Genomic DNA, 58,164 nt, shown 5'->3' with positions numbered 1-58,164 from the left:
GCTGCAGCTCCTACTGATGGTGCAGCATGGTCCGTGGCCCATTTTGCCCATGCTGGGGTCTCATCCAGCATGATCCAAACTTTGGAGGGAGAGGAAGGTCTGGGATGGGGAAGAATAAGCCCATGCTGAGGTGTTGCGGCTCAGGGAGATGCTGGGGTAGATGTTAAGCATGAGCTTTTTATTGAGAGATCTGTGGAAGAGGGGGGAGAACCCTTCTGAGCACAGGCTGAGGGATGACCCCTCAGCCCGGCACCGGCAGGTCCCCTGGCAGAGCGGCCGCGCTCAGGGCAGCCCCCAGCCCTGCCCTGCCTGTGTCACCTCGTCCCCTCCAAAGCGAGGGTCTGACTGCCCCAGCCCCAGCGGACCCCCGGATGCCTTCTCCCGGCTGCCGAGCGCCCGTGTGGAGCCGGGATCCGCCACTAGATGGGAGTAAAACCTGCGGGAACAGCCGGGCCCACGCGTGGGGGCGCGGGGCGGGGGATGCCCCTCAGGGTTAGCACGGGAGGCTTTCTCCTGCGAGACACGGGCCCAGCGCCAGTGCCGACTGTCGCCCATTGGCAACTGGTAGCTGATGTTCCTGAGCCCTGTCCCACCGACTGTCAGCTTTAAAACTCAGGACAGTGGAGCTGGGCTCATTTGCAGAGACAAATCTGCCTCCTCTTCGGACCAGCGTAAGGCCGATACGGGCTTCAGCCTGTCCTAACACCCGTCTGGGCCCTGGGGTGGCTCCCTGGTCCCTCAGTCTCAGGGGGCTTCCTTCTCCTGTCGTGTTTACACTTAGGTCTCCCATAAAATCCCCACCAACTCACTAGTCTTTCCTCCCTGGAATGTCAGCCCTGGCAAAAAAGCTGTGCCCATCCTTGCTTTGCCTCCTTGCCTGCCCTGAGGAAAGCCCTGCAGCCAAGCTCCCCTGCCTCAATGGGGTTTGCTCACCCCGGGGCTGCTGCAGCTGTCCTGGCTGGCCCTGGCCCAGGCCTGTGCCCAGAGGACAACAGGTGTTCTGGGGAGTCCTGTGGCAGGACTTTGTGCTGCCAGGGAAAAATGCCATGAGGAACAGGGTGCACTGTGTCATAGCTCAAACCTGTGGTGGTTTCTTTATAAAGGTTGTCCTGGGCCAGTGGGGATGTAACAGGGAGCCTCCTGCTGTTTCATGTCCTGCATGGTCATTGATAACTGCCCTGTCAGCAGCACTTTCTTGGCTCCTTCTTAAACCAAACAAGGCCAGGCTGGTGGAACTCAGACCACAATATCATAATCAAAAATAGTCATGCCTGAAATGTTTTCCCCAAGAGTGCCTGATAGCCAGATGGACTGGGATTATTGTGAGCACAGTGGGAAATGTCTCTGTGTACCCAACACTTGCTGCAGGGAGGAAGGAGAAGTGGCAATAACTGCAGGAGCCAAGTGCCCATTTCCTGTGAGGCAGACTGAGGCTCAAGAAACAGAGCTCTGTCATCATCTTCCCTACTGTCTACCTAAAAAATAGTACCCTGGAGGAATGTGGAGCTGCCAGCGAACCTTAGGCATTCACAACATATGAGGAAGAGTTGAATGAGTGGTTTCCTGAGACTGATCAGGGAAGAACTGCCATCACACGACCCGGGCTTTGTATCAAAGCCATTGTGAAGCTGAATTTCCCTGAAGACTGCTTTGCCTTCCCTGCTTTGTCTTGGCTTCCCATCCTGCTATTACACTTCTTTCTAGAAGCAATTTTTACCTCTTTGAGGGCCAACACCTTGTCTAGGCCTACTTTCTTTTTTAAATTAAGCTGTGTTCCTTCAGTGCTTACTCAGATATCACATTTCTGGTCTGTCAGTCATTCTCTCTCTTGCCTTTTGGAATCTGGAGTGCCAAGAGCGGACACTGCGCAGTAGCTGAGCTATGACAATGACAGCTGGAGTAGGGGAGTTTCTTTCCATGTTGTCCTGGTGTCACTCCTTTTTGCATTTCCTAGCTAGAGGCTTCCTTTTTCACAGCAATGTGCTGGCACAGCCCGTTCGTGACCTGTCATTAGTCCGGAGTGTTTGAATTTTTGCAGAGTTATTACTGAATGGGCAATTTCCTCTCTGTGTTTGTACAGTTGTTTACTTCTGTTGCATTGCCATATGCTGTTCTTGTTGTGTTTGAACTGCATCCTATTGGTTTTTTTATTTTCCTGGATAATTCTGAGATGAGATTCTGTCCCCTATCTCTGGCCACCGTGCTTGCAGTCCCTGAATCTCTCGCAAGCATTCTCTGCATTTCAGCATTCAAATCATTAATGAATCTGGCTCAGATGAGGCTCCTGTGGACTTGCAGTCAATACCCCCTGTGGTTTTGCTCAGATCATGGATCTCTATCCAGTTTTGTGTCTGCCTCCCAGAACCTTTGCAAGAGTGGACCCCCAGCCCAAGGTCTGTATGCCCAGAGAGAGGTGTGGTGCTTCCCAGGCCTGTGACAAGCCATGGTCAGAAGTCGTCTCTCCCTCATTTATTTACATGAATGGTACTTGAGACAACATTAAAAATCTTGTTAAAGTCAACAGCCCCAACCATCCCACCTGAACATGAATAAGAACTTCTTTGCTGTGAGGGTGACTAAGCACTGATTTTCCAAAGGAGCTTGGGCACAATCCTGAGTAATATGGTCCAGGGGATCCTGCTTGAGCAAGCAGGTTGGACTGGTGTCTTGGTTTGAAAGACAGGTGTCTGCCAAGGAAGGCAGGAGTCTCCCTTGAAATGAAAAAAAAATTGCAACCCCCTTCCCTCCGAATTACTATAATTTTGAAATTAAGGGTCTTTCAGGCAAAGATATGAGGAACAGGAATAACAGTTCTTTACTATTATATATGCATATGTGTACAATAAGGCAAACAAACACCAATAACTATGACAGTAACAGCAAACACAAACCCAGTCCCAGCCCTCTCGGCTGTCAGGCCCTTTCCCCTCGGGTGCAGTTCCGCTCGCAGCCGACAGGGATCGCTGGCGGCTCCCGGTGAGCAGGGCAGGTGCGATGGTTCCCCCGCGGCTGCAGGGGGCGCTCCGGAGCGAGCTCGGGGAGCACGCGGCAATGGCGCCCTGGGATCCCGGGAAGGGATGGGACAAAGGCTTCACAAACCCCTGGGCAGCCGATCCCGGTGTCCGGCCGGACCTTCGGGAACAGCAGGCTGGAACAGCAGGCTGGAACGGCAGGGACGAGCACAAATCCCGGGTGGCAGATGAGATGTATCGAACTGCGGAGCTGCGGTGGGAACCCCCGGAGGTCTGGGCAGGCAGGGCGAGCAGGGCTACAGAGTAGCGAAGGCTCGAAGCAATGGCAGGGGCAGGGTGGCCGCAGCCCGGCTCCCAGCGGGGCAGGGAAAGGCGGCCTTGGGAATCCTGGGGTTTCTCCGGCAGAAGGAAGGCAGCCGGAAAAGCAGAAGTCTGCAGTTCTGATGAATTCCTTCCAGCCTCCCTCCCCGTCCAAAACGCTGAGAACTCACTGCCCACAAGCCCAGGTGAAAGAGAGTAGTACAGCTGGACCTCTCCCCCTGTGGCCTGGTCTTTTGTTTTTTTTAAGCACCCAGTAATTTGTCCCCCTGGCAACATGTACGGGGAAAATTCTTTAAGAGAAGAAGAAAACAGAAGGAGATCTCCTAAAACCCCAACAACTGGATGACTTTCAGTGGTGCCTTCCAACATTACCCATTCCACGATTCTGCGATCAGCAGCTGCTCTGCTTTCAGGCAAGTGAAACTCCTGCCCTGGAGGGAAAGCAAATAGATTTAGGCAGAGCAAATTTGATTAAAACAGTCTTGGTGTATTGTCTTGGTATTATTCTCATGCTGAAAACTCTTTAATTCTACTGATATTTTTCTAGGAAATGTCTTTTAAGATCAGCACTGCTTGCTCTTGCCCAGAGCGTGACCTCCTTCTTGGCCATTGAGGTGGGTGACTGGCTGCAGGAGGGCTTTTCCAAATATGTTGTGCTGGGACAAGTTGGGTGGATGAAATCCACCTCTGGAAGCCTCTGGTTTATTTAGGCTGCAATGGGTGCACAATTTGTTAGCATTATCTTACTTCACTGACTTTTTGCCAGCATCATTGGCATAAGCAGCCCCCTCTGCATTTGTGACCTCCCCTGTGCTAGTGCAGCTCCTGGGGGCTGGGCAAGTGGTGAGGGGGATGACAGAGGCTTCTTAAGCCAAGGCTTCTGCTGGAGCAGGTTCACCTCTGACCACTTAAAATTGTATTCCTGTGGTGTTTCTCAACCCTCGGTACTGGCATCTGTCCTTCAGCTTTCCAGTTGCTCCCCAGATGCCTGTGCCACAGTTTTACATTCATCTGGAATTTGAACAGCTTGTTTTCTTTATGTAATTCCTTCTTGAACTTCAAGGGATTAAGGAATTTATGATTCAGCTGAATTCCCAACATGCTGCACATCCTCCTACTGTATTGGGAGGTTTCTTTGTGCCTTTAATATTACGTCCTGAGGAGCTGCTTGCTCCTCTAAATTCCTCTTTCCTCTTAGACCAACCTGCCCCAGGGTCTCTCCTGTTTTATCTGTGTCTGTTACCTGCTCTCACTTACTTCATTTTTCCAGTTCCTTCCATCCTGAGAATTACTCTGGTAATGAGTAAATGGTAAACTCCCATGCCTGGTCCTGTTTTCCTCTGCCCAGAGCTGGATCCTTTCTCCCACCCCTGAAGAGGGGGATCAGAAAAGCAGTACTGAACCCTGTGTACTCAATGCAGGGGTGGGAAGCACTTCCCAGGGCATCAGTGGAGGTTCAGGCTCACAAGAGGCATCCTTAGAGTTGAAGCTGGCAGCCCCCAGGTACAGCTAAATTGAGCTTCTCTGGAAGGAGCTGGGGAGACAGCAGCAGAGCAGGGGATCCTGGAAGGAGAGTGTGGTCTCTCCAAAACAGCAGACTGGGGGATATTAGGGGTCTGAGGAGGGGGATCGCCCAGAGGCTGAGGGCAGCCATGCCGCACCCCCATGGGTGCCTCCAGTGCTGACAGCCTCTGCCCAGCACAGGGCTCTTTTGGAAATGAGAGCTACCCTGAGTGGGTGAACTCCAGATTAACCACTTCTGCAGCTGAGCTTCAGGCTGAAAAGTCTGCAGGATCCCTGGGGACACTAAGGCACACGGCCCCGGGCATAGCTATCACACATCAAGTGCTGTGCCTTAGTTTCCATTCTAAAGCTGCAGTGCTGCTGCTGCATGCCCTGTTGTGTTTTGTCAGGCGTGTCCCAGCTGTGGGAAGGTGCAGGGGGTTTGTCTGTCCTGTCTCACTGCAAGGCCCTGCAGGCAGACCTGGGCTGGTGTCTGGCTCGTTTGTGTCCTGGTCTTCAGCAGAGTCTGAGCTGCCAAACCCCCGGGGATAAGGTGTGTGTTTAGGGCTATCCCTCTCCTATACCAGCAGAATGCTGGGGCTTTATTTAAGGGCTGTAAGGATGCAGGAAAAGAAGTGATTCTGGTAAATCACATGTCCCTACAAGGATTTTGAAACTGTCCAGGCTGCCAGACATGACACAAGCTCATACTTCAGCATGTTTTAAGCACTGTGTCAAAGCAAGGCTGTAGCTACCAACAAAGGCAGAGCGTGTCCTGAGTCATTTGGCTGGAAAATCCAGATCCCAGTTCTTCCATTTGTGGACAAATAACAGAACACTGCACTGGAGGAACAGCACTCTGGGTTCATTTAGGTGCCATCTGATTTCCATTTTCATAAAAGCAGAGATGTTTATGTTAGCCTCCAATGTTTTGCACAATGCTGGGCTCCTTTGGTTTCAGCACTGATGAAATTCGCCTTTCACCTCAGATAGGATGCAGATGGGTGCCTTTCTCCCGGCCATAAGTGAGGGCTGGAGACAATTCCTGTGCTGGCCAGGTTCTCCTGGGACTGCCAGGCTCTGCCAGCACAGGCAGGGCAGCACTGCTGTGCCACTGCCATGCTGAGAGTTTGATACCAAGAGCAAAGGCTGTTCCCCAGCCTGAGCTGACACCTCCAGCATCACCCCCGGGCTGTGCTTAGAGCTGATGTCAGGGGGCTTGGACACGAGGGTAGCAGCCTGTCCTCTAACAGCCACTAGTTTTGGAAAGGCACTGTTGTTGGCCAGAAGGATCTCCACTGAAGTCTCTACTCCATGCCTGCTTGCAGGAGAGACATGTCCCAGTAATGGATGTGTGGTCAGTATAGGGTTCAGCGGATGGGTCTAGACCATGAACAGAGGTTGCAGAAGCTGGACTTGCTTAACCTGGCAAAAAGGAAGACAAAGGATAATTTAACAGCAACTAACATGAAGGGTGGTTACAATGGTGACAGAGTTAAAATTTTCTCAGTGTCAGCAGGTGACACACCAAGGGAAAATGGGCACAGGTTGTAGTTCGGAAAGTTCAGGTTCAACATCAAGGGAAAACTTCTTCCCTAGGAGATGGTTCAGCCCAGAGAGGTGGCAGACTTGCCACTTGAAGGTTGTTCAAGACTTTTCTAGGCAAAACCATAGGATGACCTGAGCTAGTATTGGCAATGGTCCTGCTTTGAGTGGAGGGTGGAGTGGAGCCTCCAGAGCCCACTTTCAGCTCTGAGCCCTGTGGCCAGGCCAAACTGACTTACAGCTTGTGTGAGTACTTATGTGTAATGGAGCATGTCTTCTCACCTGCCTGAAAATAAACAGGAAGTGAGAGCTCTGTGGGCTTTGGCAAGTTTGATGCAACAAGGGAGGTGGATGGAGCAGAGGGCTGGTGAAGGACACATCTGTAATTTTATAACACTGACCTATTGTACTAAGAGAAAGGACAAACAAAGAGAGGGAAAACATAATAGACTATAGGGGTTTGCATCTCCTCAAAGGCAGGAGTCTTTTTCTTCACCCCACACTATGTGGGACAAAGTCCCTACCAGGGACCAGATAAGAGCAGAATAGAAGGACAGGAGTTTCCCTGTGTCACTGGATGGTCCTTCCCAGTCTGAAGCATGTTGGCATCAAGGACCTGCATTTTTGTATTTCTTCCTGGGAAGCAAGGCCTCCCAAGAGGCTGTGGCAAGGTTGGAATTTCCCACAAGGCCCTGCTTTCTCAAGTAATTGAACCAAGAAGTGGTGCTTGCTTGGAATGTTTGTTCTTGTTGACATGACTGAAGCATAAACACATGTCCCAGCTGCACGCGAGGACATGAGGCAGAGCTCCAGGCTCCCTTTAAGTCCAGAGTAAAAAGATTTGGGAGGTTTTTTTTAGGTAAAGTTGACTGGAATTAATAAATGCAATTTATGGAATTTATAAATGGTCTCTTGCAAAGACATCGTCTATATTTAACATAGCATCATCTTTGGTTTGTTTTTCTACTGGTGACAAGAAGAAAGAGAAGAGAAGATGATTTTTGTGAAGAAATATGAGAAGACTGATTTACCAATCTGACTTACACTGCCTTTGGAATTGAACATGAGGTTTGGCAGTGTCTGAGGGTGACCTTTCACAGTGTCACTCACTGCTTCTCTTGAATCTCTGGGCACTACACCAAAATTATTAAAATAAACACAAATTTTGGATAGTATGGAGCCAAATGACCCAATCCACAAACCTCAAACATCTGGGCATCTGGGAGCGGGTGCAGGATGGCAGCATGGCTCAAGCCAAACATCTCTCCATCCCAGCATCCTCTCCATGTCAGTGTCAAGAATAGATGCCCAGGGATAGCTGGAGTGGTGGGCGAGGCATGAACCACGCCCTTGTATTCTCCCATACCCCAGCACTTTTCAGCTCACACATTTCTTGAGCCAGAGCAGTGTCTGTGTTTGAGTCAATGCTGTTTTGTTCTTCCTGCCTCTTCTCCATCCCTGACTGTTTCCTGCTTTCAGCTGAGCTTTTAGTAACCACAGCATCCTGCAGCAGGAGCTGCTGCAGCCTAATTACACCTTGTGCAAAAAAAGCTTCAGTTTTCTGGTTTTGGGTTATGTACCTACTGCCTTCATCTGATACCACTTGTGTGGGAAGAGACAGTTTTCCTCTTTCCACCCTATTTAGTCTTCCACTATTCTGCAGACTCCCATCCTCAGCTGGCCCATTTCCAGCCTGAAGAGTCCTGTCCTGCTCATCCAGAAGCTCTGCCATGTCTCCGCTCTGGAACCTTCTCCTCTGCTAGCACCTCTTTAAGGTGGAGGGATCCAAACTACACAGTTCTTGAGCTGGGGCTGCCATGAGTTTTTGTTATGACATGATTTTCTGCTCCTGATTTGTTCACTTTTTCCCCCCCTCTCTTAGTAACTCCTCACATTGAATTTGAAGTTTCTTCTCTCTTCCTTTCATAGGAAACATTTCCACAGTTCTATCAGCCCAGGGTCTCATTTGGCTCGCTTGTTTTGTATGTAAAATGAGAATTTGCTTCCCTTTGCATAATCTCCTCCGCCACTTGAACACCTGTTTGCTAAGCATCGTAAGGTCACCTTTACTGCCATGAGCCATTTGGTGTCATCTGCAACAGCTGTCACCTGCCTGTCCACCTAGCCCAGGTTTCTACAGAGATCCCAGCACAACCCTACACAGAAGAACAGCCCTCCAGTATGAAAATTTCACCTTATTTCTCATCTTTGCTCTGTTACTTGTCCTCGTGAGAACCTCTCACTCACCTGTTGCTCCCCAGTTTCTCTCCAAGCCTATGGCAAGAGCTTTCCAAATGCCTTTTGGAAACCTCATTTGGCTACAGCCTCTCCCCTGTGCTCCCTTGCTCCCCATCCCTGAACCCCTCTGGGTTGGTGAGGTGCCAGGCTGGGCTGGTTCTTCCCTGGTGAATCATCATGAGACAGGCCAGAGGGGTGCTGGCCAGGTGCTGGTGACACCTGACACAGGGGCCTACACTTGGTGGGCATCCTCTAGGTTATTTGAAGACATCCAAGGGCTGCCTTTGCTGCAAGGTCTGTGCCTGCTGCCCTGCAGATCCTGATCTGGAGGGAGCTTGCTGGTCCCTGCTCCAGTGAAGGACACTTCCTGGGCATGGGGCCACTCTGCAATGGGGTTACTGATGCTTTGTGCTCCTCCAAGGCTCACCCAACAGTTTTATGCCCTTCCCACTTGAATCTGCTGCAAAAGGAGACAGATCTGCCAGGTTTCCTAAGGCTTTCCACCTGTCTGTCCAAGCATATCACAGACCTACCCTTTCTCCTTCCACATACTACATTAGAGTTTTGCATCCCAGGGCAGATGGTTTCCTCTGTGTTGTCCCCAGCATTTTGAATTTGTTTCACAAGAATCGTAGAGAGGCAGATGGGGACTTGCTGGTGAGGCTGTTGCCTTATACCAGGGATGTCCCAGATGTGGTCTGGAGGACATCCCGTGGGGAGAATCCACAGCACCCATAACAATGGCATTCCTCCTTCCTTCTTATCATCCTGGAAGTTGTTCACTCAGTTTCAAGCAGACACTCTTTGAAGCTAAAGCTGTGAGTACAGAGAGGGTCCTCAGCTTTAGATCTTGTAGATGTCTTTTTTCAAATTGGGAAGTCAATATGTGACAGGATCATTTTGACAGAGAGTAATGGTGTCTGTGGAAAGGACACACAGATGATAGCTGAGGAAAACATGATTTTCTGGGGTTACTTAATGGTAAAAACAGTAATTTTTTTTTGTGGTGGGGAAATGACCCATTTGTGAGTGGGAGGGAGTGCATGTGTTTATGTCAGGGTCCCTCCCCCGCCCTGTAGCCCTGGGAGCCCTGAGGGCACAGACACACGGGGTTTCCCTGCCCCTGCTCAGCCTCGTTCTGCATTGGTTGGTTTGTGTTCCCCTGCGCGGGCAAAGGACCCTCGGGTCCTGACTGTAACAGTTCCTCGGCAGAGCCCGGCCATGCGGCTGGGGAAATAAACATCTCTGAAACATCTAGCAAGAATCCGTCCATATATATTTCCTTTCCACGGGACTCTTGGTTTGATATAGGCGTGTTACAGTATCCCCACTGTAACATAATGGTGGAGAATTGAGGGCAGAACGATCCCCGATCCCTAAGCGACTGATTTGTGTGAGTAAACCCTGGAAACTTTGGATTCCTCTTCTTGGTTTTGTTTTGCTATTCCATATCTGGACTATGGAAGAATTGTGGGAAATGGGGCTCTCTGAGCCACAGAAAAAAAGTGTATCTAGAAGTAAAAGGAATCCTTGAACAACAAAACAAAAAAGTATTGGAACCGGGAGATCTTGAACACTTTTTTATCTGGCTTTTCAAAGGGTTCCCCTATATTTCTCGAGACTTACTTTTTGATATCGAACCTCCTGGATATTATCAGGAGTGTTTCTGGAACAAGATCTGCGATAAGCTAAGGGATGGACTAGCGATAGAAGCTCTCCGTGGATCCTTTATAATCAGTGACGCTCTTCAGGAGCATTTGTATGGTCCCATTACCCCTAAAGCAGAAGATCATACTTCTCCCGTGGCCGAGACCGCGTGGCAGCCATCCCGGCAGCACATGACTGCAGCCGTGCCAGCAGAGGTGCCTGTGCTGGATGCGCCCGGCCCCCTCGGGAGTGCGCGCCTTATCGCGGACCCCATCCCTGTCTCGGGGTCCCCGGCCACGCGGCCGCGAGTGAGGGAGCGACGCCGCAGGCGCCGCGGGTGCCATGGGCCACGAGCAGCCAGGAACCGGAGGTCAGCGTGGAAGCCTGCTCTGTGCATACGGCTCAGAGAGCCCTATGCAGGGAGAAGCGGCGGTTTCCACAGCGACACGAGAAGCCGCGCAGCACAGCGCCGAGCCGAAACGGGGCCGCTCTCGAAGCAGCGTGGAGTTTGCGGAGCGGAACCGCTCACAGGGCACGGAGCCAGCGGCGATGGCAGCGCGGGGCCGCGCAGAGCCCAGACACGCACCGGAGCGGGGCCGCGCAGAGCCCAGACACGCGCCGGAGCAGCGCCACTCAGAGAGCGCAGAGCGGCCGCGGCGCGGGGGCCTGACCGAGACGTCGGAGTCGGCGAGGCGGCGGCCACGCGGGACCAGCACCCACGACAGACACGCAAGCACGTGATAGGAGAAGTTCTAGCAACGAAAGTCACAGGAACTGTGAAATGGTACAATGTAAAAAACAACTATGGATTTATAACACGAGATGATACAGGGGAAGATTTATTCATCCATAGAACTGCCATTAAAAGGAATAACCCTAAAAATTACCTGCAAAGTGTAGGAGATGGGGAAGTTGTTCAATTTGATATAGTGCAAGGAAAGAAGGGTTTACAAGCAGCGAATGTTACTGGGCCTGGAGGTATTCCCGTCAAAGGCAGCCATTATGCACAAAATTATAAACAATATCCATTCCAGCAATTTCCCTACCCACAGCCTAATTTCCCCTTTTACCCTATACCCAATATGAACCCTTTCCTAAGTTTACCCTATCCCCAGTTTATTCCTAATCCGTTTTTCACCCCATGGCTTCCTTATACAATTCCATTTTCCTACAATTCCTCTCCAATGCCGATGGGGGGATGAAAAGGGGGAGGGAAGAGATTGAACCCTCTCCTGCCTCAGTTTCCCCACAGGCATGTCCAGAGAGTTCTGTCTCCCTTCTGTCAGCCCTAAGATGTTCCACAGAATCTGTTTGGACATTTAAAGACTCAGGAGGGTGGCTTGTTTTGTTTTGAAACTGTTCTTGTTATGTTTATCCAGTTGTCTTCATTCTCCTTTTATTAAAATAAAACGGGTGAAATGTCGGGGTCCCTCCCCCGCCATGTAGCCCTGGGAAGAGGGGCCCTGAGGGCACAGACACACGGGGTTTCCCTGCCCCTGCTCAGCCTCGTTCCCCATTGGTTGGTTTGTGTTCCCCTGCGCGGGCAAAGGACCCTCGGGTCCTGACTGTAACAGTTCCTCGGCAGAGCCCGACCATGCGGCTGGGGAAATAAACATCTCTGAAACATCTAGCAAGAATCCGTCCATATATATTTCCTTTCCACGGGACTCTTGGTTTGATATAGGCGTGTTACAGTATCCCCACTGTAACATGTTTAGGGCTGCTGTTCATGTGACAGTCACCCTCACATGGTGTGTCCCATGTGGGGCTGGCCTCTGCTGTTGGCTTACAGCAGTGCAAAGCCCATGGGTTCCAGGGAGGCCTTCCAGAGCGAGATGCAGACAACTTTGAATACAGGAAAGTGATATAAATTGCCAGATTTCCAGGAGCCCCAGAAACAAAATTGTTCCAAAGCTGTAGAGTTTCTTTAGGTGGGTCCTGAGACCCTGAGACAGTGTGGAGGTGGGCAGCTGCCCTGGGGCATGGGGCAGAATTTGGGTTATTCCCTCCAGCCTGGTTTGGCTGGGTTGCTCTCCTTGGCCAAGGACACAATAACCTCTCTGTGTCCCTGCTTTCTGTAGGGTAGTTAAAAACTTGCTTGTTCCAGTCTGCAAAAGCTGATTTACAAATGAAATAAAACCTCTAGGGCTGTGACACTCAGCCTTCAGCAAGACCAACCCGTTTCTGGAATACACCAAGGAGCTCCAGGAAGAAAATTCTGCCTCAAAGCATTAACTTCCTGGAGCTATCCTTCTGTGGGAAAAGACAGTGTTTCAAGACCTAATGTCCTTCCACATCCTGGTCTTTTCCCAGCACAAATAGCTGCCTGGTGTTTTCTGACCAATTAACCTGGGTTGATTGAGGTGCAGGTTCAGTATATGTCTGGCAGCCCAGGGAGTATCACAGCCATCCCAGCTCAACATGAACAGACATGATCAGGGAGAATGGAAAATTTGATGTAAAATCCTGTGGTAAGAATTCACTGACTTTGTTTGAGGTTGGAAACTTTCAGATAAAGAAGTGAAACTGGACCATGCAATAAAGAGAAAAATGGGAGTTATCCACTGAGCAACCAGTGACACAGGGAACATACGGGAGAAGTGACCTGCTGTGGCAGAGCTGTGGTCTTGCTGCACCAAGATATTGTGGGATCTTTACATCTTCTCTGATTCCTGTGTCCATCATTTCTGTTATTCCCTGGATATGACTGTTTTTAAGGGTGAAGACTGGCACCAGGTAGGCAGCAGAGGGGTGTGGGGCAGCAAGAGCAGCAGGAAAATATTATCTGTTGGTCCTACTGCAAGGGTGGTGAGGTGTGTTACATCATGCTGGAGCAGGAATAGCTCTTCCAGGTTGACTTATCCTTTTTCACAGATTCCATCATGGATGATGATAAAGGTGCTGGAGGAGAGGAGATAAACAAGAATGGTGCCAACATATGGTAACAGCATCATCTGATGGGAGTCCTGATGAGAATGGCTATGGTCCAGTACAACTGAAACCATCCATGAAGTGTGATTAGACTAATTTGCACAATTCATGAGCTGTCCATTCCTCATGTCCTTGCCACATCAGTTTTGCAACAGTTAAAAAAATAAAACAAAACCCAGCCATTCATGGTGGTCAGGGAAGGAATGCAAGACCCAGGAGTCCCACAGGGATGCTCTCTGCCATCTCTGTCCAGGCCCCAGCAGCATGCAATACTGGGACTTTCCAAGTCACATCTCTCATCTCCTTGCTGGCGCCTTTTGCATCACAATGCCCCAAGTATTGCACAGTAGATATCAGGAGGGAGGGTGGTGGGCTAGTTTTCTCCACTGCCAAACTCATTGCCTTAGCCTGATTGAAAATGTAAGCTGGTCTGGTGGCCAAAGAGTGCCCAGGTACCTTTGGGTCTGGGCTCAAAAACCAGCTGCGAGACCACAACATGAGTCCCAGGGCCAGGCACATCTGTGTTTCATCTCGTGGTCTGTAAAATGCAGATCAGCCCTTTTTCCCAGTGCACAGAGGGAATAAACTTGTCACTGAGCTTTGATCCTGGGCACAAGGGACCATCTAAATAGATGATTGTTCCATGGAGGGACAAGGGCAAGAACCTCTTCTCTCACTGAAACAGCAGTGGGGTTTGAGTTGGTGGGAACACTGTGTGATTTCTGCAGGGCTATTGCTGTGCATGTGGTCTGAAAAAAGTGTAGTCCACTTCTTGAAGAATTTTTTGGCTTGGCTTGATTCCATTTACATTGGCAGCTGAAGCATGTTTCAGTGGTACCAGGTAAGTGCTTTGCACTGGAGATACAAAGCAGGCAGCACCTTGTAGCAAAGATTTTTAAAGCTAGTCCTGTCCAGATTATCTATGTGCTTAAGTCTATGCAGAAAAGAATGACTCAAAATCACTTGTGTAGCTAAAACCAAGTATACGTATATAAATATGGATTGTATCATATTGAGCCAACTTGCAGGTTTTAGACTTCAGTCTAAAACAGACACAGGCTGTTTGCATCTGATTTCTCCCAGCCATTGTTAAGGAGACTTGAGATTGCTCAAAGTTCTCTTTCCAATGCTTTCCTTGTAATGAGGGTTAAGTTAAAGGGAATAAACACGAAGTGAAGCAAACACAATTCAACTGTGTGGAGGAAGGCCAATAAAAATAATGCTTAGGTCCTTATTTTTGTCTTGATGTGGGCTGACCTATTGTACACACATTGTGATGTCAGCTGGACCGGGACACAATGATATGTGTGTGTACTGCTCTGCCAGAGACACAGGACAGCTCTGCTTGTGCTTGGAAATGTGACTTGGCTGGGGACCCAAATGGCCTGTTCCCCACAGAGATGTCCTCTTCCCCACAGAGATACAGGCTAGAGAGCATGTTGGACAGGAAAGGAAAGAGCAGAGGAAACATGAGACTAAGGGCTGAGAGGGCATGTGCATTCCTGGGCTGATGAAATTGCCATCTGTCTTGGTTCTCTGCAGGGTAAACACAACGCCCACGATGCCAAGGAGGCTGAGGACAGCAATTGTGCAGCTGCTGGTCTGAGGGATGTTCAGCTGCCATGGGCTCCCTATGCACCTCTGTGCTCTGTTTGTTCATCATCATCTCTCTAGGTATTTTTTGGGAGAAGTTTTTAACCAAATGTGCAATTGCTACCTGGGCTCTGGCTGCAGAGGTTTCCCCCTCTTCACAGCTGAGCAGCCACATTAGGGATTTCAAAAGTTCACACTACTGATGGATTTCCTGTTTCCTCCATGTGATAAATGAGAAAGTTCAGTCTGCTTTCCAGAGCTACCGGGTCCCCTCTGAGACAAACATTGTGTGTCCCTGACACTGGCTTCAAGAGGCAGCTCGGTGCTCACTTCTTCTTGCAGTAGGCCCCAGACCTCAACAGGACACTCTCCAAGCTCCCCATGGCCAACTCTCCACGCTGCACCAACACAGTTCATTCCTCCATTTCCTTTCCCTCATGGCTTAGGTGGCTGGTTGCAGAGGTAAGCAAGGTAGAAACATCCATCAGGACCCTGTGGGGATGGAGGCTGCTGATCCCCATGATCTCCAGTCCATCAGCTGATCCTGTGCCAGCAGGATCAATGCCCACTGGGAGCGGTGCCTTGGGACCCCAGCAGACACAATTCTGCATATTTCTGGTTTGGTGTAAGTCAGGGACACTTCTGTCCCAGCATTGTGCACTGCATGTGAACACTCTCTTGTTCTGTGGCCATCTCCTTCTTGCTCCCCCCTCAACTGATCTTCATAATGTGCAGCATTTAGACAGTTTGGTTTGGCTATAAGAGGCAATAAGTGATGCTTGATGACCTTCATTAGTGGCATTATTTTAATTTGACTGCATTAAGGACAGATGGAAGAGCAGTCATATGCTGAGCAACACACGCCTCTGTCTTAAAGGAAATGCTTTGATCTGGGTAGATGGCAGCTAAAATCAGGGCTAGGAAAGAGCTCTGGCCAAGCAGCTTAAGAAGGGCATCTGTTTTCTGGATGCTGTGACTGAAGGCAGGGTTGAGTTTAGGACAAGATGCTGTTTGTGGAACTGATCACTTACAGACTGGTGAAGGTATGTCTGCAGGGCTGTGGTTCCTGCGGCAGAGGGGCAGTGGAGGGCAGGGTAGGGCACCCCTTTCTCCATGTTCTCCTGCTATGTAGCTCAGCTTTGGCTTGTCAGACACTTACCTGAATCTTCACCCTCGATAGAATTCTGGCCTCAGACTGGCTTCTGTGTACAGCACAGCTGCAGCTGACAGCACTGAAGCTTTGCAGGTTGACAAAGAAATCCTTTCTGGAAAAGGAAGCCTCTGCCTCAGGTTGTGGATACACCACACCATTTCTTGCCATGCTTGGTATTATATAGGGGGAGAGAAATAACCCACTCTCCCCGTGTTTTTCCAAGAGAAACGAAAATGCATTAAAGAACTGTGGAATACACAGAAACACAGGAGAGTCAGATGGTCTGAATGTTGACAACATATCATCTGTCACTGGCGGTGCTCATGTTAAATCTGGCAGCCGTTGCCCTGCCTACGGTTCAAGGGAAAATGAGTGTATGCTTCCAGCTGATTGCATCACTGCCAAATATAGAGCCATATGTCCTAGGCTGGTCATTGTCTGACCTTGAAGACTGTGTCTCCCTGGCTTTCCCTTGCAGTTCTGATGTCCCTCCTGTGGCTCTGCCTGTGTCCAGACACTTGCCCCCAGCTTGTGCTGTGTACTGGAGACCCACCCCAGGCCCCCAGGAGATGCCTTTGCTGACCTCATGTGTCGTGCCCTTGGCTAGGAGTATCTGAGGAAGGTGGGCCACTGTGTTACAGTGCTCCATCTCCTGACTGTGGTTTTGTTGTATCTTTGGAGATGGAATGCCATGGTCTGTTTAGGATAGCTCTGCTACCCACTCACCTCATGATGCAGTTGCCCAATCCAGGTGAAAGTAAGAGCACAAGCACAGCCAGGTATTCATAATCTGTTCTTGCACTTGAGAACTTCATGGCTTGTACTCATGAGAGATGCAAATGAAGGCACAAAAGACATGCCAGTGTCACCACCTGCACGAATACTCCACCAGAGGGGCTTCTTGCCTCTTCCTGCTCCTGTGCTGTGGTGTTCCGGTTTGGCCAAATCTAGAAATACATCCTCTGAGAGAAGGCAGGCTACAACCACCCCTCCCCCACCAGGTTCAGGAAAAAATAAATTTTCCTCGAAGGAAAGTGAAAGAGATAAAAACTATTTATTTAACAAACATACATGAAAAGGATAATAATGCTAAATGATAAAACCTCCTGCTCTGCTGAGAGAAACCTGGGAAAATTCAGAGTCATTCCGTAGATCTCTCTCTCCCTCCTTGGAGCTGGGATGGGGTGGTGGGCCCACCTCCAGGGCCGAGGCCTTGGTAGAAAGTCCTCCCAATGTATTCTGATGTTGAAACAGTCCAGCAGAGAGAAAAGGGAAAAAACAAAGTCCCAGGAAAACAAAAGCTCAACTCTCCAGAGGAAAAGGAGCTGAGGAAAAAAATTGCCAAAAGCTGACTGGAAAGAAAAGTAAGCCGGGTGCTTCCCTTCCCTCCTGCTCTCCTGCCACAGCTGTAAAAAAAAGTCTCTATCTCTGTGTGACCTTGAACAAGCTGCAAACTGCTTTGAAAAAGTTTTGCTCAGTTTTTCCTCCCCCCTCTCAGGCTCAGTTTAAAGGCATAGAAAGGCATAAGAATTAGTTTCTGGGCATAGGGCAGTGATATGGGATACACATCATAAAGTCACCCCAAGACACTGGTTTGTGCCCATCAGGATCCTCTGGCAGAGGCAGTATTTAAAGAGCTTTGCTCAGAGGCCAGCTCTGGGTTCCCTTCCTGGTGCTATGTCACCCTTCCCTTCCACAGCAAAGCCATCCTCCTCTGCCATCATCCCAGGATGTCCAGACATGTATCACCTCTCTCCTGGGAACTCCTCCTGCTCCCTCCTTATCAAGGAGATGGAGAACCACTTGATTGCAGTGCTGGTTGTTTCCCATCTTACATGTGTAGGCAGGGATTTCCCTCCTTCAGCAGCTGTCTGACAAACAGCTCTGCTGCCAGGAGAGGTGACATTGCCCCTGGCCCTGGTGACTTCTCAGCCTGTCCTAAAGAAGAACACCTCTTGCATCAGAGCTCACAGGCTGCCCCGATGACACACAGGTGAAACACCTAAAAAACCAACCACGTAGCTCATCACTGGCTCAAGAGAGCAGACACGTCAGCCTCTGAGTGACTGACATCCACCTTGTCCTTTTGGGCATACCCTGCATATATTTGTACAGCAAAAGCTTGAGAATGCAGAGAATTCAGAATTTCAGGACTGCCCATTTGACAGTCCTGAGTACTGGAAGAAGACATAGTAGAGATTGTAAGATGATAGCATGTTTTCTGATTATTGAATTATTTTTTTACATTCGGTGGGAGCTGCACAACAGGAATGCTGAGGTTCTTGATGGCTCACGGACCTGGACAGGACAGAGAAGTCCTCTGCATGTTGTTTGTATTTCTGTCATAATATGTTAAAGCTCCTACAACACTGTGAGCTTTCATGGTCTGAATTTTCTGATGTTTTCCTTGCAGAGAAAGTCAGCAGAAGGAATATGACCAAAACCCATGCTGGGACTCATCTAAGCCCACACTGTGTCAGAGCATGGGAAGAGAAGGGGGATTTCACACATCAGCACAGCCAGTTCTTGAGTCCCAGACTTCACGGTTTGATTTGCCAAACAAAATACCCGAATTTGCCCACTTTCTGTGGAGGAAAGGTGTTGAATTTCCAGAAACCTGTTCTTTGAAGGGCTGAAACTGGGCAAAAGGCTGCATACAGTGTCTGTAAGAAAAACAGTTGTTATGGTAGTAGCATCTGTGTGGGGGCACTGTGTGCATGTGTGAGACATGAGCCTTTGCCTAAGAAATGATCTATGTATTCATCACAACTCCAGTTACCTGCTCTCAAAAACCTGTAGATTGTATTGCCTCCATTTCTGCCTATAGAGGGTATTTCTGTGTTTAGAGAGGTGAACAGTTTGCAGAAATGTGCTGTGTGTTGATTCTCTTAATGATAATTTGCACGTTAATGTGGAAGCACTGCTCATGTGCTACTGAAAGCAGGAATTTGCTTTCCAAGTTAAGTTATATTTAAATGTATGAAAATAGGCAATTAGTATAATTTTGAACAATAAGCTGAAGCTTGCAGTATAGAGTTGTTCATATGAGATATTAGAAAATGACACTGGAAAGAATAACATCATATCTGGATAGATGCAGTGTTATTTTGTACAGAAATAGGTTTTTATACAGAGATAGTATTACATGGGGAGACGGGGTTTTGCCTGTTGTCCACAGGGAACATTGAGGGGAGGGTTTTGAGGTAGGTGGAAGGAAGGTAGAACTTGTCCTTTTCTTAAATGTGGTTTCCACCCAAGGAAAGCTGGCTGAAGAGATTGTTCTGGACAATGCATGAATCTGGTCTTTCTTCAAAAGCTGCTATTGATTTCATGCTGTACGTGCTGATCTGACAAAATCCTCCCCAAGTAAATGCAATTTGAGCTCTTTGAGAGAGGCTTCATAGAGAAATCAAATCAAACAAAAATGGGAGCTTGGGCAGTTCATGCATTCCACAGTAATACTTTAGTCTTGGTGATATTTTTAATGGATCTGAATGGGATGCTGAGCTGAACAGTTAAACAAAGACCTACAGAAGATTTTTGAACATGGCCAGAGGCATGGCAGATACTTGAAGGTTGCTCTCCCACCTCAGTCTCTACTTCTGCAGCCTCCTATGTTTCCCTTACTGACATACAGCAAAGGTTATCTGGATTATTACTCATGCTGGGGTTCTTTGCCAGCTCCTTGGTCTGACCTGTGATATCTTCACAAGCTGCCAAGGCTCGTTCATGGGCAGGTCTAGCTCACCCGGCATGTGCAAGAGTTTCCTCCCCTTTTTCAGTAATTCTTTTTCAGTAAATTAGGGGTCTTTTTGCATCCTGGAGGAGGGACACAATGCTGCTCAGAGCTCCTTTCTGCAAACCACCTGTGCCCAGGTGGGACAGCAGTGACACCCCTGAATGCAGTGGGACTCCTGCAGGTGACATTCCCTTCACACCCACTTGCCTCAAAGCTGGTGTGGTCCAGGAGAGTCTGCACAAGCTTGTCACAAGCAGGTGGCTGCCAGGATCCTGCAGGGCTGAATGCCTCTCTTGGGGCATTGGAAATACCTCTGTCACTCCCCACATGTTGAACAGGGGGAGGAGGTAGCTTTAACCAAGATTTTTGGTTCTGTATAGCTCTGTACAGATTGTAAAGAGACTGTGTCACAATGAGTGAAGGTGGGGTTGGGACCTTGCCCAAGTCAAGGGGTCTGCTGTGCAGGAGCATGAAGATGGCAGTCCTGTCCCACAGCTCAGAGGGTTTTCACTACTTCTTACAGCCTTGGTGTAGATTAAAGGGGGCTGCAATGAAACCAAAGAGCAGAAACAGCCCTCTGTTAACTAGGACATAGCACTGTTAACTTTATCCTGCTATTTTCTCTAAACTGTGCACTTGGTTGAGCTCTCAGCTACACTGCTCTTGCCAGTGGGACTTGGGGGTTGGCCTCAAGCCTTTGGGATAGGGCTCAAAATCTCTTGAAGACTCCAGGACCAATATTGTTCTACCTAAGGGCTTGTTATAACCTCGTCCCTTTTGAAAGGAGTACTTTTGAAAGCTCAGCTTTTCTGCTAAATAATAGGTTTTCCTCTTTCATTAGTCCATTATGAGAGTTATTGCAGCTCAAGTGCTCTGTCCTGTTTGGATAAAAACTGTTTGGATAAATAGCACTGAATTCCTCAACCTCAAATGATGGTTTTTCTGGGCGCTGGTACATAATGTCACCTCGTGTGTCCCATCTGCTGGAAGGTTGAGAGAATTGGGAGAATGTGGTCCCAGGGCCTCACTGGGTAATTCTGGGAGACATCAGGAGAGTTGTGGAGAAGTGAAAGAAGGAACTGAATACCTGAGGAAAAGACTCAGAGAAGAGATGAAAAATGTCTCTGTAGGGGAAGGTTCCAAGCTGTTCAGTTCAAAAGGGTTTTTAAAAAACCTGATTTCCAGAGGAGAAAGCCCCTAGTAGCAAGGAGAAATGACGTCCAGCAGGTGCAAACATTCACTTCACAGTAACCTTAAAAACTTCATATTGCTTTAAAAGACACAGTTCACTTTTCCTCTGTAACATGCTCCTGATGTGTGTGTCTGCTCCATTGCATTTCCTCTGGTTTCCCCCTAGGAAGTGGGATTAACCTCTCTTCCCATCAGTGTGGATTTGTTGCTTTGCTAGGGTGGAAATCCATGGTTCCTGCATGAGTTCCTGATGAGTAATTCTTGAAATCCCCTGACATTAGCTGCCATCTCTATTATTGTGGCTACAGTAAAACTGTTTTGTGTTTCAAGGATATCAGTGTGGTGGTGTGGCCACATCCTCTTTTAAGTCATGCAGGAAAGCAGCAATTACTCTCATGGCTTTCAATCTACAGCAGAGGAAAGCATGATTTTGGTAGTGCCACACTCAAGCTCACTTACCGCTAGCCCGTTCCCAAAATATCCTTCCTTCCTGATGCTCAGTGATGCTGGCTCCTGCCCATTTGGTGCCCAGTACTGGCTTTTGACCCAAGCTCTGCAAAGTGGAGACAGGTGATGGAGCAGCAAGTGAAACCATCCTGGGAGATGCAGGACCTGCAGCCTGAGTGCCCTAATTCCTGTTGGGAAGGAGGCTCTGCCGTCCCACTCATTGCAGGGGTGGGATGCATTGCCAGGCTTCAGGTCTCTTCCCATTGGATTGGGGTTTCCAGGTTTTCTTCTAATAAAGTTCATATTAGCTAAGCTAAATACAAGAATTGAAAATGGATGTTGGCAAATTGTTGCCACATCCTTGGTGAAGATGTAACTGCATGTACATTTCCTGCTTTACAGCAACTAGTAGGTGAGGAACTGTGTTACCCAGGCACTCCACTGAAGCCAGGACTTCCACCTGGAAAAGCCCACCTACCAAACCACTTTGCTCTAGTGCATCTCCCTCTTAAAATCAGCACATCAGCAAGTCCTATGGCCTTTAATCTAGTCCTGTCATTTCTCAGAGGATTTTAGAGAGAGGATCTAGGCTCAAAGAGAATGAATTGCAGGCATTCTCTTCTTAGCCCTTCATTTCCAGGTCAGCAGATCCCAAAATTTCTCAGCAGGCTACAACAAAACACTCCTGCTTTTTTTCCATCATACTCACACTTGGGGAGAGTCTGCTAGCTCTCTGGAGGTTTTGGTTTCCCCTGCAGCAAGGGCAGAGGTTCCCCAGGTGTCCCTGGGGACTTGGCACAGCACAGGTGGCTCCTGCAGGAGCAGAGGAGGGAGTAATGCCTCAGACCACCCCTGCTATGCTGCGGTTTGTGTCCTTGTGTCTTTTGCACTGCAAATTGCAAGTCATCCATCCACTGGAAGTGCCAGGTGGGACGGATGGGTAGGGAGCCAGGAGTGTGTGTGAGTGTATGTCTGAGCTCAGCCTCTGCCCAGTGTGGTGGCTGTTGTGGGTGGATGTGCTGGAGACACCGATGACAGCAAACAGGCAGAGCTGGTAATGCCACAGCAGCTGTGCCCAGGAACCAGCTTTCTTAACTGTTCTGTAAAATTGATCTTATTTTTTTAATCTTGGCTATCTGCTCTGCCTCCAAGGAGGGGCAGGCATCAGCATCAGCAGAGATTGCGTGATAAAGAAAATCGAGCCACAGTGACCTCAGAAAATTTTATTTACTTAGTTTTTAGAGATTCTATTTATCATATTGAACTAACACTGTTATCAGAAGACATTTGTGCAACCTCCTGAAACTACCTGGCTATGTGTAATATGCCACCTATAAATAAATGCCATTGTAAATGGCAAATCATACGGGAAGATAAATAAATTAGCTTCCTGGGCTCATTAGAGATGAAAGCTGGGGTTTTATAGCAGGATGAAGAGAATTGCACAATGCACTTCCATATGGCTTACGAAATGGGTATGAAAACCATTTTCTCCTACCCATGCTAATTATGATATATAAATAGATACACTGTTTTCCTTTGGGCACTTGCTTAGCTGGAATCTTTTTTTTTTTATTTTTAAAAGATCATCACAATCACTTGTATGATGCATTTCTGTCAGCCTTTAACAGATCTCTAAATCAAAATACATATTTTTATAGCAATAAAATGACCTTTCACTAATTGGGAAAGAAAATGTTACCCAATAGGTGACAGTTGCCATGAGTGCTCAGCACAGTCAGAAGTCACTTTGGCATTTGCCTTTTAACTGTAGCTGAGACAAGTGTTTAAATAATAATTTTTTAACCCATGTGTCTATATGAGTTTTGTGTGAGTGCGCTTAAGGAGAGGGTGATTTGTACTGCCTGTGGCCAGGCAGCAGACTAAAGTGGAAGCACTGTTTTTCACTCAGGGCACAATTTTGCCACAGGACCTGTTGGCAGAGGACTCCTGTGAGTGTGTGCCACTGGCCACTGCTAGTGAGCAGCCCACTGTGCTCAGTGAATGTCTTACAGGGGCAGCAGCAATGCTTTTCCAGCCTGTCTGTAGTCCAGCCTTGGAACCAGTGGGTGATATTCACCAAAGCAAGCTGGGAGAAGTAGAAGGATTGGCCCTTTGAAGGAGGACACAGATGTGGCAACACAGTAAACAACAGCCAGAGATGGAATAAATGAGTCACTTTTCTAGCATATTTGAACACTGTTTATTATAAACATTGCAAATTAGTATCTCTAACTGAGAAAAAATAAAACTGGATGCAAAAATACACCGGTGGTATACTGCATATACATATAAATACATTATGTAGTTTGCACAGTCATCAGGCGTCTTCCTTCCGGACTGACTTTCCACAGACTGATACAAAAGTTGAAATAGAGGAAAACAGAAGGGAAAGGTCTCCAAATATACACAGGGCTGTTTTGGTAAGTGATTAAGTTCCCAAAAAAACTGGGCTGTAAGAAACAAAACACAGTTTCACAAGAGACCCATTTGTGTTTTCACATCGTATCTACCTCACAGGAAAGAGGGGAAAGAGCGAGCAAGAGAACAGTGACACATACAGGGTGCTCAGTACACACTGATGACATTGGAGACCAGTTCCACACCCCATTCAAAGCCTGTGTTGTTAATGGGGTCTGGAAAAGTCCTCTCCTTGAAAAGGAGGGCTTCAGTAATATCCAAAGTGCTTTACTAGATGCTGGCTTAGCCCACACAACACATTGTCAATAGGCAGCTTGCTCCCAGCCTCTGGTAGCACGGGTCCCTCTGTGCAGATGCACAGGATGGGGTCACTGCAGAAGGGCTGGCTGCCAGGGCCCAGGTGCTCCCACCTCACAGAGGTGAAGGAAGCACACGCTCTCCAGGGCCAGTTCTCCATCAGAAACCCCAAGGCCCTGGGCAGCCCCTCTGCTCTGCATCAGAGCCTGCAGCTGCTCCAAGGGGGCTGGCAGGAGGCTCACCACAGCTGAGCTGCAGCTTCTCCTCACCACAGACCTTGTGCCTCTCCCACCAGCCTAACACAGCTGCCCTGCCCAGCTCTGAGAAAGGCAGGCAGATCACACCCATGCTCACATGGGACTTTTCCAACATCTCTGAATTTTGGTTTCAGTTTTTGTTTCCCTTTATTTCCTTAGAAGACAAAAAGCTACACAGGTGGTTACCTGCTTGGTCTGGGCTGGCTGGGGAGTCAGTGATGCGGTCTTTGAGGCACCCCGAGAGGTAGATGGAGCTCAGAGCACCAAGGCAGTGTCCAGGCAGAGAACATGGTGGCACCAAGGAGACCTTGGGGGGAATCCATGACCGGTGTGAGGAGCAGCCCCGGTCCTTGAGGGCACTGCAGCTCCCATGGGTGCACCCTGTGCCCAGCCCCACCCAGAGGACAATGATTCCCACGGAGATGCTGAGCACCAGACTGGGACAAAGCACTTTCCATATGAAAAAGTGGCAGTGTGTGCCGTGCATCGCTCCAGGGGATGGTCTCCATCTCCAGCTCACCCTACAGTCCAGCACAGGGTGGTGCCAAGGGATGCCTTGGTCTAGGACACGTTTATGTTGGAGAAGAGCGGGGCCCTGGGCTGTGTGGATGCTGTGCTGTCTGCCAAGTAGCCCAGGATGCTTTTGAGTTCACTGCGTGACAAATTTGCTTTGATGTGCAGGAAGGCTTCCAGGTGCCTTTTACTGTGGAAGAGAAACGGGCAGGTGTTATTTCCTCCCACACACCTCCATGTGCCAAGGTCACTGCACCAGGATGTGGCCCCCTCCCTGTGGCGTGCGCTGACGTCCCCTGTGGGTGCCAGCTCAGCATCTGGCAGTTCTCCACAAGACCCTGCACTGCCCTGGGATGTTTGGGGTAGGGAAGGGAATCTCCAAGGTAAAGGAGAAAATGAGGCCAGAATTGGGAATGTATCAATAAGCTTTTATTCATATCTCCTTGGCTTTCTGATAGCACTGGGATTGTCACAGCCTGGCAGGCAGACCCCACCCAGGTTTATAGACTCAGGCTATATGGACCTCACCTACATTCATATTTGACTGATTCCTGGCTCAATTAAATTTTCATATGAGCATTAGCAAATCTGTTTCAGCATCTCTTACCGGATATCTGGGTATGAAGTGGCGAGGGTTGCAACTTCAATTTTAATAGCACCTAAATCCTGAAGTCGGATTATTTCGGCCAGTTTAGGGAGTGCTGAATTCAGCCACATGGCTTGAGAGCCCTGTGAAAAGAGAAAGTGGTTAGCAGGACATCATGGGGGTGCAAACCTCCCCCCACCCCAGGAGCTGGGTCCTGAGGCTGTTTCCTGGAGAGGGGAAAGGATGCATCAGTGATTTTAGGTGCCTCATTGTTTTCAGTGATGTTTCTGCCTGAGGCAGTCTTGGAAAAATTGGATTAGCTTTTTGATGGTTTCTAATCCTCTTACACAAATGGTATACAGTTTGCCATAAGACTGAGACTTCCACATCCACCTCAGCAGATTCTCTCTGCTCATTTCCCTTTCCTTGGGTTTCTGTACTGCCTGGTGTGTGTACAAGGTCTGATGGACCAGGTAAATCACTGCCATGTGCTGCTCTGCTCCAGCTCCAAACACAGCCCTGCCTTTAGCATCTCCAGGTATTGCCAGAATCGGGTAGAAGCCTCAGCTGGAACTTTTTCCTTGCCATTGGAATTCCCAAGGTGCAGCTGCCTGACCTCCCACCCACACTGTGTGAAACTCAGGCTTGTTCCTTCTCCAGTCAAACATGCATGGGGTGGTGGAGGACAGGTTTTGGCTTAACTGTTAGCTTTTTTTTGCAAGCAAAATTAGAGGCATGGGAGGAGGGAGATGATCTCAAAGGACAGAAAGGGGTGTTCCAGCTGTGGCTCTCATGGAGGAATTCCTTGCATACCACAGACCCCACACTGCCTGCTTTAGCACCTGGCTGACCTAAAAGCTGCAGTGTGAGGGAAATCAAGGGTGAGAGGAAACCCAGACTTCATGGAAGCTGTACTGAAACCGGAAAAGGCTATCTAAGTCTTCTGACCCTATTAATACAAACCTTCAAAAGGAAACTGCCTGTGGGACAAAGGAGGATGAAATCATGTCTCTTCAAGCAGGGAGGGGCAGGTTGCTGACAGGAGAGCCTTTCTGCCTACAGGCACTTAGAAACCTCTTTCTGCCTAAGGTCCTGCCTTCCAGGAAATTAAGCTGAGTAGAAAAGGTTAACAAGAGTTCCCAGAATTATTTTCCTGTTTTTCAGTGTGTCTGTGCCCTGTGCTTACGTGTTCGTGGCAAGCACTCACGTACATTACTGGTGCAGAAGGCTTCCAAGTCAGCAGCATTCTTGGAGATGTGTTGGGCCAGAGTTTGCTGCTGTGCTGGAGTTTTCAGGCTGACCTTCCTCTTCAGCAGCCTCACGATGTACTCTTTAACCAAACGGGCGTGGATCCTCTCAACAATAGCCTGTTGGGAAGGAGAGGAGGGAATCATCATCCATCTCTCTTTTGCCTGGGGACACAACAAACCATGTGTGCAGATGGAAGAAAAAACTATCCTGGGTGCTGTGAGACATGCCCCGCCAATGCCTGCTGCTGATTACACAGCAGAACAGCCCTGGTTGACAGCTTCCCAAGACTGGTTAATCCACATCCTGGATGCTGAGAATTCCTTTGTGCTCTAATAAGTATGGGAATTTCCAAATGTTGTTTCCTTCTGGGAAGAGTTTAAAGCGCAGAAAAGATTTTCATGTGCTAGAGGAGTAACAGTATTCCAGAGAAACAGGAATTCATGCTGCTCTTCCTGTTCTTCTCTCTAACACACAAAACATCATCATTTGTCTCAGCTACTAAAAAGACAAAGGCAGGAAATCAAATACTGTCTTATGATATTTCATATATACTCCAGCACCAGTGAAGACATGGTTCTGGCTCAGTTCTCTGGGATTTATCCCAGTTGCATCCACCTCCTCCCGTCCCTAGGGCAATCAAAGGAGCAATGAGACTGAACCGTGCGACTGTGTCTGTGTTTCAAGATTGCTAAACCAAATGTGTAAATAAAGCCATGTGTTGGGTGGTCTCTAAAGCACTTTCTCTACATCAGGGGTGGTTTGCTCTGCAAACAGTGCAGCAGAGCTGCAGGAGTCTGCTTCTGTCAGAGAAGGGTGGGATTTATGTGCCTAATCTGGGTAAACTGCATGCTCACCCTGTCTGAGAGGCTTCCTGATGCTGGGCCAGCTCACCAGCTCAACAGAGGTCAAAGCAACTCAAGCCATCGAGGATCACAGCTGAAAATGCAGCCTCAGCATCCCAGAATCCCTCCAGTATTTCTCTCGGACTTACATGGTAAAATGGGTCCTTTAAGGTCTGGAAGTCTGAAATATGTTTGCTGGTGGTTTTAATGATCTCATTCATAATTTCATTGCTGGAGTCCCACTTATTCTCTGTAAACTTCTTGTACATTGGCTGAAAAAAAGGGAAAATCTGCTAAGCTACTTCAAACAAATTCTATGCACATGTATATTTGTAATTTCTACATGTAGAGTATCCTATGTAGTGAGAGCATGGCACGTAGTCCTGTGCAGGGATGTGTGGTGATGCCTTACACGGACAGGGGAACAAGGGGCTGTGTCCCCTTCATGGTTCCTTCACGGTGGAGAAGGCCAAGGGCTTGAAAGGTTCAAATTTGAGATGTTTTTGTTATTTCTGCATTTTTTTTCCTCACTGTCTTGTGTGATTAGAGAATTATGGAACCATCAGGGGAAAAAAATGAGTCATTATGAGATGTTTTCAATCATAATTTTTCTCAGCCACAGTAAATAAATATGAAAATGAAAAAAAATCCCACCCCTGTTCTCTTATGCCTTCCAAAAAGCTCAACAGAGAAAGCAGGAGAGATTGTAGCTGAACATTCCTGACTCCTACGCTTCCTTCTCCTCCACCAAAATTGCTTAATTTAAAAAGACTGTGTTATATATATAAACAAAAAAAAAAAAAAGGAAAAGAAAAGGAAGCCAAAATTGCAAAATGCCCTTCAGGTCACCTTTACGAAGCCAAAAGCTGTGTAATTGCAGTTTATGCCATTAGTGATGGCTTCCTACAGTGTGGAGAGTAAAGCCAGGGACCATACAGAGCACCTCTACTTATTTGGTAGGTTCAAAAGAAGCATGAAGAAAATCTAGAAAACAGCTGAGAAAGTGCAGGTTGAGACTCTCCCTGCTGCAGCCATTGTCTCAGATGCCATCAGCAGGTTTTATGTTCACCTGCAGACTCATGCCTATGTCACTGCACCCATTTTGCCTGCAGGCTTGAGGAACTGCTCAAGGAGAGCTTAGTGGGAGTTTTCTGGCAGCAGTGTGGGTTAGGACCGATCCTGTGACCTGGCCCCTTCTGAACTTGGCTGATTTGAATCAGGGCAGTAGATAGCACTGCAGGCAACATGCCCTGCCCTGTCATCAGCTGAACCATGGGCAGGAGGGTGGGGGGCACAGATATGGTACCTTCAGCTGGGCAAAGAGCTGTTGAAGCAGCACATCAAAGCCGCTGTTTTCAATATCAGTGAGAGTGCTGAGGATATCGGCTTTACTGTCGTCCTTTTCTGCCATGTATTTCTCCGTGTATTCTCTGCAAAGAAAAATCAGCCAGGTCAGAATAGTCTATCCTCAGAGGATAGAGAGAGAGAAATCTAGAGGTCTCCAACCCTTCTGCAGGCAGATGGACCTACCTCTGCTCCTTCTGGAGCACCTCCCCTCTATTGCACTATTATACCTTGCCTGCAGAGAAAGGAACAAAACCTTTTCTTTTGGACCCTTACCTAAAATTCCAGCAGTTGTTAATATTTGCAATCAGTATAGGCTTGTAGTATGTGTGCTTCTTGCTTTTCTCCTTGAAGTCTTCAAAGGCATCCCTGTAGCTGGAGGGGAGACAGGAAGAGGAGAGGTGGGTGAGTGGTTGTCCAGGCACTGTGCCAGCCCCGCTGCCCACAGCCCTTCACCACCTCACCTCCTCAGGAAGGCTGGCAGCTCCTTCAGCAGCCGACGGGACAGCTCCTCACCCATGGCTTTGCTGATGTCCTCAGCTCGCTTCTGGCCGCTGTAGATACTCTAACAAACAAGCGAGAAAATTTTAAATGTCACCTGCTCCAAAAGGGTCAGGTTCACTGGGTGAAGAGGCTGCAGATCCTTTACTGAGGTAACTGCACCCAGCTCTCCCCCATCTCTCCCTGCAACTGAGCCAGGGACCATACAGAGCACCTCTGCTTATTTGGTAGGTTCAAAAGAAGCATGAAGAAAATCTAGAAAATAGCTGAGAAAGTAGGCAATTTGACACTTGGTTTTGTCTCTTTTTTCCTTTTTTCTTTTTTTTTTGGAATGTCATTAGATTGCATTTAAATAAACAATCTAATCACAACAACCTCAACATATGAGAGGTTTATTTTTTAAAAATAAACTCAACTAATCCTCTGTAGCCAGAGGAGGGAGAGAGCTAAATGTGGAAAGGGGCAGCTCTGCCCGTGGCACTTTCCCTGGGAGGAAGAAACAGACTCCCCATTTCTCAATCAAATGAGCCTGTTTCCTGTTTCTCTGCTGCTGGGGATGCAGAAGAGACTGCACAGGGAGAATGAAGGCAGTTTTCTTTCTCACTTTGCTTATAGAGGTTTGCCTCCATCACATGGTACAGCAGGCCCAAGACAGACCATGGTTTTGGGCCTCCCTGTACCACCCACCTCTGCTACCACTCTACACAAGCGACTCAGCCTTTTTCTTTTCTGCATTGACCACTCTTGGTCTCAAATCCTAAGTAGGGAAAGAATGCAACTGTTTATTTTTAACATAGTTCTGTATTACCTGGATAACAAATATTCCCAGTAGTTCACTCTGAAAATGCCCATTTAGCTTCTCTGGTTCCTTGTCTTCTTTCCATCTTTGGATTTCTTTATCTAAACATCTGCTCAGCGAAGTTTTGACAATAACCTTTAGGGAAGGAAGAGCAACAGCATTTAGCACAACATGGATGCAACAGCTCCTGCCTTATGCAGGTTTTATTCACCCCCCACCTTTTGCCTGGCTCAGCAGACTTTTTTCCTCAGTCCTGGCTGGGAAATAAAGGCTCCTTGTGAGGAGATTCTTGACCCACAACTTCACAACAACAAGGACAACCCCCTCACCATATCCACCTATGCAATAGTGAGTTGAGTATTTCAAGGTGGGAATGAAGATCCCATCACACCACCACATCAGGGGGATCAGGAGGGCAGGGAAGGGAGCAATGAGTAGGAAGGTTGCAGCAGCTATATGTGCCAGAGTCCAAATTCTCCCTACCACACACTGTGTGTGTGTCACACTCAGAGCTACCTGGTTTTGCAATCCTTTTTCATGAGCACTTCTGATGCCACACAAGCATTTGAGAAACAAAATGCTCTGAGGTTTTCTCTGCTCTGACCCCTCTGTGCTGCAGTGAGGCTTTGGAAATGGTCTGTGCACTGGCTGGCACGTATTGCTGATCCCCCAGTGCCCCATTCATGTGCTTTGCAGACCTCACACCACCTCTCCCATATGCAAACCATCACAGACTGCATCTAAACTTGGAACTTATCTTCTCATTTTCTGGGAATTCCAGCCCCAAATGCCAAAAGCACTACGCTATGGGAGTACTGTAAAAATTGCTTGTTTCCATTAAGGGAAGAGTGATACAAAAAACAGAGCAACTTTTATTTTCTGCAGACCAGGCGATTCTCCATCAAAGAAACAGATTTTTCAAGACCAAATCTCCATGCTTTGTGCTCACCCAAGGTCTGGCAACTCTGCACAGACCAAGAGTAATCCAAGATCCAAGAGATTCCTGTGAGAGGGACCATAAATCCCTCTGGAGATTTATCAGACAACTGGAAAGTTTCCCGTAAAGATCTGTTGTTGGGTTTTCCCCCTTCCTACCACACAGTTTACAAGAACAGAGCAGTTCTTTTCTCATGGCTCCCAGGGCAAAGCAGAAGTTTGCTCTGCAAGTCCCATCTAGCAGAAAGGTGACCTGTTCCCCAAAAACAAACAAAAGCTTTTGCTTCTCCCTGGAAGGGTGTGTAGGGTGTGTGGCTCACTGGTGAAGTGTGTGTGCAGGACAAGTCACAGCTTCTCTGAGAAGTCATGTGGGAGCACTGAAGGGAAGAAGAGGAGTGACTGAACCTTTCTTACCTCTTCACTGTCAAGGTATTTCTTTTCAAGCTCTTTGCTCAGACTTGATGGCAAAAGGCTTCCAAGCTTAACTTTATCCAACTCCATGGCTAAAGCATGATCTTTTCTCATTTCTCTGGAATGAAAAAAGCCAAACAATTGTATTTTCCAAGGGGAGTGTAATTCAAGACAGCTGTTGATGCAAATCACTAACACTTTTTGAGGATATCAGTGAAAAAACAGATGGAAATGTACCTTGTCCTTAGTCCAGGCAGGACTTGCAGAAGCTGAATGAGTATGTGCCAGGGGTGAGACTTGTGAGGGTGGGACCACAAGCAACCCTGGGAATTGAGTCATGGTCTGTCAAAATCCTGAGTACCATCCACTGTGCTCTGGTGGGGATGGGAGACCTGAGGCAAGCAGGAGGGTCTAGCCCCTGGACATGACCTCTCTCCATCAATATAGAGAGGTGAGCAGATGAAAAGCTGGTGTTTGATGGCTGGGAGCTGGTCCCTCAGCAGACACCCGGACGTGGCCTCTGGAAACACTCTCAAGGCAGCTGCTATCCTGGCCAACACTGTCCCCAGTGCCAGGCTGAGCCCTGCTCCTCACAACTGCTGATTTCCAAACACAGGCTGGTTCAGGCCTGAATATCCTGACCTACAGCATAACACTGGCTGTGGAAAACTTCTGGGATCAACCTTGAATCATTATAGTCATCAGTGAAACACGATAAGGAAAAAGTAGAGGTGAAAGTTGAAGAGAACTAGAATAGAATAGAAAAGACATTGCTGGTTTCCACCTAAGAAGTGAGACCCCTCAATTATCCACCCAGTACTTTCAGCCAAAACAAGCAATATTTTCAGTTCCATAACATACAGGGTTTGGGGGGACCCTTGGCTGATGGTGTCCTCTCCCAGGGGCGCACCCCTGGCTCTCCTAAAGGTGAGGAAAACATAGACTGTGGGTAACACCTAAGCAACATCCTCCATGCCCAGGATAATTGCATCTCAGGTTGTCCTATTTATTGTCTACCCTCTGGTACAAAGGGCTGAAATTTCCAAATTTTCCAAGCGTGAGCCCAGGTCTGCAACTGGAATAGATATCAAGGCAGTGAACCTGACCACTTTACCCCACAAATGAAGCCCTAAACATCTGTGTGTCTGTTGCCCAGAAGACAGAATGGTGGGAACAGCCCTTTATTTACAGACAAGTAGCATTGAGTGCATCCCTTCTGGCTGTCCCAGCCAGGAGTGTAAATCAGAACATCATCAGTAACACCAGAACTTAGCCAGGTGCTGGACTGCATCACAGCGATAGCAATCCATAAATCAAGCAAATGCCTGGGTTTGCAGCCAATGAGCCTGTGTTGATTGCCAGAGGTAAACATGTATAAAAGCCTCACTTACTTTGGATAAAAGTTGTGCACCCATGAGAGAAGAAGGTAAATATCCTTGTCTTCCAGATGAGACTCAGCATTTTTCTTTGCCTGGGAGGCAAAATAATTGTGGTAGAGTTCTGCATATATGCTGAACACATTAAACTCAGGAGGATAAAGCTGTTTAATGGACTTGGCAACCACTGTCAAATCTTCTTTCATTGTCTTTCCCATGTGCAGGAGGTTCTGGCCAACTGCAGAGAGGTTCTCAGTTCTAAGAGTATGGCTTGTGTCTTTCATTCGAGCCTCTACCGACTCCTTTACTGCAGCCATCCAAAGCTCTTTCCATTTTCTAGGTCTAAATTGCATATTTTGGTCAGGTGGATTCTCTGACATGTAATTCTGATCTTCTTTCTCCTGCTCTTTCAGAGCCTCCACTGCCTGCTGCAACAGGTCCGGGTTTGTTTTCGCAAGCAGCACAGAATCTTTCAAGATGCTGAAGACTTTGTGCTCCAGAACTTCATAGACAGACTCGATGTCTTTCTGGCTGGTGTTCAGGCCCTCCTCACTTTTGCTCGACAGGCTCTTCTCCAGGACAATCAGATGTTGAATGGCATCACAAAGCTTTTGCTCTCCAAGGAGATCCATGACTTGTTTGACTGGTGAAAAAAGAACAGCCTTTCTTTAACCAAGAATGAAGATCAAGATTTCTGTTTTATGCAAAATGATGGCTCTGGAATATTTTTCAAAAATGCTTATATTTCCAAAAGGCTAGCATTTGGGCTCCTTCACCATTCAGAAAATCTGTTTATTTAAAGATCAGATTATTTCTAGCTTGCCTTTAACTGGGGCAATGAAAATTTGAACACCCATCACCAGTGTGTTGCATATGGACAGTTATATTTTTTTCCAAAATTCATGAGCCACCTATAATTTTTTCCAAAACTTAGCCTTGTGGAGATAGCTAGTTAGTTAGTTATTGCTCATACCCCTTCCCATTAATATGATCTCAAGTCAGAAGCATGGCTTTAGAAATAATGTAGATGGAAAAATGTAACTAAATAAGATGTGCTAAAGGAAATACAACATGGATTTTCCAGAAATAGATTTGGCACAACCTGACCTGTGAAATTGTTTGGGAGGACACATTTAGCAGGCAAGATAAATACAATTGAACTACCTTATCTGATAGTTCTGGTTCTTACAGCCAGTTACATGAGCCAGTGCAACATGGGAAATTATTAGTTAAAATGGAGAAGTTATATCCTGAAATAAGATTTGTTAGGTGTGTAATGTTTGCATGGAGGAGCCAGGGTGGAGAAAGCTTACATTATTCATGAAACTCATCTTACTTCACAGTCTCATATGTCCTTAGAGATTGTGGCACAAAAGCTGGGAGTGCCCTATTGGCATCTGCTGATTGCACAAATTCAGAGACATTATCAAAACGGAGGGCTTGGTGTATTTTACAGGAACAACGGCACAACTTGAATAGTAAATGGGCTGAAATTTAATGGCACAAAACACGAGATACAAATTCAATAGAACAAAAGTTACTTAGCAACGAATAGGAATTTCTGCTTCAAGCTGGATGTGAATCAGCTTGAGGTGGGGGAGGAAGAGAGACGCCTGGAGAATAAGTAAATCCTTACTGGGAGGTGATGGTGAACATATCAGTTATGACCCCAGGATGCACTCAGTGAGGAATATCCAGCTGAGGTAGGAAAATGGGAATATATTGTACCACACATTGGTGGCGTCTCATCTGGAATATTTTCTGCAATTCTGGTTGCTTTAAAATATCTGGCTGCTTAAAAAAACCCAAAAAACATTGGGGATGGGGCAATGCAGTGGTAAGAACAAAAGTACAAAAGGCCTGTTTTTAGCAGCAAATTCAAGGCCAAGAAGGTAAACCACCAGTTACGGAAAACATTTGACACATGGAGAAAACAATGCCAATTAGACAGGTAAGGGCTTGTCTGGAATTGAAATAATTTGTACTGAAACAAAGAGACTTTGTAGGAGGAGATGGAGGAACAGAGCTGAGAGAAACCTTGGTTTCTCACCCACCCACAGTTCTCTGTGCCCCCATGAGAGGTAGAAATAAAGTTTTTTTTGGACAGAAAACCTGCAAACTGACATTACCTCAAGGACTGTGCCCTTGGTACCAAAGGACTAGGATTTGAGGTCATGTCTCCCTCAGCCCAATTTCCCCCAGGCTTCTTGGAAAAGCCACTTCAATCTACCAGTACCTTTGTTTCTTTAGGGGACAATTCTCCACCTCATACAGCTCCTCTAGAGGCAACTGTGGCCCGTGGAAATGGTGCAAGGAGGATGGAGGAGCACTTACCACTGGGTGGCTTGGTCTTCTTAACTTTTTTGAATGCACTTTTAAGCATTCCCTTTATTCCTTTGTTCCCCTTCTCAGGGACGTCCCCCGCAGAGATGAAACTCTCATTGCTCGTGATGGAAGAGGCACGTGAAGCTCTGCAGGCTGCCTCTGGTCTTTCACTCATCTTTTCCTGGTCCCTGGACCAGATCTCATCTGCAGAAGGTTCAGGACAGGCAGGGACTTGCTCAGCTACTGATGCTGAAGTGTTTTCAAATGGCCTTTTTGCATCAATGCAGCCCTCTGATCCACTGCGTATTCCAAAAGGACCACTTTGGAGAAAAGGTAACATTTTCAGCATTTTCCTTCGAGCCTGTAAATTTCAGAAAAAAAAAAAAAAAGGATCAGATTATAACAGTTAGGAAGGACAATACCATGGAGAAAGTGTGGCAAGGTATATGTGTGGGCAACATGGAGAATACTACAGGTCTGGTGTGAGAACAGCTCAGGAGAGCTCCTGAGCAACACCATCCCAGGTAATGGAGTGAATGGAAGCAGCTCTCTGTCTAACTTAGAGAAAACCAGAGCCATTTTGAATTCAGATGTCCTGATCTGAGCCCTTGAGCTTGTCAGGCTCTCCCATGGGAGGCTGTGTGACTATGGACATGAGCGTGGATGGTGCACATGAATGATGTGGGTGGGACAAGTGTCTTGTGCAAAGCAACCACAAAACTCTCATACTCTTATATGGCATTGGGATCAACACCTTCCTCAGGGGATTTTTTTTCTGATCTGTGCTCAGGGTAAGTGGGAACAAGGCACAAGGATCAGGGTAGTTTAGCCTTGTTTAAACAGACATGATCCTGCCAGAGTCCTGCTTTACCACCAACACTTCTATACTACAAATAATTAACAAAAGAAATTTGTTACTGTTACAACTTCTTTTCAGAATTCGTATTTAAAATTACGTTCCTCTATAATTCAATATATTGCTAAATATTTATTTGCATAACTATAACCATTTGTATAATGATTATAATTATGCAATTATTGCAAATAAATAAAGTGACTTATAGTTTCCAATCCCTATTTTAATAATGCTTTAATTAGAGTGACTTTCTAGGACACTAAAGCCCATCTGTAGGAAGATCTCTCAGTCAAGTTTTAGTTCACTTGAACTGAGTAATGGCAGAAAAATTAGACTTTAGATAAAGGAAGAATTTGGTTTCAGTTATAAGGCCACAATGTGGTGATATCCACAAGGATATCTCCAAATATCCTTGTGAAGTTTACACTGTTGATATGTGTCATGCTGATACAAAATGTGATACTTATTTCTGGGCAAACTGATTGGAAGATTGTGGCTTTCCATTTTAATTGTGTTTCCTCCTGCTGGCTCCTGGCAGCTTGGAGAGCTTTGAAGCATCAAGGTAGTGGTAGCAGCCGAGTGGTATAGAGAGCAGTGAGAGCCTGGCTTTGCTGAAAGCTTTCCTTCTTCCTGCTTTGGATGCCAGGCCATGTTCAGGATTAGTAATGCTACTACTTTTTAAACACAACAACGATGAAAACTCATTTGGGAAGAGTGCTGCTTGCATGAGCAAGCAAAGGGGGCCTGAGCACCAGAGCTCAGCTGACAGGAGTTACAGAATAGTCTGAGCTGGAAAGGACCCACAAGGATCACCAGCTCCAGCTCTGAAGTGAATGGCCCATACAGGGACTGAACCCACAACCGAGGCATTGTTAGCACCACACTCGAACCAACTGAGCTAATCCCAGGTTAGCCAGCAGCTGTGCCGTGGCTGAATCTGCGCACCTATGGTTTTCCCCAGCACATGTACTGAGGAGGGGAGGGGGAAGGAAACCCCCTGTAGTTCACTCCAGCTACCCTAGTGAGGATGCCCCACTAGAATCCTGAAAGCAGTGGAAAAGAGCTCCTTTTTGTTACATTTCCACTACCAAAAAAAAAAAAATCAATGCAAAAAACAACCACAAAACAACCAACCAACTAAGCAACCAACCAAAATCATGGTAACAGGCATGCCCTGTAAGTCATACTGACTTTCTTAATTTTTGTAGGGCTCTTTTCCTAACCTGCATTTCCCAATACAACACTCTGTTTACATTAATTCTGCCAAATCCCTTCCTTCCTGTTTGTTCAAGCACAGACTCAGACTCAGCTGAGTCCTTTCTCTCTGTCCTATTATTTCAAACAAAGCATTTATTAGGCTTTTTTTGGCTTGTTTGTTTTCTAACCAAACAAAATACCTCTCCCTTTCCAAAAGCATAAGGTCTTTCATTTTGATGAATGATGATCACAAAGGTGGTCTTCAAACAGCTTTGGTTCTTCTTCAGTGCCAAGATGAATGCAATGCATCTCTGAAAAGCATCAAAGTGACACTACCCATACACATAAGGGAATGATTAAGCTGGTTAAAAGCTGCTTTTAACGTCTGTCAGAACTTTGTCCTGGTAGTACTCAAAAAGAGCCAGCCTCAAGCACCTAGGTAAGGCTATCAATGCAATAGCTGCCAGGCTCTCACATTTGGCCAGCTTGAACTCCTGCCCAGTGATTATCATGTGCCACTGCTGGTTGGCCTGTGTATCTGCAGCAGGAAATACCAGTAAACCCCAGCTCCCACTTCTGCCTTGAAACGTAGCCCCAGTCTTAATGTCAAGGGGTACCAAACACTCCCCATCCATCTCTTCTCTTTATTGTTAGATAGCCAAGCTCTTACTGTAAGAAATGCCTTTAAGAAACTTTCTTATAAAAAAGAATGACAAAGCTTTCTGCAAGAAACACTCAGTTAAAAGGAGGTGGTACTGTACCTCCTGCCTCCATCAGCATGTGTTCCTTCCCAATGCAGCAGACAGGACATGCCAGGAGCTTGGCTCTGACTTGGAAGGCCACAGGCTGCTCCTGTATGCCTGTCTCTTCTCACAAATCAAAGCTTGCTAAAACTCCAGCAGGCTTATAATTTTTTTAGCAGGAGAAATGCTAAATCATTTCCCAGGCACAGAACTCCAATTCAAGTCTTGGGAAATGTAATGATTTGAGGTCAAGAGTTGACATTGTTCCCAACTCAGTATTATTACTAATTTACTGTTACCATCGTCATCCTCATTATTGTTATGTGGCAATATGGTTTGTGCCGGAGGAGCCTTTAGCTCCAATTATTTTTGACACAGTATATTCAGCTTCTGGTTTCCAACCAGAAGAGCAGCACAGCCCACAGAGCATTGTCTGCCATCCTGTCCAGAGGCTCTACAGCACTGGGACCATGGTGCTGTGACTTCTGGCATAGCTGCAGTGGGATACAGTGAGCACTCTGCTGATCACAGCACCTGCCTCCAAGCTGGAGCTTTTCTGGGGTGGGCAGCAAGGGCAAGGGAAACACTTGGAGCAGAGTCAAGACACAGAAGGACCCAGCTCGGACTCTGAGCACAGTGGCTTCCCATTTTCCCCTTTGCTTCCTCAAAGGAAACAGCTTTCAGGCAGAATGAGCTCATTGGTGAGGGGCAGCTCATGGCGTGCCAGAGAGAACTCAGGGGAAGAGATTTATTAACTACTCCTATTCTGAATGTTTTTGCTGAACTTTTTCTTGACTTGTTTTTCCTGAGCTGCTGCCAGAATTAACAAGCATTTGTTTGGATTTTTGGTCCTCTGCAGCCTGCTGACATCCTAGGTCATGAGGATTTATATCTTGTTTTAGTGGATATCTCCCACTCTCCCACAGCCTCTCACAAATCCAGAGTTATCTAGCAAAGTTCATTCTCTGTACTTGCATCAGCCATGTCTCTCCCCATCCCTACCCTGTGGAAAAGTGTTTATCTCTGCCCACACAAGAAAATTGCACTGGGCCAAGCCATCTCTGAAGCAGCAGAGCAATGCAGACAGTCTGAATTCAGTGTACCTCAGACCATGTGGTGACACCTAAATAAACTGCTAATTCATCAAAGCAAAGAGTCCACAGAGATGCCAGACCCAATCTTTGCGAGTTAGGAGCCCTCCTAGGAGGTGGGAGTTTTTCCCCCTACAGTTTTTGTTACCTGGGTTAAGTACTGAATGGAGACACCATGAAGCTGGGGACTCCCACTTGGCTCCACCTGGGAAATCGCAGTCCATAGAAGAGCTGGGCCACCCAGAGCCCCACCTTGACCCTTTACTGTGCTGCTCACATCCATAGTCCTGTCTGCAGACCCCTGCGAGACACCCACCACCCAATATGGTCCAGCAGCATCCTGATGGTGGCCAAGCTCGGCTCCTAATGGGGAGCTGAGGGAAAATAGAACTTGTCTCCAGTAAACAAGCCAAGGCAGGAGCAGAACCTCCCCAGAGGACTCAATCAATATGCCTCAGCATCACCAGGCACCCCTACAGGGCTGGGGGTGATGGGGAACCCAAGGGACTCGGGAATGGCAGTGGCAGAGCAGGGAGAGGACTCCAGGGCATCTCACCTGGCATGAGACAGATGCTTTAAACCAGCATTAAACCATGTGTAGATAGAGCTGTGCAGTGCATCAGTCATTGCCAAATGAGAATTGAATTTCCCTAAGTTACTGACACACACCTGAAAACCATCTTGTAAACCAGCATCTCCTGTTGTTAGTGAGAATTTTTCAAACAGTGAAAGAGAAAATTATATATATACACTGTTATTGGGAAAAAGCAGACAGAATGCACTGTAATACCCTCCTTTTTTTCTTCTTGCTTCAAATCTGAGCAGCATAATTCTGAACTATTGCTGCTGAAAGAAAAACCAGCTGCTGCTGTCTAGAATTTTGTTTTCATAACACAGTTCCAAAGCCAAATCCTTCTTTGAGGCCTGGAGTTTGCAAAGTTCACTGCTCGAGCTAACAGCGACTGAGTAGATAAACAAATTCCCTGGGAGCTTCTCTTGGCACTTTCAAATTCTTTGGCTTTCCAGGCATCTTTTCATAGAGAGGTTGAATGAAGCAAACCCAAACCTGAGCTCTCTGCTCCCTTGTGATTTGCTCTATCAAAACTGGAAAGCCTCAACGTCCCCTGGTGCTTTGGAGAATGAGTTTTTCTTCACGTTTTCTGCTCTGAACTTGGATGTGATGGCGAGGGACCATGGCTTCTAGATCAGCCATATGCTTCAGTCACAGAAAGTCTCTTCCTTTGCAGCAGCCTCAAAAAGATATCCTACTTTAAACACACCAAGGATCCTAACCTTGGGCTGAACTTTTCAATTTGTGCTGAGGAGCTGATGCAGTGGATATGGGGCTGCTGCACAAGGATGGAAGGGAATTTCTACAGGCTTTTCAGTGCTCTGGGAAAAAGCAAGTCCTAGGGGCTATGGGACTTCTCTGACTAGGGAAAATCAGTCACAAAAGGGTGACCATGGCAATGCAGAAATGTGCCAGCTTGGCACAGTGATCCTAGCAAGGTACAAGTCACAGAGGCTGCCTGGGGCCATCCAGGGTCCAGGCTCTGAAATGGTGTTTTTTAAGCACAGCCAAGCTGACTGAATCATAATCCAATTACTTTCCTGTGGTTTGGGAGAAAACCACTTCCTTTGAATAGAGACAGAGGAGAGGGCAGAAGTGCCACGCTGGATCTGGAACCCAGTGCCAGATCGGGGTTCAGGATGCTTTGGTGCCCAAGACCTACATCTGGATTTTGGGAAAGATGTTGGAAGGCAGAGGGGTAGGAAGGCAGGAACAGTTAACAGTAATCACTGCTTGAGCCTGTGCCCTGAAATTCTGGGGAAAAGCAGAAGAAATCAGACCCAGCTGTCACAATGGAATTGCCAGGCACATATCCTGGCTGTGCCCGGCCCTGGGGAATGCCTGGAGCTGCTGTCCTTCTGCCAGCAGTCCGATTTATTCCCCATTCTGGTAAGTACAAGGTGGGGCTGAAACCTGTCCCCGTATCCGGCAACCCACCCTTCAGCATCTACCACTCATTCCCCACTCTCGGACCCAGCAGAGAGCCCCCGAGCTCACGGCAAGCGAGCCGGGAGCGGGACAGCGGCTCGGGAGAAGCGGGAGAGACGCCGGCCCGCCGGGGAAGGGGGAAGACCCGAGCTCCGGGCGGGCGGCACGGAGCACTGACGGACTTACTCTGCGGCGGCTCCGGGCGGCGGGGCTGGATGCGGGACAGCGGCGCTGGCACTGGCGCTGGCACTGGCACCAGCACCGGCACTGACACCGGCACCGACACTGGCACCGGCACTGACACCGGCACTGACACCGGCACTGTCACTGACACCGGCACCGGCACTGTCACAGGCTCTGGGGCCGGGGCGGGGGCAGCCCGGCTATAAGGGGAGGAGGGCGGGGGCGGGCCCCGGCTGCTGGGAAGCTCCGGTTACACCTCCCCCCGAGCGAAGGGAACCGAGAAATCCCCTCCGGCGGAGAAAGTGGCTGGCGGCGGGGTGCCTGGCCCCGAGGGTCGGTCCCTGCACAGGAGCGGAGCCCCGGCGCCCTGTCCCGACAGACCGCTGAATGCGGCACCCTGGGCTCACTGCCCGAGGCCTTGGCTGTGGGAAATGTCCCACTGCAAGGCTTGGAAACGCACCGTCAGGGATAGATCAGGTGCCTCCAAAAATGACATGTTCTGCACCCGGAGTGGTCATCTCTGGATCTGCAAACAGCCTGGGGAATGAGGAAAGGGACCTGGGGGTCCTGGTCGATGGCAAGTTGAACATGAGTCAGCAGTGCCCTGGCAGCCAGGAGGGCCACCCAGGTCTTGGGGGCATCAGGCACAGCATCACCAGCCGGGCAAGGGAGGGGATTGTCCCACTCTGCTCTGCTCTGGGGCAGCCTCACCTCAAGTGCTGGGGGCAGTTTTGGGTGCCACATTATAAGAAAGACATAAAGCTATTACAGAGCTTCCAAAGGAGGGAAAAAAAGATAGTGAAGGGTTGGGAGGGGAAGCCATACAAGGAGCAATTGAGGTCACTTGACTTGTTCAACCTGGAGGAGACTTAGGGAGACCTCATCACAGCCTACAGCCTTCTCACAAAGGGAAGAGATGAGGCAGGCACTGATCTCGCTTCTCACCAGTGACAGAACCTGAGGGACTGGCCTGAAGCTGTGTCAGGGGAGGTTAGGTTGGATATTAGGAAAAGGTTCTTCACCCAAGGAGTGGTTGGGCAATAGAACAGGCTCCCCAGGGAAGTAGTCATGGCATCAAGCCTGCCAGAGTTCAAGAAGCATTTGGACAATGCTCTCAGACATGTGGTGTGACTTTTGAGGTTGTCCAGTGCAGAAACAGGTGTTGGACTTCATGATCCCTATAGATCCCTTCCAACTCAGGATATTCCATGATTCTTGGAAGCGTTGCTTTCTGAGCAGGGCATTGCCCCCAGCAGGCTGTCGGGGGTGAGGTGCATGCCTGAAAGCACAGCTGGCTATATCTGCGTCCTGCATTGTGCCTTCCCCAGAGCAGGGTTCACAGCACTCCCAGGAGGCATCAATACCATCCAGCATCTTCAGAGCAGGGGTCAACTCCCTGCCTAGGGACTGGGAGAGACAGGCTTCCTTTCTTACCCCAAAGCCTCTGAAACTCTGTGTTCCACTTGTGGGTGGGAGACCTTCTTGAGCCTTTCAGTACTTGAAGGGGGCCTGTAAGAAAGATGGGGACAAAGGTTTTAGCAGGGCCTGTTGCAATAGGACAAGGGGTAATGGTTTGGAACTGAAGAAGGGTCGATTTAATTCTAGATAAGGAAAACATTTTATGATGAGGGGGGTAAAACACTGGAACAGGTTGCCCAGAGAGGTGAGAGTTGCTCCCTCCCTGGATACATTCAAGGTCAAGTTGGACAGGACTCTGAGCAACCTGATGTAGTTGAAGATGTCTCTGCTTATTGCAGGGGGGTTGGACTAGATGACCTTTAAAGATGTCTTCCAACCCAAACTATTCTGTGATTTGTTTCCCTGATTTCTGTTCCTGATATCTAGGCACCAGCATCCCTGGCCATGAAGTGTGGTGTGGCGAGCCTGTTACCTGGGCAAGCATGTGTGCTGCCACAGCAGGGGCTGGCTGGAGGGCAGCCAGGGGATGCCTGGGTGACAGCAGTGGCTGTGGGGGGCCTTTGCAGAGGGTCTGTGAGGGCTGTGCCGTCCCTTGCTTAGATAGCCTCAGTGGGAAGCATCTTCTGCACACATCTGGATGAGATTTGGGTTAAAGCAGTTGCCCTGCAGGCGGAAAATCAAAATATTGTGGTCTTGCAGAGCCTATCTCTTCCCTCTTTCTTGGGAAGCTGATGTGGGGTGGGGAGTGGGGCAGGTAGAAAGTCCAAGTGCCTGGTTACTGTGCTTGGGACAATTTCTGTTTTACATCTGATAGCTTTGGTCTAATGCAAAATGTAAAAAAAATGGTCCAGAGATGTAAAGCTGAGTGTGAACTGTGAGCTTTGCTGGTGCTGCTGATGCCCACACTCAGCACCTGTGTGGCCGTACAACTTTTGGAGGGGCTGTGCATCTATGGAGGTCCAGGGTGGGGACATCCCCCAGCAGCAGACATGGTCTGGGGCCATGGTTTTTACTGGAAGGAGGTGCCCAGGTGAGCTGGCACAATGCTGGAGAACAGATGCTTCTCCTGGTCTGTGCTTTTTGGCAGGCATCCTATCTGCTGGCACTCACACTTTCCTCTCTTGGAACTCTTTTCCCAAGAAGTCCATGGTAGCAGGGAAAAACCTCATCCCCAGCAATGTCTGCCAAAACAGGAAGCAGAAGTGGAGGGGCCGCCCTGATGGGCAAACCCATGATCTCCGGTCTCTTGAAAACATTGATTCGTATCACGCCAGCCTTTGGCTGCGCTGGGCGGAGGGTTCCTCTCTGGGATTGCCCCAGGGTTGGGTCCCCTTGCTCCGTGACAACCAATGACCAGAAATAACCATGTTCATGGGATGGAAATTCTGGGTCACATGAGTCTGAAAATCATCAGAAACAGTGCAAGATTTGGCCCTGGAGTGCAGAAACTTTCTCTGTATTTCATCACCTCCTCCAATGCCAATGTGAAAGGGAGGGGAGGCAAGGTTTGAAATCAGCAGTTAGAGCTGGTTTGGGGACAGTGCAGTGCAGCTGGAAGTGATCCTGATGCTGCATCCAATGACCTTTTCATGCAGGAGGTGAAGGGATATGGCTCCTGGGAGGAACCAGGGTGGCTGGTGTGGTCCAAGGGTTACACACACCCACGCACACGCACGCACACACAGATCAGGGCATGGCTGGCAAGGCAGTGTTTGTGATTGTCTGAAGGCAGAGGATGATGTCGTGGATGCAAGGGGGAACCTGGGGCTGGTTCTTCACATCCTCAGTTATGTGATCCCTGAAGGGTGCAGGGGTGTCTGTCACAGATGTGTTGGGAATCTGCATTGGGAAGTGGCTCAGTGACACATCTCAGAGCCACTGAAACCTCTCTTTAAATATTCAGGGAGTCTTTGCACTTGGCTCAGACAAATGTCTCATCCCCAGCTTAGCACTGGGGGCCCTGACTGTAGGAGAGTCTTGCAGCTAGGGATGGGGGAAAGTCCAAGGGAGTCGGATGCTCAGCTGGTGTTAGCAAATGTAGCTGCAGATCTGTGGGTGTCCTGGGTTGTTTTCTTGCCTAAATGTTTGTACAGAATGATTTACGTGGGATCCAAATTAGATTCATGTAGTGGGATCTGCTGCTGGGCCTCATCTTTATCTGTTTTAAGTTAACTTCAGTGGGGTCAGGGCATTTCTGCCAGCAGAGAGAACAAGAAGCATCTTTTAATTTGGCCTTAAATTAAAAACCTAGAGGTTAGGTGTCATCCTCTGGGTGCCCTTGTTTACCCAAACCAAATGTATCAGAGCACTTTGACCTCCTCCTGATACACCAGCCCGACACTGCTTGTCTATGTAGCCTGATTCCAGAGACAGGTATCTTGTACTTACTTAAATAATATTGGGTAGGGCATAACCCTGTTAAACCAGGCTGCCCATCTTCCAGTGCTGCACAGGAGTTTTTCTGTGCTCTGTAACAACTCAGTGCACTGCATAGAACTACACTGATACTCTGTGTTTATAGTTTATGCTACCTAAGAAGTTAACTGAAGTTTGCAATCCCTGGAATCCAGGGATTTATGCCTGACTTCTCTAATACACAGGATATATTTCTCACCTGAAACTTACACTTAAAAGCCAGATGTACTTCAGAGATTTGTAACTGTTTTGCAGCTGCTTCCTTAAATTTGAACAGTGACTTGCATGGGATTGTTTCCCCCTTCTCTATTGAGCATCAATCTCTTTGCCAGTCCTAATATCCAGATTTAGCTGAGCAGGAGCCTGCAAATGGGATGTGTCTCTACTAGAAAAAGTAGTAAATTCTTTGCATTACACAATGAAAGGTTTACCTGTAAAAATGAAGATACTATCAACAAGAAGCATTTATAATGAGATTATTTTTGAAGTGTGGTTTTAATTCCCTCTTTCAAGATGCTGAAAAGCTATTATCCTCATTGCCAGCTAAAGGTGTGTCAAGAAGCAGATTGTCAGGAGAGTAAAGATGTTCTTCCTGGAGTCCATTAATTTGATATGCTTATTCATTGAATGGTATTTGAGATTTTTGTTTAAACTTGTTTTCTTTACCTTTATTACCAGACAGGGAAGATAGTAATTTTCCTGTGGGACTGTCTATGAGCTGAGCTCATTTGTACTAAGCAATTCCAGCTGTGCATGTTTCAGAGCAGAAAAACAGCAGCTTTGGTGCAGGTGGCTGGCAGCAGCTTTCTGGGTAAGCAGGCATTCTTTGCCACCTTCTGCTGGGAATATGGGGCTATCTCCTGGAGCTGGTGAGGCACACAGGCCCAAGTAGAGGTGCCTGAATTGTTGCTTGAGAGAGTCAGAAAATACTCTCAGGGTGAGGTTAGACTGCAAAATCAGGTCAGGTAATACCCAGCAGCTTTTCCATGTGGGATGGGGTGTGCAGCAGCCTGGGGAGGGGAATAGGGAAGGATGTCTCTAGGGTGGCTGACCTCCCTGCAGTGCTTGGGGAGGCATGTGAAGTAGTATGTGCTGTGACCTGATTGCATGTGCTTGTAGCTGATTGCTTTTCATCCTCCTGTGCTGGGAAATAGCTCTTTTATTTCTGTTCACTGTGGGATAATTTTATAGAAGTGGGGGCATGTGCAAAAAGGGGTCGCAGAAGAGGATTTGGGCCTCTCATTAAAATGTGAGGTAAAAGACCAAGAGATCACACCTACCACATTTGTCTGTCTCTTTCCTATAAATTTTGAGGTCAGCAAAAGGAATGAAAGTTTGGGGTCTGAAGGCTGGCTTAGCTCTGCAGGCCAGAGCAATGTCAGCTCGGTCATGAGGGGACCCAGTTCCTCTCCCTGAGTGCAGGAATGTGACAGGTCAGCAAGCTGTGGAGGAACTTGCTGGCTCCAAAGGCGCTGTCACTGCTCAGCAGCTGGGACAGAGCAGCCAGTAAGTGGTTGGAGGTCTAGAGGCGGTGGATCCAACTCTCAAGACTGTTGTGTATTTTAACTCTGATTACTTGGGTCAGCTTGTAACAATATTACTTCCAACTGATTGAGGTGTCTTCCTCTCCGGTATTCACGATGACTACAAATAATAAAAGCAGGATTTCTTTTCCTCCATCAGCAACTAGGCTCAGAAGAGCTATGTGTATACATCCAAGTATTGGCCTTCCAGGATAGGAGCAGGGTAGTGGTGAGGGACAGGAGCAGGGCCTGGGCAATGGGGCTCTGAATTCACCAGCAGATTGTGTCACACAGTGCTTACTACTGAGGGAAAAGTTCCTGTGGCAGGCCATGCCTTGTGTAAGAGACACTACACAAGTAGTGGTGGGCAAAGACTGGATACCCCGGACTTCTCCCTCCAGACAATAGTGGAAATCACTAGGATGAAGTTTTGCTTTCTCTTCCAGTTTCTGTATGAGTCAAGAGAACCTCCTAGACTGCAGCTAACTGGAGTTCTTCTAGATGCCCTAGGGCCCACAAGTGAATGGAAACTACCCCGGGATGCAAGTCTGAAACCTGTCTGTCTGAGGGGACTGTTGTTTTTAGCCAGTCTGAGACACCTGTTAGACTACAGGATATAACCTCTCATTTTTCTTATTTCATGAACTACTTCCCTGCCTCAACTTTGTTTTCATTTGTGCTTCACAACCCTTGATGATTATGCATGTGTTAAGTTATATGGTTTTAAGTACAACATTGTTTGGCATTCAAAATTATCACAGAAGCACACCAAGGGACAGATATCTGCCGTCTTTGAAGCCTGCTTGTGGCCTTCTCCAAAGAATTCCATGTGCAGGTTATGTTTTGTGATAACTTTTCACTTGTATCTATGGAAGGTCAGCCTAAGGTTAAAGGGAACAACCAAGTCGGCCAATTCTAGTATTGTCTTACTCCTTGAAAGCAACATGTAAACCCAAGATCTTAAAGCCAAACAATATGGAATATTTTTTAAAGTACTAAAGCACTTAACTAACCTAGTGTTCTCAGATCCAAAAAGTTTCCTTTCTCCTGCAAAATACTTTGTCCTTTCCAGCATGGACCCTGGTACCACAGGTAGAAGCCTGCCCTTGTGCTGAGAAGATTGATCTGCTCATGATTTTTTGAATCCAGCTGTGAAAGCCAAGCAGAACCATGTTCAGCAGAAACATCCATGGCAGCAGTTTATCCTCATCCTCTTGTCATTGTCCTGCCTCTGTTGTCTTCCTCTCCAAGTGGTGAAAACACATTTTTTCCTAGGTTGGTTTGAAGGAGGTTGGTGTTGGAGGTCTGATCTGCAGCAAAGCTGTGATTTGATAGCTTCGACAGTATGAACCCTTCTTGGGAACTTTGCTACCAATGGTACCAGCCTCACATGATGATAGTTTTGTCCTCTCTGGTCATATGTGGATGAAGCTAATCAAAGAGAGCTTTCCTGATTTTGGTTTCTTCTGGCATTAGAGATACTACATGTCTGAGTAATGAGCCAGTAGTTCAAACCTGACAGGAATGTCCTAAATCTTCATCAAAGGAAGAGCTTGTATTCAAGCATGGTCTGCATCCCCATCCTGGTATTTCTGCTTGAGGAGTGGTTGTGGCTGAGGCTGATGACACCTTTGCTGTGATATTCTGGTAGAGGAGGCATCTGTCCCTGAGGCTGTCCTGGCACCCTCCTCTGGCATTTGAGCAAGGGAGGTGTGCATTTCTGTGGTTGCTCTGACATGGAGAGGGAGGAGGGATTCATGTCAGAGGTTTCTGGCTGGGGGCAGCTGTCCCTGACTTGCTCACAGTGGGCAGGAGACATCACGTGCTGGAAGGAAAGTCCCCTTGACCCGACAGCCCTGGCAGCCAGCTATTCCCAGTTTGATAATCCCTGGACCTTCAGGCAGGCAGGCAGGCATCTTCATAGCCTGGGAAAAGTCACCCTCCCCCATGGATTGGAGGGAGTGATATTGTCCCTGTGTTTGATGCTACTTGCAGTCTGATGGGCATCCTCCACATCTGGCATATGATGACTTAGGGAGGAACAACAGGTACTGAGGGAAGGGTGTAGCTTTTCCTTTCCACCTGAAGGAAACCAGAAGTGTTTTTCCTGTGTGGAAGTCCAGTCATCTCACCACAACTCAGCCCAGGTGAGTGGGAGCTCACACTTCCTGCTATCCCACTCCTGTTGGGAAATGGATTGCCTGTTGTAGGGTCACAGCACCAGGCTTGGGGTTCAGAGCAGATCTGGAAGAGCTCTTGGCTGGGGCCATTGTGGGGGATTCCCAGCTGCCTGTAGCACAGATGTTCTGAAAAACACAGCTGCTTCAGAGACAGTTCAGGGATCCTCTGACAGAAAAGCACCTTTATTTTTAGCACCCCATTTTTAAGGTACTCCAGCATCCCGTAGTCCTTTCTTTATACCAGCTTACTCTTGTTTCTTTCTATAACACTGCTTCTCTGTTTACAACTTCCTAATGCCTTTGAGGTTCAGCATGAAGACACAAGGGCTAGCTTTCTGTGAAGCCAGAAAAACGTGTGTGTGTGCTTCCAAGACGCAGATTGCTTTTCTTACAGTGCTCCTGCATTAAATAGGGGTCTCTAAGTTGGGGATGCTTCTTACTTGTATGCCCTCAGAGGCTGGCACAGCCAGGGGCTGAGGGAAGGCAAATGGGAACTGCCTCAGCAGTTAAGCTACAAGAAATGGTGCAAGGAGCCACGTCCCAAGCAGCATCCGACACCTGTGCTCTCTGCAAGTGGCTGAGTGCTCCAGATGTGATAGCACACAGCTGTGCTGTGCAGCACAGGGCTGGGTGTCCTGACAGACCTGCCCTGTCAGCTGAGCCCTGGAACTGCCAAAACCACCTGGTGGCAGTTGTGTCAGCAGCTCCCGTGGTGTGGGAGGAATGTGTCCATCCGTATTTAAGAGCTGGGACTGGGCCATGCCTGTCCTCACCAGTGCTCAGCTGTGGATCCTCTCCGGTCACCCATGGCTGTGCCTGGGCTGGCACAGGGCTTGTGTGCAAGGGATGAGAGGCCTAATTTTAGATCAGGGAATGAAACACTGGAAAGGTCACTGGATGGGACCAAATTCCAACTGGCCCTCATGATAGCAGCAGCATCCTATTTAGACTAATCATGATCTCTTTTCACTGCAGTTGTTTTACCCCAGTCCAGGCACCTTCCCTGCCTCCAGGCTCTCTCTCAGGGCATCTCTTTTTGCCCGGCAGGAAAGGCATCCCATAAACTCCACATCACAGGATGGTGGAAAGTACTGGGGGAAAGCACGTGGGAAACTGCAAAAGCAGTACTTCTCTTTGAGGTCTTGAAAGTGAACAGAAGAAGTTCTTCTGTTTTGAACTTCCTTGTGGGTCCTCAAGGTTTACCCCTTCCTTTTCCTGGCCTCTCTCCTGTGGCATTCTGTTCATGTGCCCAAGGAAACTTGGGCTTGATGAGTGGCAGAGAGGGAAGTTTCCAGGGGAAGTCCAAGCAGCCATGAGGACAGCCCTCTGACTCAGTAAGGAGCTCATTGTTTATCTTTCACTGTTGAAATCAACAGAGTTTTTGCTGCCAAATTTACTGGTGGTAGAATACAGCCCTTCATTTCTTTGTAAAGAGGGGCATATTTCTGAATGAGATTTACAGTCCTCCCGAGGACTGAAATTCCCACTGATCTTGCAATGAAATAGTCCTTTTCTCAAAAAAATATCTGAGGAATCTTGTTAGATCTTCAGGACAATAATTTCATCTTTTGCCTCCCCTGTCTTGGCACAGCCTGCACCATAGGGCTGGGTAACGTGCTTTGTACATATTTGTTCTCTGGGACTTTTCCCAATAACACAGTGGCCAGACATGGATCCTTCCTAAACCACTTGCTAAATGAATGGGGTTGTCATAATTATTTTGAACATCACCCTCAGAGAAAAGAGGAAAATATCTAAAATAAGTAAATATGAGTGCTGGATATGAAATCCAGTGCTGCGATGTCTATGTAAAGTCAATAATTTGGATGCAGTATGTAAAGATAAGCCCCATGCATGTGTTTTAAACTCCTTTGGGCTTCTCTCCACCTGCATCAGGAAAAAGCTGCTTCACTCATAAGAGGTTGAAAGGGCAGTTAACTGAGGAAAATAATATTCCTTTGAGGGGTCTGTTTGGTACACCCCATGCAAGCATTTTCCCAGAAACACAGCTGGAACAGCAACAATGCAATTCATTTTTCTTGCTGTGACTAAAACAATGGCATCTAAATCCATACACCAAGGCTGAAGGTCAACTGATTGTGAAGACACAGCAGTTCTTGTTTGCAGTGGATTGTGAATAACTTTGGGAAACAGAATAATATTGCTGTGAGTTGTCATGCCTGTCTGCAGGCAGTTTTTTTAACTCACAATTTTCTCCTGCTTTGAATGTTTAATAGAACAAAATTAGACATCCATTCAAGTATTCCTGCCCTGTTACAAGGCAAAGAAATCTTTTTTTTTTTAAATTAATTCACTTAGGATACACAACCTTGAGCTGTCTCAGTATTTAATCACTTGCAAAAGGCATTTTGGGGGAAATGAGAAATCCCAGACCCAAGGGTCAGGCCAAAAGCAGAGGAAATGGTATGTTCATGTTCAGCCTCCTCCCTGCAGGCAGTGCTGAAATGTCACATGTGGAATTCCATTTGGTGCTTCCAAATAACAGCTCCATGCTGAGCTTGCTGGGAGAACATCTTACCACAGGCAAATCCAGCCTGGCCTTTGGGCTGTTGTTTCTGTCCATGTCCGCTCGCAGACAGCGCTCCCGTCATCCAGGGGAGCGCTCTGTTTCAGAGGGTGACTAACAGCTGCTTAGCAAGGCACAGGGTGGATTCAGCCTTGAGACCACTGAGGGAAAGAGGCACCGTGGGCTTTTGATGGTGCTTTGGAGGCTCAAGGCCCATTTGTTTAAAGAGCTCTCAAGATGAAAGCATGACCAATTCATTCCTGCACTGCAGCTGGGGCTATGAGGGGAAGATGACGGTCCACAAGTGCATGACGTGCTTTTGGAGACAAAAGCCACCAGACTTTTGGCCTTGTGCCTCTTCATGAATCCCTGATGATTAATTCCATGATTGCCTCTTATCCACTCAATGACCTTCTATTCATAGCACAGTTCTTTCAGAAAATATTTTTTCCCCAAGTTTTGGACAGAAGTATTGAAAAGTTGTGAGCTCTCTCACTCAGGAAATGATCCCCAGCAGTTTGTGCCTTGCTCAAGGTGCTGGGCTTCTGTGATGAGTTTGATTTTCCCTTCATTTCAGTTCTGGGATTCCCATGATGTGCTTCACCAGGAAGTGCTGTTGGAAATGAGCCACCTGGTCTAGTGAAAAGTGTCCCCATTCATGGCAGGTGGGTTGGAATGAATTGATCTTTGGCATCCCTTCCAATCCTAACCATTCTGTGATTCTGTAAAAGCCCCTGATGGTCGGGATGACACGCTGTCCTCAGCAGTCCAGCCCTGTCAGCAGTAGTGGTGGTTTTGCTGCTAACTTGGATCTACTTACAGCAGTAGAAGCTTCTCTATGCCTGACCCCCACAGAAGATGGAGAGGAGCACATTCCTTCCCTTTTGCAGGCATTTTTTAACCAACTGAAAGACAATTATCACATCTGTGCTCTGTGCCTCCTCTGGAAGTACTTCCTTAGTCCATAGACAGAAAAAAATTGAGGGCCACTGCTCTACACTGACCAATATTAAGCAAAGCTCTCTTTATCTGTGGATGCAGTTCATTTAATCATTCCTGTTTTCTGGGCTTTCTTTTGATTCTGAGCCTCTCTTTCCCAGCTGCAGGTTGCCATCCCCTTCCCAGGGGCTGAGTGCAGCCCCCTTTCTGCCTTCTGGCTCGATTTGCTTTTTCTGCACTTGTGTAATGCTGTTCACACAAAAGCAGTTCTGTCTCGCCTGATGCCAGTCTCCCCACAGTCCTGGGAACCAAAGCATAATCCTGCACTCCCTAACGAAGCCATGGCATGTTCCCAGTCCCACACTCATTATGAAGCTCAGGCTACGGGCCTACTCTGCTGCCAGGCACAATTTCATGCCTGCCCAAGCATAGACTATGCCTGGTCAGACATCTTGGGACTTAGGTGCTCACCTTTAATCTGCCATTCACTCTTTCTGCCTCATTTAGCAAGAGCTACAGTCTCTGTGCAGCTTGGAGGAAAGCCTTACACAGGCATTTCAGGACTTTCAGGTAGTATGAAGATGGCAAAAATACTACAACAGACTTTTTCCAGAGTTTTCTTTGCCTTACATATTCTTTTCTGGGAAAATGCATTCTAATGGCATGGTATGAATTTACAAACACAAATTGAGAGTACTACATTGGAAGAGTATTAGAGGCTATTTGCAGTGCTCTGTGTGACAGAGATGAAGGCAGGGAGGCAAAGTTCACATGCTCAGTGTCCTCAAGCTGGGACTAGAGAAAGTTCATGTAGTTCTTTAAAAGTTAATGCACTTTTGCTACCCATTAATGTACATCAGCCTTTACCTTTTCCCAATACTCTCTTTTTACTGTAACAGTGATAGCAAATAGTTTAAATCAATGCTCCAGCAACCTGACTGCTCTCTTGCTCAGGTTTTATGGGGGAGGTGGGCCAATCCCAGTAGTAATGCCATGGTGTTGTTAGCAGTATTACATATAATTGTCCTCAAGGGATGGAAGTGCATGGTGATCCTGAGCAGAGCACTCCTGTATCTGCCCAGTACCAAAGAACCAAAATAACTGGCTTTGGGGCAATAATCCAGACACAAGATTTCATGGAGAAAGATGCAAAATAGAAGAGAATAAGAATATAAGAAGAAGATAAATGTTTGCTAAATAGTGGTACTTGGAAGAAGCGTGATATATAACCACTAAAGCAGTTAAGCCTAAAATTAATAAAACTTTAATTTTCAGCCATCCCTGAGATAATAATGCCCTGGCACCTCTTGTCATCCCAGCTGTGTGTGCTGGGGTGGTGGCCACATCACCCAGCCTGTAAAGCAGATGCAATACATCATTCCTCTTCTTTCTGATCATCCTTAATATTTTAAACCAATTGAGAACTCATTTCTGAAGATACCACATGACAGGGAGGTAAACACTGGAGTGGTGCTGCACTAAAAGGCTTTTTTCAGGAATATTTTGACTGATTGATTATCATCCCCTGCTGAGGAACAGCTTCCTGGGCATTCACTGCAATGTCTTGGTACTCTTCCTTTCTTACTTCAAGCAAGCCTGTTTCCCATATCTTCAATCCAGGAAAAGACAACTTCACAGAGCAAAATTGCTGAAATAGTGGCACTTGATGGCTGGTCTCAGAGGGCAAATGTCAGCTCATGCACCCTGGCTGCTGTCAATGACCCTTTGGTTTTCACCCCAAACCAGAAACAAACAGTATTGTGAAACATCAGAGACCTCTGAAACAAAAAAAACATCTTTCACCACTGATTCAGCACTGTCAGCTGAGCCAGATCTGCCTTCCCAACCCCCCCCAAATGCAACATCCACCCCTGAGAAGCTAAATCTGGAGAGAGTTTGGCTTTTCCATTTAGATTGACACTTTTGAGACAGCATTATTTACCAGAGATGCATCTGCATGTACTAGCTTGGGCCCTCTGGAGTACAAGTGAGAAGTGTGTCCGGGAGGGAATGCAACTCTGTGCTGCGATAGGAATAGGGATGATGGTGTTTTTCTTCACAGAGAAACAACAAGCAGAAGGAATTAACAGGCACTTTCCTACAAGAGCAGCATATTTCACGTTTTAAAGCCCTGGAAGGCCTTTCTTCTCTTTTTTGGAATGTGAAATATGGCTGTAATGAACACTGGGTCTTCTACAGAAGACAGCTGGACAGCAGCAGCTCATTTTGGAAAGCACATCCCTTCCTTTTTGCTTGCTCAGCTGGCTCCAGGGTCTGCTCTGCAGCCCAGACCAAGCATCCCCCTGCCCAGGGGCACCCCTATTCCTCACCCATCCTGGACACCCCTCTCCGCTTGCACAGCTGTTGGGGTAGGACTGAACCGTGGCCTTGCCATAATGGAGTTAACCTTAAACTGGTTTGCTCAAGAGCAAGCAGCCAGAGAGCAGCAGCTCCCAGAGGAAGCTGGCTGCGCGCCTGCCACTGGCTCACAGGATGCCAGGCTGCAGGATCTGAGTGTCCCAAGAGAGGTTGTGACAAAAGGCAGACCATTGTGCCCAACTTTCCTCCATGACTTCAGGGGAGCAACTTGCTTTTATTAGAAAATGGAAACCGAGCGCCTTATCTAATCCCAGGGACAGGCAGCTGGAGCCTGAGGAAAGGCAGTTGGTTTGTGGAGAGTCTGCCAGTAAAATAATGAGATTGAAAACCCCTGTATACATTTAAATAAATCACTTGGGAAAATGCTACAGATGCCTTGCGTGAGGTGCTTGGATGAGAGATGCATATGCGGTAGAGGGAAATTTCTGATGCACAAAATCCCTCACCGAGGCTTTAGTGCCTCAAATCCTGCACTCCAGGAGTGCAGTTTTAGAAGTCTCAGACCTAGCCTGGAAAAGTCGAAAGCCTCTTTGTATCTCTCCTGCTTAGTCATTCCTTTTAACAATAAATGTAAATCTCTCAGCACTGATGCCTTTCCCTGCTGCGGGGAAGGTAAATGTAGCTCACAAATCCATGGGGGGGTGTAATCACAGGGGTCTCTGCTTGCACCATGGCCCCAGGACAGGGGAGGGGACCTCCGAAGTGTTCATGTGTTCTGCACACCTAATGGGAGAACCAGACGATATTTTACTTCTTCTCCATAGCAAATACAGAGTCACCAAGCTGAGGGTTTGTGGGAATTGCCATGAGATGTATTGAAGAATGATGCAGGGCAGAAAATTCCTCCCAGGATTTCCTGCTTCAAGCTCTCAAGTTATACCTGATATTTCAAAGCCATCTTTAGAAAAACATCTTATCTTGACAGCGGAGGTAACAAGTCTACCTTAGAAAAATTTTCATATGATGATTGTGAATTAAAGGTGCACTCTGTGCACCTTATCCATCAGAAAATTTCCCTTGGCCTGTCACCAGCACATGCTGCTCACCCAGACTGAAACTTACACTGGTGCAACCTGAAGCAAAGGAAACAAAAGAGGCTCACAGCTGATGCTGTAAGCTCTGCTGCAAGAAAAAATCATGTTCAAGGCTATGCCATGCCCACATTTATCATTTTAATAGATCATAAACACATCTCTGTAGTCCTAGATTAAATCCTGCGGAGGGCAACCTAAAGGATAAATTGAATTAAATAAAATCAGATTTATACAGCTGTAGTCTGCTGCATGTCTCTTTCAGTCTCCCCTGCAGATGCTGGATGTAATGCTTTGGATCCTTCGTGGAGTTAACCCTATGGTGATCCATGCCCATCAATGGGATGATGCTGGTTTACACCAGGTGAGGATCTCATCTGTAGCACTGTCTGTCCACCTCACATTAGGTTTCATACTGCAGTCAGATTGTAACAGATCTGTTAAAATGCATTTAACCACACAAGAAAATGGACTAGAGGCATGGTGGCACTTTCCCCAAGTCAAGGAGAACTTGCAGCCTCCCTCCACATGGCATATCCGATCCAGGCATATCTGTACACACAGAGATGTGGTGGCATGGACGAATCTTCAGTCCAACAGGAGTTTTTCAAGGCAGCCCTCGTGTGAGGAAAATCTGCTGAAATGCCAGAGGGGCCATGGGGGCCACCCTGGAGGGCAGAGTGTTCCATGTGCTGTGTGTCCCAGCTGTGGGGTTTGGTTACCCAGCGTTTTCCTCCCCAGGCAGGTAGTGGTTTGTGGCCTCAGGTCACAACATCATGACCTTGGATCATGCCAGCTCAGCCAGCTGGTTTGTGGGGCAGGAAATAAAACTTGGGTGCTACCACATCCCTGCCCAAGCTCTGCCCCTTGGTTGCTCATGGGCACTAATTATGAGGGAGGCTCTCTTGCTCTGCTGCTGTATAATTATGCAGAGCACAGTCCAAGCCTTAATATGGCACTGAGGCCTTAATATAGCTCTGAGTGAACTGCTTTTGGTTTTCTCCTGTTCTCTGAAAATACGTTTAACCTTGTACCAAACAGTGGAGCAGCCTCTCAGCAATAGAATCCATATGGAACATGAGGTGGACACCATGCCTGGGCTGGAGCTGCTGCCCAGGAGCTCTTGCAGGAGGTCAGTGTCTTGGTGCATCTGTTGCCTTGGGGTTCTGAGCTTGGGGTAGCAAGTTCAGGAAAGTATTCCTTTCTCCACAGCAGTCAAAAGTTTGGGTTTGCGGAGGAGCAAGATGGATTAGCAGATTTTGGATCATGTGTAGAGGCAGTGTAGGAGGAGGCAGGATGCTGCCTGCTGTTTTGGTCCTGCGTTAGAAGCAGCTGATGATTACTGGAACATCAATTTCAGCAAAGAGTGTGCTGCCCTCCCCTCTCTCGGAGCTCTCCTGTGCATGGTGGACTTGCCGAAAAATCGCCGCTCTCCTGGCGCGCCCCAGCCCCCGGAGCGCCAGGATGGCCAGGATGTGCTCCTTCCTGCAGAAACCAAACAAGACCTTGCTCAGACCTGGTCAGCAAAACCAGCCTGGAGGTGAGCAACCAACAGCTGTGCTGGAGACAGAGCAAGGCTATAGCAAAGTGCCAGGGACTGACCCCTCACTGCGCTGGAGGAGCCACCAGGATGGGAGTCTGCAGCCTCTGGAGGTACCAAACCAGTGAGCAGCAGCTCTTGCCACACCACACTGGTGGGACAGCCTCCTGCTGCTTCAGGGAATTTCCTCCTCTCTCTCCACACCCATGATGCCTTTTGCAAGTTTTCCAGAGAGGCTGCGGACCTTTTGTGTAATGATTATTTTGAGATGAGTAATGGAAGTGCTAATATTTAGGAAGCTGATAGGCACTAATGAGATTAGAGCTGGAAAGCCGACTTGGAAACATACCCTGTTCCAGTAATCTCAGTGTATACAAATTCAGAGACATCTCTGAGAGCTCAGGGGAAAAACTAACAGGGACCTGAACAGGAAGCAGTGCAGGTTCAGCAGATTCCGCCTCGTTTTCCGAACTTCATTGTTAAAAATAATGTTACTCAATAATGGAAAGTCAGGAATTAGATAAACCAAGAGAACAAGCCTTAAAACCTGGCTTGGGTCTGAGGCTAATGATGAAAAAGTACCACAAATCACAGCCTTGTAAATGGCTTTTCTGACTGGAAAATTGTTTTCAAATAGCCATCATTGATGAGTAGCCATCATTTACCTCCCAGTACAGGCACCCTTCCCAGAACAGGCACTGCCTCTTTTTCAGCTTAGTCTGCCCACTGGGATTAAACCCTTACTGGGGTATATTTGTTTATTTGCTTTTGTTTGTTTTTTGTTTGTGGGGATTCTTTTGTAAGGTAGGTATGTTCACCTAGAAAATTACTTAGGAATAATTGTTCCTTTACATGTCCATGTCTTGAATTCCCCCACACAGACAAGTCTGAAGCATATCTGACCCACTCATGTTAAATCTAGTTATGAAAAATTTTGACCCCCAGTTTTGGGGAGAGGAAAATATATTTAATGTGATTTTTTTTCTCATATTTGAGGGTCTAC

General features: G+C 47.6%; 2 protein-coding genes across 2 annotated transcripts in view; both read right to left on the bottom strand.

Annotated features, from left to right (window-relative positions):
• Positions 1-23,459: 23,459 nt before the first annotated feature.
• TNFAIP2 (TNF alpha induced protein 2) lies at positions 23,460-41,291 on the bottom strand. Its single transcript, XM_069018341.1, has 12 exons — positions 41,212-41,291; positions 35,149-35,500; positions 32,830-33,457; positions 31,442-31,556; positions 30,101-30,226; positions 29,256-29,356; positions 29,068-29,166; positions 28,754-28,877; positions 27,597-27,719; positions 26,566-26,721; positions 25,376-25,497; positions 23,460-24,958 (listed from the first exon to the last, which is right to left on the bottom strand). The coding sequence occupies exons 2-12, from the start codon at positions 35,486-35,488 to the stop codon at positions 24,817-24,819; spliced, it is 2,076 nt and encodes a 691-aa protein (XP_068874442.1). The 5' UTR covers positions 35,489-35,500; positions 41,212-41,291; the 3' UTR covers positions 23,460-24,816.
• A 13,489-nt stretch (positions 41,292-54,780) lies between these two features.
• EXOC3L4 (exocyst complex component 3 like 4) overlaps positions 54,781-58,164 on the bottom strand; it is a 22,874-nt gene continuing 19,490 nt past the window's right edge. The window contains exon 12 of the mRNA XM_069018340.1: positions 54,781-57,106. Within this exon, the coding sequence (XP_068874441.1) occupies positions 56,944-57,106 (163 nt within the window). The 3' untranslated portion in view covers positions 54,781-56,943. The remainder of the gene's footprint in view (positions 57,107-58,164) is intronic.

This window comes from Aphelocoma coerulescens, chromosome 5, assembly GCF_041296385.1.
Source record: "Aphelocoma coerulescens isolate FSJ_1873_10779 chromosome 5, UR_Acoe_1.0, whole genome shotgun sequence".
Taxonomy (NCBI): Eukaryota; Metazoa; Chordata; class Aves; order Passeriformes; family Corvidae; genus Aphelocoma; species Aphelocoma coerulescens.
This window is presented reverse-complemented; position numbering and strand designations above follow the sequence as displayed.

Coding starts and splice junctions, on each gene's coding strand:
- TNFAIP2 (XM_069018341.1), bottom strand. CDS start 35,488: ATGCTGAAAATGTTACCTTTTCTCCAAAGTGGTCCTTTTGGAATACGC. Junction 31,557..32,829: donor GTGCACAACTTTTATCCAAA/GTAAGTGAGGCT, acceptor TTTTCATTCCAG/AGAAATGAGAAAAGATCATG. Junction 24,959..25,375: donor ACTTCATACCCAGATATCCG/GTAAGAGATGCT, acceptor TCTCTTCCACAG/TAAAAGGCACCTGGAAGCCT.